At 44.7% G+C, this 72,089-nt stretch overlaps 1 protein-coding gene and 1 pseudogene across 2 annotated transcripts; both read left to right on the top strand.

The window, feature by feature from the left end:
* The window catches only part of LOC120979038, a 26,217-nt pseudogene extending 15,479 nt beyond the window's left edge, over positions 1-10,738 (top strand).
* Positions 10,739-30,880: 20,142 nt separating this feature from the next.
* Positions 30,881-62,202, top strand: LOC120979035 (cytochrome P450 4B1-like). 2 transcript variants are annotated; one of them, XM_040407553.1, is made up of 13 exons: positions 31,023-31,111; positions 38,719-38,812; positions 41,853-41,997; positions 42,355-42,399; positions 46,143-46,270; positions 46,439-46,563; positions 54,445-54,596; positions 55,057-55,163; positions 57,539-57,729; positions 58,397-58,530; positions 58,657-58,721; positions 60,104-60,186; positions 61,941-62,202. In XM_040407553.1, exons 3-13 carry the CDS (start codon positions 41,874-41,876, stop codon positions 62,113-62,115), a joined length of 1,329 nt encoding a protein of 442 aa, XP_040263487.1. In that variant the 5' UTR covers positions 31,023-31,111; positions 38,719-38,812; positions 41,853-41,873; the 3' UTR covers positions 62,116-62,202. The 2 variants fall into 2 exon arrangements, with proteins under 2 accessions (XP_040263486.1, XP_040263487.1); XM_040407552.1 differs by lacking the exon at positions 38,719-38,812 and having other exon boundaries at positions 30,881-31,111.
* The last annotated feature ends 9,887 nt before the right edge of the window (positions 62,203-72,089 follow it).

The raw sequence follows: 72,089 nt of genomic DNA, 5'->3' as shown, positions 1-72,089 counted from the left end.
TGCGGATCCGATCCATCTATCAGTGGATCTGTAAAAATCATGCGGACATCTGAATGGAGCTTTACAGGGGGTTGATCAATGACAGGGGGGTAATCAATGACAGGGGGGTAATCAATGACAGGGGGGTGATCAGGGAGTCTATATGGGGTGATCACCACAGTCATTGATCACGCCCCTGTAAGGCTCCATTCAGACGTCCGTATGCGTTTTGCGGATCCGATCCATCTATCAGTGGATCCGTAAAAATCATGCGGACATCTGAATGGAGCTTTACAGGGGGTTATCAATGACAGGGGGGTGATCAGGGAGTCTATATGGGGGGATCACCTCCGTCATTGATCACTCCCCTGTAAGGCTGCATTCAGACGTCCGTATGTGTTTTGCGGATCCAATCCATCTATCAGTGGATCCGTAAAATTCATACGGACCTCTGAATGGAGCCTTACAGGGGGTTATCAATGACAGGGGGGTGATCAGGGAGTCTATATGGGGTGATCACCTCCGTCATTGATCACTCCCCTGTAAGGCTGCATTCAGACGTCCGTATGTGTTTTGCGGATCCAATCCATCTATCAGTGGATCCGTAAAATTCATACGGACCTCTGAATGCAGCCTTACAGGGGGTTATCAATGACAGGGGGGTAATCAATGACAGGGGGGTGATCAGGGAGTCTATATGGGGTGATCAGGGGTGATCAGGGGTGATCAAGGGTGAATAAGGGGTTAATAAGTGACAGGGGGGGGGGTGTAGTGTAGTGGTGCTTGGTGCAACATATTACTGAGCTACCTGTGTCCTCTGGTGGTCGATCCAAACAAAGGGGACCACCAGAGGACCAGGTAGCAGGTATATTAGACGCTGTTATCAAAACAGCGTCTAATATACCTGTTAGGGGTTAAAAAAAACACATCTCCAGCCTGCCAGCGAACGATCGCCGCTGGCAGGCTGGAGATCAACTCTCTTACCTTCCGTTCCTGTGAGCGCGCGCGCCTGTGTGCGCGCGTTCACAGGAAATCTCGCGTCTCGCGAGATGACGCGTATATGCGTGATTGTGCGCAGCGCTGCCACCTCCGGAACGCGAATCTGCGTTAGGCGGTCCGGAGGTGGTTAAAGCAGGGGAGCAAAAAACTCTTCTCATATGAACAGGCAAAGTGCAAGGGTTAAAAAAAAGACTCACCTGTCGCTGGCACTTCGATTCCAGTGCTATGCTCCTTTCTCCTCCTTCTCAGGTTTCTTCTGAACTAGAAGTGTGACATGCTGTCTACATTTCTGTCACCACTGCCGACCAATCAATTGCACCACCGGTAATTTGTGCAGGCAAAGCATGTGACCGATGAGGACATTGATTTGCTGGCAACGTTGATGTCCATGTAGATGGCCTATCACATATCCGGTCCAGCGGGGACCAGAAGTGGAGGAATAGGGAATTCAGAGCAGAAACCCCTGCCGGTGACAGGGGAGACTTTTTTTTTTCAAAACCCCGCTCCCTGCCTGCACAAATAAGAAGGGTTTTCCAGTCTTGGAGAACCTATTAAGGTCAATGGCTGGTAAGCTGAAGGACCATTGATGGTGACCAATGAATTGGCCGAAAAAATCCATTGTAGTTAATGTCCTCATATAACATGGTGTGAGGAATATGGATTAATATTTACTGTCAGCCATGTCCTCACACCCCCATTTGCTGACAGATAGCGGAGGTAGTGAACTCCACAGGAGGGCCCTGCTTCAAAGCCCCAGCCCTGATTGTCATCTGATGCACCTCTTGGCATGTTCAGTGTACATGCAAAATTAGTTTCCCCCCCCCCCCAGCTATCTGAGTGTCGCAAACCGGATACATATTTGTGTCCCGGTGGCCACGAGGTACGTTCCCATGGTCTTTGTTTAATGGGACGAGGTCAGGGTAGGGAGATAGCCATATCTCTCCATAGAAACCACATAACGGTACCAGGTTTGGGCTCTACTTGTAGCCGGAACCCAGGCAGGTCCATTGGTCCCAGAACCATCTCCCTGTGACCCTCTGGTCTGGAGCTATTAACCCTAAAGGGTTTTGTGGGTCATTTGCTGCCAGCCCAGAAGAGGGGGAGTGGACCCCTCCCTGAGGCCGGGAGGGGAGGGGCTGGCTACAGGTTAAAAGTCTGGTGCCAGCAAGTAGGCGGTCTTTCTCTGAAGAGGGGTCACATCCTACAAATGTGTTTAGAGGGACCCAGGAAATAGCTGAGATCACGGCCCTTCATGTGGACTCCAGCAAAGAACATCTCAAAGAAACTTTCATCTTACCCGGTAACTGACTTTTACACTGCTTAACCCTGTTGTAACCATATAACCTGTATCTGTAACCTCAGACCACTGTATATATTGTCTGTGTATATTGTGTTAGATCTAGTGTGCCCATACGGCGATTAAATCTATAATTTAATCTTGTGCTATCTTGTATCTCGATCACGAATCCCCACGTCCGTGTTTTGGCCTAGTCATAAGCTACCGCGGGTTGGTTTCTGACCCTATATAATCCCTTTAGCGGACCGGGCTTATATCAAACGAGAACTGGTGGCAGATACGGGCTGAGGAGGCGCTGTTTCACTGCGGCAGTGAAAAGGCTCTCTCAGCTTGTTGCCTCTCTGTGCCCACGTGGACAGGAGGTGTGTGTAAGCTATACCAACCTGAAGTTACCAACCTGAGGTTAGTATAGCTTACTTTTAACCTGTAGCCAGCCCCTCCCCTTCCGGCCTCAGGGAGGGGTCCACTCCCCCTCTTCTGGGCTGGCAGCAAATGACCCACAAAACCCTTTAGGGTTCATAGCTCCAGACCAGAGGGTCACAGGGAGATGGTTCTGGGACCAATGGACCTGCCTGGGTTCCGGCTACAAGTAGAGCCCAAACCTGGTACCGTTATGTGGTTTCTATGGGGAGATATGGATATCTCCCTACCCTGACCTCGTCCCATTAAACAAAGACCATGGGAACGCACCTCGTGGCCACCGGGACACAAATATGTATCCGGTTTGCGCCTGCGATGGCCAGGCGGTTTATAATTCCTTATGAAAGGTAGGTGCCAACATGTCTGGGAGGTCTCATTGATCCTGGGCAAGGGCGGATACCCCATGCTGGGGGTTTTCCTGCAGGATTCAGCTTGGCTCCAAACTGGTGGATGTGAGGTGTGACCTTCTCCTTGAAGCCTGGACCCCCTGGGGGTTTTCTTCCTTGCCAACTGACACTCAGATAGCTGGGGGGGTGGAAACTAATTTTGCATGTACACTGAACATGCCAAGAGGTGCATCAGATGACAATCAGGGCTGGGGCTTTGAAGCAGGGCCCTCCTGTGGAGTTCACTACCTCCGCTATCTGTCAGCAAATGGGGGTGTGAGGACATGTCTGACAGTAAATATTAATCCATATTCCTCACACATGGTGACAGTAAAAAAAAAAAAAAAAAACTCTTTAGGGCAACCTCTCAGAGAACGCTTGATTATATTAGGGTGCACTCAAACTCACTGTCTGTTTTTTCCTCTCAGTGAGAGCGCTTACATCAAAGCTGTTTATGATCTCTCCTACCTGGTGGACTTCAGATTTGTCTGTTTACCCTATCATAATGACCTCATCTTTTACCTGAGCCCTCATGGATTCCGTTTTCGAAGAGCACTGAGAGTAGCGCATGAACACACAGGTGAGTCTGATGCCCTCTAATATGATAGATAATGGATGGTGATTAGAAGTCACCAGGGTCTCCTGGGTAATTACTTCTCGTGGTCCTTAAATTATTCCTTTCTTCTACGACTCTCAGGTAAAGTAATTAAAGAGAGGAAACAGTCCCTCAAGGAAGATACAGAGCTGGAGAAGATCCAGAAGAAACGACACTTGGATTTCCTCGATATTCTCCTCTGTGCTAAGGTGGGGAAAATATATCATTATTAGCTTTATCATAATTATAGTGGTTAGTAAGGAGCCCATGATGACCTCTAATGCTTGGGAGCCCAGGTCACCTTCAGTGACTACTTGTTGTAACATCTTCCTAAACTAGAAAGATGGTTGATCAGCACTGAACCTTGTAAGTACCTTATCGATGCTATGTCCTTATTGCATTATTGAATTTGAGTGGAAATCTGTTTATTGTCTGAAGAAAGGGTGAATGTACATCCTGAAACGCGTTATAACATTGTAATAAAGAAGCAGATATTATCCTGCGTCTCTTTGGATGTTTGGGTACCAGTGCAGACACTTCTTTTCCACTCAAATTCATTGCTGGAAGGTCTTCCAGAGGTTGCCCTGGACTGCAGCGGACCCGTATCACCTCTCATTTTCAGGCTCTAAGAGAATAGCGCCTATCAGCACAACTAACGTGAGCACCTAATTTAATACTTTTCATGGCATTATGTTCAAGCAGGAACGTTACTGCTCGATGAGGCGCTCCTTCTCCTTTTATTGTTTAATCCAGTTTATAGCATCATTATTTTACAGGATGAAAATGGTCAGGGTCTATCTGATGAAGATCTGCAGGCTGAGGTGGACACGTTCATGTTTGAAGGGCACGATACAACAGCCAGTGGCGTCTCCTGGATATTATACTGCTTGGCTAAATACCCTGAGCATCAGGAGAAATGCCGGGAGGAGATCGGAAAAGTTCTGGAGAAGAGGAGAACAGTAGAATGGTGAGAACATGGTGTGCTACAGGACCATTCAATTTTTAACCCTCATTTAACCCTTAAAGGGCTTGCCTGGGTTGTAGGTATTGGAGACCAAGGTTATCAGTAGAGATGAGCGAGGTTTGGAAAACTTTGATTTGGCTGCTTCACAAATTTGACAAAGCATTTCTTTGAGCATTTGTGAGCCAATGACCTGGAATGACGATTGCGCTGCCCCCCCCCCCCCTTCCCGTCATTGATAAGAAATTGGGGCTTTTCAGGGGTTAATCAGTGAAAAAAAGACCTTAATTTGAGCGCAAAGAGGCCGCCGCGGCCAACGAGATTGAGGATCCCGCGCGTGATGACCTCATCATGCTGGCTGGCGTGGTGAAGTCATACGTCACCACGCCAGGGATCTTCAATCAAGATTGGCCACAGCGGCCTCTTCGTGCTGAAACGGATGAGGTGAGTGTGATTTTTTTTTTAACCGCCATTTCAAGGAAACTTGATTCATTACCATGAAGCACAAGCTAATCAAATTTTCTTTGAAATTCGGATCGAAGTCCACTTCGGATACTTTGTTCATCACTAGTCATCAGTATCAGATCGGTGGGGGTCCAACACTCAGCACAGCTTAGCAAGGCGCATCATGTAGATATATATATATATATATATATACCGTATATGCAGTTTTTGGTGGAATAGATCATCAATGTTTTTGCTTTTATGATGCCAGGGAGGACCTGAGTAAGCTGCCCTACACCACCATGTGTATTAAGGAGAGCATGCGCCTCTACCCGCCCGTACCAGGGGTGGCTCGTGAACTTAAAGAACCAATCACCTTCTGTGATGGCCGCAGGCTGCCCAAAGGTCAGTGACATTGACATTTCTCTGATCCAACATCTCCCAAATGCAATAGTAAAATGATTTCCATGCACAAACCTTAGAGATACATGATGCCCGTGTGAACTGTCTTTGTACTTTCTTTGCAGGTGCTGACGTTCTCATCAGTATTTATGCCATAAACCGCTGCTCCAGTGTCTGGGAGAATCCAGAGGTAAGTGTACGGTTCATTCATTGCTTTCCCTATAGTATTACATGGTGGACATTCAGATGAATGCCCGTCTATGTAATATAAGGAAGGATTGCGTCCACCAGAACGGGACTGCCTGCAGCTACCACTCCTCATATAGAGGACCTCCAAAATTTGGCCAATATGCCAATAATAGGCTCAGCATGAACACTGCCCCCCAGAGGCCAAGGTGTGAAAATACATGACCTTGCAACAAATTATGGTATGAATCAAATTTCTAATATTTTATTCAACAGAAATGGCACAAAATGTGTTATTTTCCAAATAAATTGCAAAGTATTATAATGTCCCATCAAGTGCGGAAAAACGTGGACATTCAGGAGCTCGAATATTCATTGTATTGTATTACAGTTACCCTTATAAAGGAGGAAGTGTACTGTAACTAAGTTTACTCATTTTTATTTCTGTTTAGGTTTTCGACCCCCTTAGGTTTTCTCCAGAAAATACCTCCAATAGGCACCCCCATGCCTTCCTGCCCTTCTCTGCCGGAGGAAGGTAAAGCACTTTCTACCATCAGAGCGACATCTTTTATAGTATTATTATTCTTTATACATTATAGGGAAGGGAAAGCAGATTTGCAATTCCTATGTCTCTCCACCCTGACCATGCTGTCTGCATTAGAGATGAGCAAAACTGTATTCAAAATTTGATTCGGCTGCTTCGCCTAATTTTAAAAAAATTCGCTTTGTGACTAAATACTTTCTTTGTAAGTAGTGGGCGCAATGACAGATGCCGCCCCCGTCATTGTACCCCTCAGATGCCGCGTTCATAGGTGAAAAATAAATAAATATTAAATCATACCTCATCCATTTTTTCTCACGATGGACCGGCCGCCACCATCTTGATTGAGATCTAGCACAAAATCTCGCGCGTCCTTTGATGACATCATCACGTCGGCCGGCGTGGTGACGTCGTATGTCACTGCGCACGGGATTTCGCCCGAGGTCTTCAAGCAAGATGGCAGCTGGCCCGTTGCGAGCAAATGGATGAGCTAAGAGTTATTTTTTTTTAATTTGTTTTGAAAATCGATTCAGTACCATGAAGCACAAGGAAATTCAGCTTCACGGAAAATCAAATTTTCCCTGAAATTCGGATCGAAGTCCACTTTGTGGACTTTGATTCACTCAACATTAGTCTGCATCCGTATGTCTGTTCCGCAGCTCCGCAAAAACGATAGAACATGTCCTATTGTTGTCAGCAAAATGGACAAGAATAGGCATGACAATGGGTCTACAAAAAAAAAAAAAAGTCCATATAGTACTTACAGGGAACATGTCACATTGGACATGCAGGCTGTTCTGCCAGCATGACATTGATATGTAGTGATTGACAGATGCACGCTTATACAGGAAAGAGTGTCGATCACTGATTAGGAACACCTAGTGGTTTCCTAAGCACAGTTCTGACCAGGCTGAACTACTGACAGCAGTAGGTCGGGACCAGCAGCACAAAAATAACTTTTTCTCATTAGGAGTGCTGTGAATATCCAGTTTTATTCTGCCAGATTCTAGTCTTTAAAGGAATTGTGCCACCTCAGACATTGGTGGCATATGTTATGTCACCAGTGTCAGACAGGTGCACATCCCAGAGATGGGACTTGTATAGGAGTTCTGAAAATAGCCGAGCGAGGGCGCTTAGCTATTTTCGGAAGTCCCTTAGAAAGGAATGGAGAGCGCAGCGCCCAACCGCAACCGCCACTCCATTCACCTTTATGAGACTGCCAGAAACAGCTGAGCTCAGCTATTTTCAGAACTCCACTAAGAATGGCGGGCGGCTGTGCATGAGTAACCATTTACTGTTCACTTTAGGGGTCCCATTCTATAGGTAGGTACAGGTCCGTAGTGACATAGCTATAAGCCACCAATGTCTGAGATTAAATATTCCTTTTAAAGGGGTTGTGTCACTTCAGCAAATTGCATTTATCATGTAGAGAAGGTTAATACAAGGCACTTACTAATGTATTGTGATTGTCCATATTGCACCCTTAGCTGCTTAATTCATTTTTCCATCACATCATACACTGCTCATGTCCAGGGGTTACAGCCACTGCTGCAGCGCAGATACGAGGTAGCTGGAATGGGAGCTGCTGCGCATGCGTACCTAAATGCGATCCCACGGTCCCTGCCACCAGAAAAGCTGGTGCTTTTTCTTACAGTGTTTAAGCACGACCACCGCTGCTGAATTTCAGGGTGGTCATAACCATGGAAATGACCAGTGTATAATGTGATGGAAAAATTAATCAAGCCAGCAAAGGAGGCAATATGGACAATCACAATACATTAGTAAGTGCCTTGTATTCACTTTCTCTACATTATAAATGGCATTTGCTGAAGTGACACAACCAATTTGCGTCCAGTGGAGGTGGAGCTTCACTTTGAAGTTCTCAATGCAATGAGCCATTTCACAGCCCCTCCCCTGTTCTCTAAGTGACAGCTTTAGCATCCAATCAGGAGACCAGCACAGCTGTGACTCAGAGCAGAGAGCACTTTACACTGAAGCTCCACCTCCACTGGACTTTTAAAGTAGACTTTGGCAGAACAAAACTTCATATTCACAATACTCCTTTTAATAAAAGCTCCACAAAAGCTATGTTTATACTGTTCTCCGCAGCCCCTACTTAGTGCTGTCAGCAGTTTAGCATGGTCAAAACTGCTGACAGATTTAATTGAAATTAATAGATCACAAGTTATACAGAGTCTTTTCCCACAAAACTATACATCAATCTGATTAGCATCATACTAGCAGGGTTGCCAGAATTTTTCTTTTTTCTGGACAACCTATCCCAAAATTACGGGCAGCCGACATTTTTTACAGACAGATTGGAAAACCATAATGAATGATAAAGATTATGCCCCCTTGCAGACGAGCGTTCCTCCCGCAGCGAGTCCACATCGCAGCATCCGGCCTGACCTCCCAGCACTGATGGGATTCACATAGTATTATATTGATTTATGATGCTATGCAACCCTTAGGTCCCTTTCACACGGGCGAGAATTCCGCGCGGGTGCAATGCATGAGGTGAACGCATTGCACTCGCACTGAATCCGGACCCATTCATTTCTATGGGGCTGTGCACATGAGCGGTGATGTTCACGCATCACTTGAGCGTTGCGTGAAAATCACAGCATGTTCTATATTCTGCGTTTTTCACACAACACAGGCCCCATAGAAATGAATGGGGATGCGTGAAAATCGCAAGCATCCGCAAGCAAGTGCGGATGCAATGCGATTTTCACGCATGGTTGCTAGGAGATGATGTTAGTAAATTGATAAAAGTCAATTTACTGTATTATTTTCCCTTATAACATGGTTATAAGGGAAAATAAAAGCATTCTTAATACAGAATGCTTACTAAAATGTTGCTTGAGGGGTTAAAAATAAATAAATTAACTCACCTCATCCTCTTGTTTGCGCAGCCGGCATCGTCTTCTTTCTTCATCTTTCAGGACCTGCAAAAGGACCTTCGATGACGTAATTGCGTTGACCACATGGTGAGCTGAGCGCGGTGACGTCAGCGCAGGTCCTGCTGAGTGAAGATAGAAGATCCTTCTATCTTCATTCAGCAGGACCTGCGCTGACGTCACCGCGCTCACCACATGGATTAAGTCATCAAAGGCCCTTTTGTAGGTCCTGAAAGATGAAGAAAGAAGACGATGCCGGCTGCGCAAACAAGAGGATGAGGTGAGTTAATTTATTTATTTTTAACCCCTCAAGCAACATTTTAGTAAGCATTCTGTATTAAGAATGCTATTATTTTCCCTTATAACAGAACACCGAACCCAAACCTGAACTTCAGTGAAGAAGTCCGGGTTCGGGTCTGGGTACCACATTCAGTTTTTTATCAAGCGCGTGCAAAATGCATTGCACTCGCGCGGAAAAAACTGAACCACGCAACGCAATCTCAGTCAAAACTGACTGAAATTGCGTGCGCACTCGCGCGGGTTTCCCGCAATGCACACGCGACGCATCCGGAGCAAATCCGGGACGCCTATGTGAAAGAGGCCTTACAGTTCTGGAATGTATTGGATAACACTGGCAGCATTATATATTACCAACAGCATCAAAAGAATCATGGACATATTTTATTTTTTCATGGACGCAGTAAAAAAGTTGCTTATTTTTACAGACTGTCCAGAATTTTCTGGATGGTTGGCAACACTGGATACTAGTCCAATACACATAGACTAGTTGTAGCTGTGCCTGTAGAGCAGCGTCTCACATGGAAGTCCCCATATAGCAGTGTCAAACATCTGGAAATACTTCCGAACACATATAGCAGTGTCCTGCACCATTATGTCATGGGCATAGTAGCTGCTATGGTGGGAGAAGGATGTCACTCAAGTGCAGGATCATAAATATCAATTGACTTTACAAATCCCGATTTACTATGCCACTTTTGGTCAATGCATTACACATACGCCTCTGCTGCCTATGGCATTTAGGCTAAAAAGTGGGAAAAAAATGGTTGTTACCCATATACTGTAAGTGATCGGACCGGTTGGCATGGATGGCACTCCATTTTTCTTTGCACCAGTTTTTCTTTAACGAGCCGCACTGTGTGTTCTCTCTCTCGCAGGAACTGCATTGGGCAGAATTTTGCGATGAATGAAATGAAAGTCGCCATTGCCCTGACTTTACAGAGGTTTGAACTGCACACAGTCCCCGGGAAAGAACCATTAACACAACCCCAGTTAGTTTTACGCTCCGTGAACGGAATATACCTCAATCTGAAGAAGATAGACAAGATGTGACAAGATGAAAAAGATCTGACGATGCGATAACGCAAGCCTATTGGCCAATGCAAAAAAAAAGTTACGGAAATCTTCATAATTGTTAATAATTGTATCCCGCGTATATTTCTACACGGACGCAATCCTCTTCTTTACATAATCTCCCAATGGCAAGTAATTAATTAACCAGTCCAAAAATATGGTGCCACCCATTTTCATAGCTCATCCTCATCCCCTTCAATGGAGCTGAGCTGCAGTACCAGATAAAACCCAAGTATGGGTGCGGTGCTGATTTTGCAAGAAAGGCTGGCTGGCAAATTCTGGCTATTCTCAGCTATTCTATGGCTGAGATCAGATTACGGCGGCCACAACTGGTCAGGGTTTGCAGAACTTGCCTAGTGGAGTTTGCTACATAGTAGTGAATGAAAGCTAAGGAAATGATATAGTGCTGCAGTTTTCCCACCGATTTGCGGTAAAATTGTCAGTTGACATGGTTTTTGGCCACTATATGGCTGCACTTTGGTGCCTTGTGGTTGTACCCTTAGGCCCCTTTCACACGAGCGAGTTCCACGCATTGGACTTGCAGCATGTGTCTGCGGCAGCTTCCATACTGACCTCCCAGCACTGACGGGTCGCATAGCATTATATTGATTTATGATGCTATGTAACACTTACAGTCCTGGAATGTATTGTATAACACTGGCATAATGCTGTCAGTGTTATACAATACATTCCAGAGCTGTAAGGGTTACATAGCATCATAAGTCAATATAATACTATGTGACCCCATCAGTGCTGGGAGGTCAGTATGGGAGCTGCCGCAGACACCAGACACACGCTGTGAGTTCAATGCGTTAAAATCACTCCTATGAAAGCGGCCTTAGGGTTTAGACTACCTTCACACTAGCGTTTTGGCTTTCCGTTTGTGAGATCCGTCATGGATGGGCTCTGACAAATAGTCCAAAACGGATCAGTTTTGCCCTAATGCATTCTAAATGGAAAAGGATCCGCTCAGAACGCATCAGTTTGCCTCCGATCAGCCACCATTCCGCTCTGGAGGTGGACACCAAAACACCGCCTGACGAAGCGGAGCCAAACGGATCCGTCCTGACACACAACGTAAGTCAATAGGGACGGATCAGTTTTCTCTGACACAATAGAAAACGGATCCGTCCCCCATTGACTTTCAATGGTGTTCATGACGGATCCGTCATAGTTATAGAAGACATAACCGGATCCGTTCATGACGGATGCGTGCGGTTGTATTATTGTAACGGAGGCGTTTTTGCCGATCCATGACGGATCCGCATAAAACACGAATGTGAAAGTAGCCTTAGTAATGCAATAAAAACAGGGAGCAGTATTTGTAAGGCCAGGTTCTTTTGATCCATCAGAAGAGCAGAAAAATAAAAAAACACAGATCCTTTATTTTTTCTCCCTTCTAAAATAATGTATCTCTGACAGGACTGACCAGGGGCGCACCACCAATGAGGCCAGGTGAGACGATCGCCTCAGGCAGCACCAGGTAGGGGCAAGAGGGGGGCAGCCGAAGGGCCATTGGCTGAAGGGAAGGGGTTAGGTTAAGAAATTGGCACTGGGAAGGGGGGCGCCGTTTCAGTTTTCGCCTCAGGCAGCAGAAAGTTTAGGGGCACCCCTGGGACTGACAAAAAAAGATGCGCAACGAATGCTCAAAATAAAGGATCTGAAGAACAGAAAACAAAACGGTGATGTGAACGTGCCCTTAATTAGTTTCATGAGACACCTAGCAGAAATGCGGAAAAGGCCACTTTTGGACAAGAGGACACTGCACTCACCACTAGAGGGCTCTCTCGCCTACTTTTTAATTATTTTTATTTGGGCCTCACCTCAGGGTCGGACTGGTCCACCAGAGGATCCTCCGGTGGATCCAAGCTCTGACAATGATGTACCCTAATTAAAAAAAAGTTATACAGAGGGTGGACCTCAGGATCATTTCCTCTGGTGGACCCAAGGGACTTCAGTCCGACGCTGCCTCACTCTTTATGGATCCACTCACACTCTGCAGCATCTATAGAAGTCTGTGGACCCATAGGCACACAGAGGTTTTTGCCTTCTCCACTGGATGCCATATTATAGCTTTATTGCTTGTACGTGGATTTTGTTAATAGGTGGTTTGGAGCTATGCAGATAATCTTAGGGGTCTAGACCTCCAATAGTGTCCTCAAAAATGAGTAAGGTCAATAGGCTATAGACTGTAATGAGATCCATGGTGCCAAATATTGAGGGGAAACATGCCCATCCATCGCTTGTCCAGCTGACAGCTATTTCTCCCGCAGCCACCATACACATGCTCCATCCTACCGACTACCTCATACACATGCATCCTCGGTTCTGCTGAGTATGCAGCCACCATACACATGCTCCATCCTACCTACTACCTCATACACATGCATCCTCGGTTCTGCTGAGTATGGATGTGTTTCCAATAGCAAGAGAGAAGACAGTCACTGCCAGACACCTCAGCTTATTTCCTGCCAGGACAAAAGGATCTGGCATTGAAATTCAACTTGCCTGATCTCCCCTTAACATTGGGACTAGTCAGAAGGACCTCTACACATTAATCCCTGTCGTAATCCTAATGTGCACGGGTTACTTAACATGGACCAGAGAGGTTGGATTTTTCCTGTCTGACCCCCAATGTTTCCCGCTTAGATAAGTATGTCGACAGGACTTTGTTTTCTGTCTTGCATAACGGGAACCAGACGCAACCGTTATGATTCCCATAGACTTCTATTATGACGGATCAAAACGGAATGCCTCTTAAAGGCTTCTGTTTTGACTTCCGCCTTATTGATTCCGTTATTTTCCGTTATAACCATGTTATAACGGAAAACAATGACGGAATTCATAACGGTGATGTGAACAAGCCCTAAGCAGTCACCTTAATTAATAACACGAACCTCAGCTGTGAGACAGCGAAACCTTGAGATAATATCTTCTAATTTTTTTGTCTGAAATATGATATTTATGGACAGGACAAATTAGTTTTACAATAAACTGTTGGAATTTATTGTGGTCATAACATTTCAATATTTTTTTAAATAAATAATTAAATGTATTAAAAATAAAATTAATCTGTCTTTGCTTTTTTCTATCACTTCTGAATCTGCAGGGACTGTCTTTAATTTTCAGAACCAGTCCCTGCAAATTCGGGTTGTCCTGAACGAAAGTGGACAGGGTTTATGTAAGATTCGCCTATAAATGTGCGGACCCACATGGTTTGGGGGCGTTCCCAGAGGGTGGGATGGGCTTGTCCCTAATTTACCAACTACAGTGTTGGCAAATATGTTCTATGGAACAACTTAGAGAATAGTTTTGGGACTGTCCTTAATTTTCACAGCCAGTTCCTGCAAATTTGGTCTGTTCTGAGTCACAATGGGCAGGGCTTATGTAAGATGCGCCTATAAATGTGCGGTCCCACATGGTTTGGGGGCGTTCTCTGAGGTTGGGTGTACTTATCCCTAAGGCTGGGTTCATACCTGAGCGTATTCGATATGCGCGTTTAACGCGCGTTTTTGTCGCGCGTTTTTATGCGCGTTTTTTGCAATAGTAAACGCGCGTTTGACGCGCGTTTGTGTGATTGACTGCAGTGTCCTATGGCCACAAACGCGCGTCAAAACGCCCCAAAGAAGCTCAAGAACTTGTTTGAGCGTAGGGCGTTTTTCAGCGCGTTCAAACGCGCTGTAAAACGCTCAAGTGAGAACCAGGGCCATAGGGAAGCATTGGTTTTCATGTGTTGAGCGTTTTACAGCGCGTTTGAACGCGCTGTAAAACGCTCAAGTGTGAACCCAGCCTCAGGCCTCTTTCACACGAGTGATACTGATTGGCTCCGGATGCGTTCAGGATGCGTTCAGTGAAACTCCCTAAGATTTCGCAAGCAAATTCAGGCCTCATGCACACGACCGTATGTATTTTGCGGTCCACAAAAAAACGGATCCGCAGAAAATACGGATGACATCCATTTGCATTCCGTATTTTGCGGAGCGGAACGGAACAGCTGGCCCCTAATAGAACAGTCCTATCCTTGTCCGTAATGCGGACACTAATAGGACATGTTCTATTTTTTTGCGGAACGGATACATACAGACATACGGAAGTGGAATGCACATGGAGTACCTTCTGTTTTTTTTGCAAGAAAAAACGGAGCGGACACGGAATGAAAATACGTTGGTGTGCATGAGGCATTCAGTGTTTCAGTTTTTTCCACATGGGTGCAATCAGTTTTGATGCATTTTTCACACGTGTGAAAAAAAACTGAAGGTTCAAACACAACATCTTCTAGCAACCATCAGTGAAAAAGGCATTACACCCGGTCTGTATCGGGATTACATCCGGATGCAATGCGTTTTTCACTAAAGAGACCCATTCACTTCTATGGGACCAGGGCTGCGTGAAAAACGTAGAATATAGAATATGCTGCGATTCTCACGCAATGCAGAACTGATGCGTTTTAATGGGTTCACAGACCCATTGAAATGAATGGGTCAGAATTCAGTGCGAGTGCTATGCATTCACTTCACGCATCGCACCCGCGCGGAAAACTCGCTCGTGTGAAAGGGGCCTAATGCTTTAGTAATTATCGTCATATTTTTGAAGACCCCTGACAGAAATGAAAATTTTAATCTGTGTTGGTAAAAGGGAACCTGCCCTCCTAGCTCCACCATATAAGGTCTTATGCACACGGCCGTGTTCCACGGCCGAGAGCGGTCCGTGGTAACCCGGCCGGGATTCCTGCTGACAGCAGGAGCGCACGGCGTCATTGGTTGCTATGACGCCGTGCGCTTCATGCCACCGCTGCTGTACAGTGATACACTGGTATGATCTATACGAGTGTATCACTGTACAGCAGCGGCGGCATGAAGCGCACGGCGTCATAGCAACCAATGACGCCGTGCGCTCCTGCTGTCAGCAGGAATCCCGGCAGGGTTACCACGGACCGCTCTCGGCCGCGGAACACGGTCGTCTGCATTCGGCCTAAGACTGATTTCTTTACATCTTCCGCTATTTTTCCAGTTACTACCATCTCACATTCAGTATCATTTCCAGTATTTTTCCCCGATCGCTAGTTCTGCAGTTTAGCGATACGCCGATATTCATAAATGCATCAGAATATGGGAGGACGTTTATCAAAACTGGTGCTAAGGAAGAGGGACCTACTTGCCCATAGCAACCAATCAGATTCCACCTTACATTTGTCAGAGCTCCTCTGGAAAATGAAAGGATGAAGCTGATTGGTTGCTATGGGCAACTAAACCAGTGTATTCCCCCAGCAGACAGAGGTGGGGGGAAGGGATGTGACAACCGCTTTTGAGCTTATCTCTCACACAGAAAGGAGGTTGTTACTCTTCTGGTTCATTCAGCTATCTAATATTTTCTTTTTCATAGAGCAGCGCTTATGACTGTGATTCTGCCCCTTACAGACAAAAATATAATGGCCCTAAATAAGCATACTTACCAACGTTAAGGTTGGTAAAATAAGGGCATCCAAAACCCCACCATGCGAACGCCTTGACCCCACCCAGAAATGCCTACTTATAGGTGGGGTTATCATTAGCCACACCCATTTCCAGCTTGGAACAGCTCAAATTTGCTGGGACTGTCTCGGAGAATCGGGGACAGTCCTGGCAAATTTGGGACTATGAAATAAGAACAGTTTCCCTTATGGATGTGGCATGTCAGCATTGTGTCAGAGTGGTCAGGGACACGCCCAATTGACAAAGGCGGTTGCAACACAGGTCCAGATTTTTAAAAAAGTGGCTGTCTAAAAAGTGGCGCTAATTGATGCACCTAGGGTTTAATTTTTTTTTTTTTTAAAACGACTTGCTTAAAAAAAAGGGGTAGGCTTAGTGGGAAGGGGTGGAGCATTGCAGTATAGGGGTGTGGCCTAAGATGCACCGTTTTGCGACAAAATTATGCCACCATTTTAGAATAAACCAACCAATAGTCAGTATAAAGTAACGACCATATTTTTTATCCATCTGTTATCGGCATTTTTTGCGGATAGTACACTGACCGATTAATTTCTATGGGGCCGTGCACACCAGTATAGATACGTGTGGCCATTCCGCAAATGATAGAACATGTCCTACTTTTGTCTGCGTTGCAGATAAGAATAGTTTTTCTATTGATAGGAGCGCAAATTACGGATCCAAAAATTAGGGGTTCCTTCCATGTTGCATCCGCATTTTTTGAAGACCCATTGACTATTTTATGGATCTGCGATTTATGGACTGCAAAACGGATACCGTCATGTGCATGAGGCCAAAGGTGTCAATCCCCCGCACCAGATTTACATCATCCAGCCTGTGATTAATCTAAGGCCTCCTTCACATGACCATATAGCTTTTTCAGTGTTTTGCAGGGCATTTTTAACGGATCAGTTTTTCAGTTTTATTGTTTCAGTTGTGTTTCCGGTTCCATTTTTCCGTTTGGTTTCCATTTTTGCGGATCGCAAACGGAAATGGAAGCATGACATATACAGTATACAGTAATTAATTACATAGAAAAATTGGGCTGGGCATAACATTTTCAATAGATGGTTCAGCAAAAACGGAACGGGTATGGAAAACACACGGATGCATTTTTTTTGCGTGACTTGAATCAAGCCACGGAACGTGATTTGCGGGCAATAATAGGACTATCTTTTAACGGAGCAGAAAAATGGAAATAAAGAAACGGGATGCATACGGAGTACATTCCGGGTTTTTTTGCGGAAGGATTGAAATGACCGTATATTGAATTAAAAAAACAGCCCGTAAACGGGAAAGAAAACGTTCGTGTGAAAGAGGCCTAATGTGGTTCTAGACCCCGTTTAAGTTTTCGCCATCTATAGGATTGGTAAAACTAGGCTATAGTTTTCAATTTCTTTGTACATTTACAGGAGGAATAGCAGAGGAACGGTACAATACAAGGTTATAAGAAAAGACGCTGCAGAATTGGAATTGCAGGAAGGAAATAAGCATTTACTGCAGCAGATTATTGAAGGTGGATTACGAAGATACGCCATTCACGTTACATACTAGGCATACTAGAACATGCTGACTCACTATGAGAGCAGAGTTCATGCTGTAAAGCTCTACCTGACAGTATAGTAATGGGTGTGACACCCACATGTGCTGATTGACAATGCCGAAGTCTGAAAAAAACCTAAATCCCTTGCATGCAATGAAAGGAGAGAAAGCAGGTGACATCTGATTATAGCTCGGTGCAAGACGGGAGCAAGAGAAATGTGAACAAACAGGAAAAAAGGAGCAGTCATGTGTGACCAAGGTTAATTATAAATGCATCTTAAAGGGGCTGTCCCATGATAAACATTCTACATTTGTCAAACCAGCACCTGGATCTGAACACTTTTATAACTGCATGTAATTAAAAATGTTGTATAGCCAGTGAGTTATTTAATGTTATGTATCTGTATAGCGCCACCTGCTGTTATATATTTTTTTCTTATTTCTTTGTCCGACTAACTTAGATGGCCGCACATGCTCAGTTTCATCCTTTAACAGCTCCCTGAGCTGTCATAGGGAGAGAGCTGCAATGGAAAGGACACTTCTTGAGCTGCAGCAGAAAGGACACAACCTCTGAGCTGAAGAAGAAAGGACACTACCCTTGACCTGCCAGCTTGATATAAATCTAGCAATGAATGAGGAGATCTCTGGATCCACCTGAGGTTCAGGGCTGGGTCTAGCTTTTTTTTAGAAAGAGATTGTCATTCTCTATATCATGTCTGTGTAATCCCTGCAGAGAAAGTAGTGGGTCTAGGGCAGTGGTGGTGAACCTATGGCAGGCACTCAGAGCTCTCTATGTGGGCTTGTGGCTCTGTGTGGGCCGTGCGCAGGGTTACTAATAAGCAGTGATGGCCAGTTCGCCGTGTGGGGGGCCTTCATCGGGCTGTTCTCGGAACTGCCTGCTCCCGGTGACCGCATTTGTTTCAGACCGGCTCGCGCACAGGCACAGGTTACCTGTGCATCGCCGGACTTGTGAGTTAAGATGGCAGCCCGCATGTGTTCGCGGGTGAACAGGGCGAACTGGCCATCACTGCTAATGAGCACTTCCATTGTAGTATAGTAGTATAGTACAAGCCTCCCCCCCCCCCCCACCTCTTCTGCTTATATTAAATAAATAAATCAATAAAATTCACCTCATCAATTTGATCGTGCCACGTGGAACACTCGCTTCTCACTGGATGTGTAACATCCCAGAGTTATGTTATGAAACTCTTTTACCCCGCTACAACCTGTTAAGTGTATCTGCATTGTCATCCTGTGTAATTTAACATCACTTCTTTACAAATGTGCATTTCTAAGCCTGTTACATGTATTTGCTGTAATTTCCATGTACACCAGCAGGTGGCAGCAATGTGTTTAGCAGGGCTTTAGTTCAGTTTAGCATATCTAGACTGGAATAGTACATTCCAGTTTAGCTCCCCCCTCTTTGAGCAGAGTGGGCTCGCCCATGTCCTGCCTCATGGGGAGGGAAGGAAGTTTCAGTTAGTGTGCCAGCCACCCCTGCTGGGGGAAGGCTGTGCTGGTAGGAGCTCCCAGTTCTAGGGATCCCAAACCAGGATCTTGTCTCGGTTGAGACCAAAGATCTTTATTCCCAGTCTGAGCCCTTCAGCCTCAGCTGGTTGACAAGCAAGCAGCCACCTCCAGAACTCAGGGAAGATCCATTCCCTGTGAGCTAACTGTGAGTAACTATCCAGAGACCAGGAGAAGCCAAATTCCTCCTCAGCTAGTCAGTCCCATACACAGCAGAAGATAGACAGAGCAGAAGATATAGATTCCTGCCATATTCTCTAGGCACATGATAGATGCAGAAGAGATATTGATCCCTGCCATACATTGCCAATACCTGCTGGGACCCAAGACTATTGCTGTATCTCGTATGGATTAATGCTGCCTCCAGTAAAGACAAGTTGAATTATATTTCAAGTCTGGATCTCATTCATTGCTACCAAGTTCCTCAATTACTCCTACTAGCAACACTCATTACCACTACCATACAGAGACATTACACCACTCTGGCATTCCTAACCTGGTACGTGAGTTGCAACACCTTAAAGGGCCCTGAGACTGTACCCTGCGCACGCTGCAATTGGCGTCACGAACCAAAAACATAGACTATTATACCCATATCCGGACCCACTGCATATTTTGGCGTCCGCCTAACCGTACCACGGTCCTGGTCATTGCAGATGTGCAGGACAGGACCTGAACTCCAGCGTGATGATGTTTCGCAGCATTGACTGGAAGCAGCAGGACCTGCGAAACATCATCATCCAGTGAGAAGCGACTGTTCCACATGGCACGATCAAATGAATGGAGTGAGTTTTATTTATTTATTTTTTTAACACAAGCAGCAGAGGGGGCAAAGTTTAATAAAAATATATATATATTTTTTTTGAACAAGAAGAGTGGGGAAGGGTGGATTATTAATACTGTGGCCTCTAATGGGTGCATTATTAATACTGTGGCCTCTAATGGGTGCATTATTAATACTGGGAGCCACTAATTGAAGAAAAATAATACTAGGGGGCACTAATGGGGGCATTCATTTTACTGGGGGCTATTCATGAGGACCTTAATAATACTGGGGGCCACTAATGGGGCATTATTAATACTGGGGGCCACTAATGGAGGCTTTATTAATACTGGGGGCAACTACTGGGGCATTATTAATACTAAGGGCCACTAATGGGGGTCTTATTAATACTGGGGGCCACTAATGGGTGCTTTATTAATACTGGGGGCCACTAATGAGGGCCTTATTAATACTGTGGGCCATTAATGGGGCATTATTAATACTGGGGACCACTAATAGTGGCCTTATTAATACTGGGGGCCACTACTGGGGCATTATTAATACTAGGGGCCACCATTTATTTTACTGGGACCTGGGTTAAGTCACGCCCCCACAGCTTAACTTGGCTGGTATCTGTAAGTATTAAGGGTATTTTGCCATGTTGGCACTTTGTGATGAATAAGTGGGTTTTGGGTTGCAGTTTGGGCACTCGGTCTCTTAAAGGTTCGCCATCACTGGTCTAGTGGATGCTACTGCTGCCAGCCACAAGCAGGGAGTCTGGTGTTTCCAGTGTAAGAGGAGAAAGCTCAGCTGCTGCATTAACCCTACAGCCAAGCCTGTTTGCCAGGAGGATCTTACCCCCGACTCCACTACCATCCAAGCTTCTGAATGCTGCAGCCGCCAGCTGGTACCCGGGCAGGACTATGGTAAGTGCACCAACATTAATGCGCCAACATTTTCTGCAATCGGGCCTCAACGTTTGGACTGGGTTAATTGCTAGACAGTAGGGTATAGTAAGCTGAGTGCTAGAAGTAGATAGCTGGGAAGTGCATACTGTCTTCATCTTCTAAAGGAGAATGTATGTGACCACCATCACTGTTTACCGTTATAGATAGCCCACCCCCTCCACCAGGGTTTTTTCTTAGACAGAATTGCAATCTGTGCTTTGTTCCTTTTATTGCATTATCTTTATGTTCTTCACCATTGTTCACTCTTTCCCAAATAAATCTGTTGATCAGTTAACTTCTTCCTGGGGTGACTGTGTTCTGACCTGGGCAGCGGTTTCCCAAGTCGGCCCCTGGCATAAGAGGAAGCTCCAAGCAAGATTTTGGTGGAGGCTCTGCGCCATAGTGAGGTGAGAACCACCATACACCCTGCCTACCAAGGGCGCCCAAAGGGGTGTTACATCTGATCTTCATTTTTTACATTACTCATGGGATAACCCCTTTACCTCTTCATACACTGGCTGTTCCAGTAATTATCTTTCAGGAGTCAAGGAGGTGGAGCCTCTTGGAAGGAGAATCATGATGGCAATGCCTAAAACCTGCCCAATCTGGCTTGATTGTCCTTGAGGACAGGGTACGTCATATCAAGTCCATACAAAATCCCATGCGTGCAGTGGAACTCTGTAGCCTGCCAGAAGACTGTTCCCATCCACTGCGCATGTGCCGGAACTAAAAAAGAACGATGACACGTGTGTAGGATTTTAAACAGGCTGTCACCGCCAGCTCTGTGAGAAGGTCTGTTAGACGTTCTTTGCTACCTCTTGCATGACGTTCTTTGTTTTGGTTTCACTTTGTCATCTCCTTTCTTTCTCCCAGCTGTCACCTATTTACACTAATTGTCTCCCTTTATATTCCCTCCCATACTGCCTCACTTTGCGGTTTATACTTCTTCCTGGATGAGTTGTTCACTGCTGGAAGCTGCTTCTCCTGATTCCTTAGATAAGTCTGTTTCCTTTATTTGTGTTTCCTTGCTGGCTTGATTGTAGGTGACCCTGACTCCGTCCGTATTAAGTGCAGGGAGCCGGTGGTCGTGTCCCCTCACTATTATAGGGTTTTCAGGTGTCACATAGTATAAGGTACGTGGGCATGCAATCATCTACCATAAAGACCTTTGCATGGGCATAGCAGTCAGGGAGAGCTCTAGGGGTTTTATAGGGCTCACCCATATGCTCCTTAGTTTGGGATCAAGCCAGTCGGATGTTTATTTATAAGTTCCAGCTTTCTGCAACACCATCCGTGACATTATAAACCGCCAAGTGAGGCAGTATGGGAGGGAATATAAAGGGAGACAATTAGTGTAAATAGGTGACAGCTGGGAGAAGGAAAGGAGATGACAAAGTGAAACCAAAACAAAGAACGTCATGCAAGAGGTAGCGAAAGAACGTCTAACAGACCTTCTCACAGAGCTGGCGGTGACAGTTACAAAAACGGGGAAAACACCAACTAAAGGAAAGTGTACGTGCAAACAGCAAACTACTTATTGCCCCCGGCAACCAGTCTGCACGCAACAGCGTCACGGTCAAACAGTCATTTGACCGTGACACAGGCTTGAGATCATGTACCGTGTTCTCAGGGATGTCAATTTTTGTACATGGCCACCATGACTCTCCTCCTGAGTGGCTCCACCTCCTTGACTCCTGAAAGGTAATTTGCATAAAACACAGGGAGGCAGAGATTAAAATGCATTTTTTTGCACATATGGAGATGGGACAAATGCAAATTTCCTGCCAAGAGCGGATTTACAGAGGCTGATTAGTTAATCAATTGGTATGTGGTAACTAATTCCCTTTAACTACACAGACTGCAGAAATGATTATTAACCTAAAGTGTCTTGCCCTGTGTTGGTACATGGGAGGTATTTGTCAGAAGATAATTTTCCTCGCAGTGAATATGTTGCCTAATATTTCACAGATTTCATCCCGTCATGCAATTACTCACGTGGCTTAGCGCCAATGTTATTCTAATGCTGAGAATTATAGTGATAGAATCACTGGTAGTTTACTACAAAATACAACATATCTGATGATTATGTCCAGGCCATAATAGAACAGTAATGCGGACAAAAATAGGATTCGTTCTATATTTTTGCAGATGCCACAGAACGTGTGCTGTCCGGATCTTTTGCGACCCCATTGAAGTTAATGGTTCTGCATGCGACCCGCAAAAAATGCGGATTGGATGCAGACAAAAAATATGTTTGTGTGCACATGAGCCCTAACTTGGATAATCTTCTTAAAGGGCTTCTGTCACCCCCAAAACCCTTCTTTTTTTTTTTGGGCTTGTTAAAATCGTTATTTAACGACTATTCCCTATATAGGGATCTTACCTTTGTCTGTGTCTTCTTTTCATTAAAAAACGATCTTTTAAAATATGCTAATCGCTTCACTACCAGCAAGTAGGGCGTCTACTTGCTGGTAGCCGCCGCAAAAAACCTTCCCCTCCTCTTGTTGATTGACAGGGCCAGCAGCGATCTCCTCCTCCGGCTGGCCCTGTCTGCATTTCAAAAATCGCGAGCCTGTCTTGATTCGACGCAGGCGCTCTGAGAGAAGGAGGCTCGCCTCCTCAGCACTCCCTCAGTGCGCCTGCGCCGATAACGTCTTCTCTTTCGGTGACGTCATCGGCGCAGGCGCACTGAGGGAGTGCTGAGGAGACGAGCCTCCTTATCTCAGAGCGCCTGCGCCGAATCAAGACAGGCGCGCGATTTTTGAAATGCTGACAGGGCCAGCCGGAGGAGGAGATCGCTGCTGGCCCTGTCAATCAACAAGAGGAGGGGGCGTTTTTTTGCGGCGGCTACCAGCAAGTAGACGCCCTACTTGCTGGTAGTGAAGCGATTAGCATATTTTAAAAGATCGTTTTTTAATGAAAAGAAGACACAGACAAAGGTAAGATCCCTATATAGGGAATAGTCGTTAAATAACGATTTTAACAAGCCCAAAAAAAAAAAAGGGTTTTGGGGGTGACAGAAGCCCTTTAACCGCCTCCGGACCGCCTAATGCAGATTCGCGTTCCGGAGGCGGCAGCCCTGCGCTCAGCGACGCATATACGTGTCATCTCGCGTGAGCCGGTATTTCCTGTGAACGCGCGCACACAGGCGCGCGCATTCACAGGATCGGAAGGTAAGAGAGTGGATCTCCAGCCTGCCAGCGGCGGATTTTTTTAACCCCTAACAGGTATATTAGACGCTGTTTTGATAACAGCGTCTAATATACCTGCTACCTGGTCCTCTGGTGGTCCCCTTTGTTTGGATCGACCACCAGAGGACACAGGTAGCTCAGTAATATGTTGCACCAAGCACCACTACACTACACCCCCCCGTCACTTATTAACCCCTTATTAGCCCCTGATCACCCCATATAGACTCCCTGATCACTCCCCTGTCATTGATAACCCCCTGTAAAGCTCCATTCAGACGTCCGCATGATTTTAACGGATCCACTGATAGATGGATCGGATCCGCAAAACGCATACGGACGTCTGAATGGAGCCTTACAGGGGCGTGATCAATGACTGTGGTGATCACCCCATATAGACTCCCTGATCACCCCCCTGTCATTGATTAACCCCCTGTCATTGATCACCCCCCTGTAAAGCTCCATTCAGATGTCCGCATGATTTTTACGGATCCACTGATAGATGGATCGGATCCGCAAAACGCATACGGACGTCTGAATGGAGCCTTACAGGGGCGTGATCAATGACTGTGGTGATCACCCCATATAGACTCCCTGATCACCCCCCTGTCATTGATTACCCCCCTGTCATTGATCACCCCCCTGTAAAGCTCCATTCAGATGTCCGCATGATTTTTACGGATCCACTGATAGATGGATCGGATCCGCAAAACGCATACGGACGTCTGAATGGAGCCTTACAGGGGCGTGATTAATGACTGTGGTGGCAAAAAATGAAGAAGGTCACGGCACTCCAGAAGCAGATTCAATGTGTTTTAATCCACCAAGTATTCAGCAGCAACGTTTCGACAACAGTCTTTATCAAGCTACATACAAGTTTATAAGTGACTCACATTACATATATATAAGGGTACTAATTCATACCAATAAATCAGTGGGTGTGCTTCCACCAATAGACCCGCCTCCTCTCAGGTACAAATAATCATATAATTAATCTAATCTCTGCACCACAGTGTAAATTATTATAAGGCTTACCCAGCGTTCATACTTGGGCTGTTGATCAGTAGTGTGTCCATGGTGAGCGGCGTCTTCCGCATGCAACTGCGGCTGCGCGAATGTTAGAACGAGATTCTCATACATCACATGGTCGGCAATACAGTCATGTGATCAATGACGCTACTCCCGGTCACCTGACTGATGACGCGCCTAAGCGTCTAGTCACTGCCATGGTAACCCCAGGTCCTGCAGTAAGAGTGTATGAATCTCCTCCCACGATTCTCTTCATCCAGCATTATATCAAATCCGTGTAGAGAATCGTGGGAGGAGATTCATACACTCTTACTGCAGGACCTGGGGTTACCATGGCAGTGACTAGACGCTTAGGCGCGTCATCAGTCAGGTGACCGGGAGTAGCGTCATTGATCACATGACTGTATTGCCGACCATGTGATGTATGAGAATCTCGTTCTAACATTCGCGCAGCCGCAGTTGCATGCGGAAGACGCCGCTTACCATGGACACACTACTGATCAACAGCCCAAGTATGAACGCTGGGTAAGCCTTATATTAATTTACACTGTGGTGCAGAGATTAGATTAATTATATGATTATTTGTACCTGAGAGGAGGCGGGTCTATTGGTGGAAGCACACCCACTGATTTATTGGTATGAATTAGTACCCTTATATATATGTAATGTGAGTCACTTATAAACTTGTATGTAGCTTGATAAAGACTGTTGTCGAAACGTTGCTGCTGAATACTTGGTGGATTAAAACACATTGAATCTGCTTCTGGAGTGCCGTGACCTTCTTCATTTTTTGCTGGTACATTGGGGGTCTCTGAGGCCGAGACCTGACGCCACGAGCACCGCCGCAAAGTCGCTTGAGTGTATTCAAGTAAGTGGTGCTGTCCTACCTTACATTTTTGTGCAATGACTGTGGTGATCACCCCATATAGACTCCCTGATCACCCCCCTGTCATTGATTACCCCCCTGTCATTGATCACCCCCCTGTAAAGCTCCATTCAGATGTCCGCATGATTTTTACGGATCCACTGATAGATGGATCGGATCCGCAAAACGCATACGGACGTCTGAATGGAGCCTTACAGGGGCGTGATTAATGACTGTGGTGGCAAAAAATGAAGAAGGTCACGGCACTCCAGAAGCAGATTCAATGTGTTTTAATCCACCAAGTATTCAGCAGCAACGTTTCGACAACAGTCTTTATCAAGCTACATACAAGTTTATAAGTGACTCACATTACATATATATAAGGGTACTAATTCATACCAATAAATCAGTGGGTGTGCTTCCACCAATAGACCCGCCTCCTCTCAGGTACAAATAATCATATAATTAATCTAATCTCTGCACCACAGTGTAAATTATTATAAGGCTTACCCAGCGTTCATACTTGGGCTGTTGATCAGTAGTGTGTCCATGGTGAGCGGCGTCTTCCGCATGCAACTGCGGCTGCGCGAATGTTAGAACGAGATTCTCATACATCACATGGTCGGCAATACAGTCATGTGATCAATGACGCTACTCCCGGTCACCTGACTGATGACGCGCCTAAGCGTCTAGTCACTGCCATGGTAACCCCAGGTCCTGCAGTAAGAGTGTATGAATCTCCTCCCACGATTCTCTTCATCCAGCATTATATCAAATCCGTGTAGAGAATCGTGGGAGGAGATTCATACACTCTTACTGCAGGACCTGGGGTTACCATGGCAGTGACTAGACGCTTAGGCGCGTCATCAGTCAGGTGACCGGGAGTAGCGTCATTGATCACATGACTGTATTGCCGACCATGTGATGTATGAGAATCTCGTTCTAACATTCGCGCAGCCGCAGTTGCATGCGGAAGACGCCGCTTACCATGGACACACTACTGATCAACAGCCCAAGTATGAACGCTGGGTAAGCCTTATATTAATTTACACTGTGGTGCAGAGATTAGATTAATTATATGATTATTTGTACCTGAGAGGAGGCGGGTCTATTGGTGGAAGCACACCCACTGATTTATTGGTATGAATTAGTACCCTTATATATATGTAATGTGAGTCACTTATAAACTTGTATGTAGCTTGATAAAGACTGTTGTCGAAACGTTGCTGCTGAATACTTGGTGGATTAAAACACATTGAATCTGCTTCTGGAGTGCCGTGACCTTCTTCATTTTTTGCTGGTACATTGGGGGTCTCTGAGGCCGAGACCTGACGCCACGAGCACCGCCGCAAAGTCGCTTGAGTGTATTCAAGTAAGTGGTGCTGTCCTACCTTACATTTTTGTGCAATGACTGTGGTGATCACCCCATATAGACTCCCTGATCACCCCCCTGTCATTGATTACCCCCCTGTCATTGATCACCCCCCTGTAAAGCTCCATTCAGATGTCCGCATGATTTTTACGGATCCACTGATAGATGGATCGGATCCGCAAAACGCATACGGACGTCTGAATGGAGCCTTACAGGGGCGTGATCAATGACTGTGGTGATTACCCCATATAGACTCCCTGATCACCCCCCCTGTCATTGATCACCCCCCCTGTCAGGCTGCATTCAGATGTCCGTATGATTTTTACGGATCCACGGATACATGGATCGGATCCGCAAAACACATACGGACATCTGAATGGAGCCTTATAGGGGGGTGATCAATGACAGGGGGGTGATCACCCCATATAGACTCCCTGATCACCCCCCTGTCATTGATCACCCCCCTGTCATTGATCACCCCCATGTCATTGATCACCCCCCTGTAAGGCTCCATTCAGACATTTTTTTGGCCCAAGTTAGCGGAAATTATTATTTTTTTCTTACAAAGTCTCATATTCCACTAACTTGTGTCAAAAAATTAAATCTCACATGAACTCACCATACCCCTCACGGAATCCAAATGCGTAAAAATTTTTAGACATTTATATTCCAGACTTCTTCTCACGCTTTAGGGCCCCTAGAATGCCAGGGCAGTATAAATACCCCACATGTGACCCCATTTCGGAAAGAAGACACCCCCAGGTATTCCGTGAGGGGCATATTGAGTCCATGAAAGATTGAAATTTTTGTCCCAAGTTAGCGGAAAGGGAGACTTTGTGAGAAAAAAATAAATAAAATCAATTTCCGCTAACTTGTGCCAAAAAAAAAAATTTCTATGAACTCGCCATGCCCCTCATTGAATACCTTGGGGTGTCTTCTTTCCAAAATGGGGTCACATGTGGGGTATTTATACTGCCCTGGCATTTTAGGGGCCCAAAGCGTGAGAAGAAGTCTGGGATCCAAATGTCTAAAAATGCCCTCATAAAAGGAATGTGGGCCCCTTTGCGCATCTAGGCTGCAAAAAAGTGTCACACATCTGGTATCTCCGTACTCAGGAGAAGTTGGGGAATGTGTTTTGTGGTGTCATTTTACATATACCCATGCTGTGTGAGAGAAATATCTTGGCAAAAGACAACTTTTCCCATTTTTTTATACAAAGTTGGCATTTGACCAAGATATTTATCTCACCCAGCTTGGGTATATGTAAAATGACACCCCAAAACACATTCCCCAACTTCTCCTGAATACGGAGATACCACATGTGTGACACTTTTTTGCAGCCTAGGTGGGCAAAGGGGCCCACATTCCAAAGAGCACCTTTCGGATTTCACTGGCCATTTTTTACAGAATTTGATTTCAAACTCCTTACCACACATTTGGGCCCCTAGAATGCCAGGGCAGTATAACTACCCCACAAGTGACCCCATTTTGGAAAGAAGACACCCCAAGGTATTCCGTGAGGGGCATGGCGAGTTCCTAGAATTTTTAATTTTTTGTCACAAGTTAGTGGAAAATGATGATTTTTTTTTTTTTTTTTTCCTTACAAAGTCTCATATTCCACTAACTTGTGACAAAAAATAAAAACTTCCATGAACTCACTATGCCCATCAGCAAATACCTTGGGTGTCTTCTTTCCAAAATGGGGTCACTTGTGGGGTAGTTATACTGCCCTGGCATTCTAGGGGCCCAAATGTGTGGTAAGGAGTTTGAAATCAAATTCTGTAAAAAATGACCGGTGAAATCCAAAAGGTGCTCTTTGGAATGTGGGCCCCTTTGCCCACCTAGGCTGCAAAAAAGTGTCACACATCTGGTATCTCCGTATTCAGGAGAAGTTGGGGAATGTGTTTTGGGGTGTCATTTTACATATACCCATGCTGGGTGAGAGAAATATCTTGGCAAAATTTGGCATTTGACCAAGATATTTATCTCACCCAGCATGGGTATATGTAAAATGACACCCCAAAACACATTCCCCAACTTCTCCTGAATACGGAGATACCACATGTGTGACACTTTTTTGCAGCCTAGGTGGGCAAAGGGGCCCACATTCCAAAGAGCACCTTTCGGATTTCACCGGCCACTTTTTACAGAATTTGATTTCAAACTTCTTACCACACATTTGGGCCCCTAGAATGCCAGAGCAGTATAACTACCCCACAAGTGACCCCATTTTGGAAAGAAGACACCCAAAGGTATTCACTGATGGGCATAGTGAGTTCATAGAACTTTTTATTTTTTGTCACAAGTTAGTGCAATATGAGACTTTGTAAGAAAAAAAAAAAAAATCATCATTTTCCGCTAACTTGTGACAAAAAATAAAAAGTTCTATGAACTCACTATGCCCATCAGCGAATACCTTAGGGTGTCTACTTTCCGAAATGGGGTCATTTGTGGGGTGTTTGTACTGTCTGGGCATTGTAGAACCTCAGGAAACATGACAGGTACATTTTTGTACCATAGTTTGTAAACGCTATAACCTTTACCCAAACCATTTTTTTTTTACCCAAACATTTTTTTTTTATCAAAGACATGTAGAACAATAAATTTAGAGCAAAATTTATATATGGATCTCGTTTTTTTTGCAAAATTTTACAACTGAAAGTGAAAAATGTCATTTTTTTGCAAAAAAATCGTTAAATTTCGATTAATAACAAAAAAAGTAAAAATGTCAGCAGCAATGAAATACCACCAAATGAAAGCTCTATTAGTGAGAAGAAAAGGAGGTAAAATTCATTTGGGTGGTAAGTTGCATGACCGAGCAATAAACGGTGAAAGTAGTGTAGGTCAGAAGTGTAAAAAGTGGCCTGGTCTTTCAGGGTGTTTAAGCCATAGGGGCTGAGGTGGTTAAGGTCACGCCCCCATACGACCCATAATGTCCAGCAGAATATTACACTTCAAACATCTATAGGCTCCAATGATAAAATGATGGCTTCCTACAGACTCCAGTAGAGGGCGCTCACTGCGTACACCATTCCAATTGCAAGCAATATAATTAATATGCCGCAGTGATGGCTACCTTTTGGAGAAGACTTGTCTACTGTGCTGAGCTGTGAGAGATCTTTCTTTTTTGGGTAGACAGCAGGACAGTCCTAGTTTTTTAGACTTGCCCATTGGGAAGTAGTAACATCTTCTTCTATTGCAGATACCATTCCGAGAAGATGACTTTGGTCTGTAGCTAAATGGGAAAATGTAAAAAATGGTTGTCATAAGTAAAGCTTCTCTGCATTTGGCTGCCTATGGTGGCTCTGCAAGCTAGAAGATCCCATGACCTGAGGTCACCTTTACCTTTCGTTCTGTGAAAAGCTCTGATGAAAGGGTTAATGGAACTTAATTCTGAGCGACAAGGAATCGGTCAGTTGCATAATCTGAAATTATATCTCCAGAACCTCTCACCTGCTCCATGAATATACTGCAAAATACACAGTGGAGTCCCATTATTAACTTTCTCTTGATGTGGTGTGTTATTGATTTCCATGGATTATAATCTCGCTGCTTCCTTCCTCCTCTTACAGTAATGCAGCTTCCTAGGTGCACTGATCGCTCCGTGTTTGGGTTGTGGACACACCTCACGCTTGTCTCCTCCTCTGTACATTGCCCTGACCTTTGCATTTGTGACATCGTATAGCTCCTGCTGTCACTAATATATACTCTGGACGTATAGCACAGAGCACAGTCCAGACATGGCATCCTCCATCCTGCCGGGTCTCCTCTCCCTGAGCCTCTCCGATCTGCTGTACGGGGGAGCCTGCCTGTGTGCCCTCTACCTGCTCTACAAAATCTCTGCCCTCTACCTGAGACAGAAATGGTTGGAGCGAATATTCAGTGCTTTCCCAGGTCCTAAACGCCACTGGCTGTATGGCAATGCCCACGAGGTAAGTGGCATCTGAATTTTTTTAATTATTCCCCCCCCCCCCCCCGCATTGAAATTTTTTTCTTTTTTAATGATAGCATAAGAAAGAAAGCACCGCGGCGCGGCGGCGCTCACCACTGGTCACAAAGTTGCTGTTTGCAGTTTATTCCTTGGTACACATAGTGGACGCGGACAGATCACAGGTGAATGGATCGCCTACAGCTGTTTCGCGCTGTGTTGTGCTTTGTCAAGCCTCCTGTGACGTGGAGGAGGAGGGGGTTATAAATACCCTCATCTCATACACGTCACTGGTTACAATGAAAGTGGTATAAAAAAACATGTGTGTTAAAACCAATCAGATGAAACCAGCTAAGTCACTCTTGTCATTTAACCCTAGAGGGCCCATGGTTGTGTTCTGATTATCCATGCTGCTTCTCGCTGCAGGAGAATGCGTTTTCTGTCCCCCCCCCCCTCTCAAGGGGGTGTGGACAACTTCAATACCCGCACATTTCAAAATTTCACTGTTCCCCGCATGTTCATTATGTATATGCTCAATTAATCTGGTTGCTCCATTTCTGGTAGTGATTGATTTTTTTGTGTTCCCTAAAGCGTCCATATAGACACCTGTGTGTCTTACCAATGTAATACCTCCCGCATGGGCACAGAATCGCATACGCAACGTATTGGGTCTTACAGTGTATAAATTGTTTAACTACATGTCCTACATGTCCTACATGTCCTACATGTCCTACATGTCCTACATGTCCCAGCTGTAGGTATTTCTGCTTGTGTACATGTGCGCACATAGAGCAGTGTCCACATGCGAAGTTTCCTCTGGGAGCATTCATGCCCAGCCAGTTATCAACTGGACGGGGGAGGTTGCTCCTAACAATGACAGATGCCGGCTGGGCAGGAGAAACCTCCCCCGTCCAGTTGATAACTGGCTGGGCAGGAATGCTCCCAGAGGAAACTTCGCATGTGGACACTGCTCTATGTGCGCACATGTACACAAGCAGAAATACCTGCAGCTGGGACATGTAGGACATGTAGTTAAAGGGATTTTGTCACCAGGTTCCACCCCTGTCAGCTAAACATATGCTGATGTTCAGGGCCTCATCAGGATTCCTAATGTGGGCTTCTAAATGTGATCCGTAGCCTTATTTTGCTAAAAAACAGGTTTTACTAACCTGTCACTCAAAGAAATAAGGTGCCCAAGGGGATGTCAGGGGATGTCAAGGGATGCAAGGTGCCGGCCGCACCCACTGCCGTTCGTGCCCAGCGCCGCCTTTCCAGACTTCTGCACCGCCTCCTAATCCTCTGTGCCGCCTCTCGCTCTCCCTCCATCCCCCCTCCTCCCTCCTCCTGCTGTAAGATCTCGCTCGTGCGCACAGGGCTCTGCCTGATGCGCCCGTGCGGACTTCTCGATTTGGCTTCTTAAAGCGAAGTGCGCATGCGCCGGCACTTCGCTCAACCCAGGTATGACCTGCACTCTGGCGCCAGCCTCTCAGAGCCCTGTGCGCACGCGCGATATCTTACAGCAGGAGGAGGGGGGAGGGAGGGAGAGCGAGAGGATTAGGAGGCGGTGCAGAAGTCTGGAAAGGCGGCGCTGGGCACGAACGGCGGTGGGTGCGGCCGGCACCATGCATCCCTTGACATCCCCTTGGGCACCTTATTTCTTTGAGTGACAGGTTAGTAAAACCTGTTTGTTAGCAAAATAAGGCTACGGATCACATTTAGAAGCCCACATTAGGAATCCTGATGAGGCCCTGAACATCAGCATATGTTTAGCTGACAGGGGTGAAACCTGGTGCCAGAATCCCTTTAAACAATTTATACACTGTAAGACCCAATATGTTGTGTATGCGATTCTGTGCCCATGCGGGAGGATTTACATTGGTAAGACACACAGGTGTCTATATGGACGCTTTAGGGAACACAAAAAAATCAATCACTACCAGAAATGGAGCAACCAGATTAATTGAGCATATACAAAATGAACATGCGGGGAACAGTGACATTTTGAAATGTGCGGGTATTGAAGTTGTCCACACCCCCATGAGAGGCGGGGGGGGGGGACAGAAAACGCATTTTCCTGCAGCGAGAAGCAGCATGGATAATCAGAACACAAGCCATGGGCCCTCTAGGGTTAAATGACAAGAGTGACTTAGCTGGTTTCATCTGATTGGTTTTAACACACATGTTTTTTTATACCACTTTCATTGTAACCAGTGACGTGTATGAGATGAGGGTATTTATAACCCCCTCCTCCTCCACGTCACAGGAGGCTTGACAAAGCGCAACACAGCGCGAAACAGCTGTAGGCGATCCATTCACCTGTGTCCTGTCCGCGTCCACTATGTGTACCAAGGAATAAACTGCAAACGGCAACTTTGTGACCAGTGGTGAGCGCCGCCGCGCCGCGGTGCTTTCTTTCTTATGCTATCATTATTATTACTATATCACCGATAGAGCACCACCGTAAAGGTTCGGGATCCCAGTGTTTTAAGTGCTCCAGTGACTACGTAGACACATGCAGCAGTGCCAGCTGCGCTCTTTTTTTCTCACTCTCTGTGATAAATTGTCTTTTTTTTTTACCAGCAAGTTTCCAAATGTACAGATGATGTAGCTGAGTTAAATGTGTCAAATCTTTATTATTTGTGCACTGTTTTCTAACTCTGAGGGTTGTAGATTTAACCTCTTCCGGACACATGACTTACCAGTATGTCATGTGTATTTCCGATAAGCCTTGTAACATCCCCAAAAAATAAAATCGCATTCCCAAAATGATCCAAACATGAAGTAGACATATGGGGGATGTAAAGTAATAACTATTTTTGTATGTATTACTATGTATTATAGAAGTAGAGAAATTGAAACTTGGAATTTTTTTAATTTTTTTTATAAATAAAAACGAATTTTTTGGACTCCATTTTACCAGTGTCATGAAGTACAATATGTGACGAAAAAACAATCTCAGAACGGCCTGGATAAGTCAAAGCGTTTTAAAGTTATCACCACATAAAGTGACACTGGTCAGATTTGCAAAAAATGGCCTGATCCTTAAAGGGGTTGTCTCACTTCAGCAAGTGGCATTTATCATGTAGAGAAAGTTAATACAAAGCACTTACTAATGTATTGGGATTGTCCATATTGATTCCTTTGCTGGCTGGATTCATTTTTCCACCACATTATTCACTGTTCGTTTCCATGGTTACAGACCACCCTCAATTCAATCAGTGGTGCTTGTGCTTGCACACTATAGAAAAAAGCGTCAGCCTCTCTGGTGCCCGGGACCATGGGAGCGCACGTAGGCTAGTTCTTTTTCCTATATTGTGCAAGCACGGCCACCACTGCTGGATTACAGAGTGGTCGTAACCATGGAAACAAGCAGTGTATAATGTGATGGAAAAATGAATCCAGCCAGCAAAGGAAGCAATATGGATAATAACAATACATTAGTAAGTGGCTTGTAGTAACTTTCTCTACATGTAAAATGACACTTACTGAAGTGAGACAACCCCTTTAAGGTGAAAATGAGCCCAGTCCTTAAGGAGTTAAAGGATAGCTGGGACCCCCACTGAGCAGGCACACTGCCTCTCCATTAATTCTCTGCTGTAAAAGGGGCAAATACAGCACTCGGCTATTTCGGGCAGTCTCATAGAGATGAATGGAGCAGGAGACTGACGATGCATTCATTTGGGACCCCTGGTATTGTGATTGGACCCCCACCGATCAATTCAATTTAGATATTGGGACAGCCCCTTTAAGAGGATGCAGTATCTTTATCTCTAGGGCTGAGTAACCATCACGATGATTGACTGCAGCCGTCATGTTTGTAGATGGGCACGTCCTAGCAGCCAGGTAAACCGCGCATTGTTTTGTTATTTTGTGCCATTTACTCCTATTAGTCAAATTTCCTCAAATCTTGGAAAAACCCTTTTAAGATTGGATTCACATGAATGAACGGGGATGCTTTGGCATCACGTATAAGTTCTTCAAGTCCAAATCTGTAAATGCTCTGTGTGAATTCACCCTGAGTTATGAAATGGTTTGATGTACTTTGCATTATTTTTCAGTTAGCAAGATCTCTGCTTGTTATCAGTGAAAGGAAACATTCGGAAGAATGGCTGTTTACACTGGTCTTTGTTTCCCCTTTGCACTGGTGGAGGATGTGCATGATTTATTACGAGAAGTGCAGTGCATCATAACTTAGACGCATCCTTCTGCTGTGTGCGCATATCATGAAAAACTATGTCACTCCCTGAAGGGTGCAGTTTCTTCAACTGCTTTTACACTTAAAACTAACACTGCACAGCGTGCATGCTTGGTGAGGGAAAACAGAGGGTGGTTATTAATGGTACACACTCAGATTGGGCCACTGTCACTAGTGGAGTACCTCAGGGGTCAGTATTGAAGGGGTTACAGTCACTAGTGGGGTACCACAGAGGTCAGTATTGAAGGGGTTACAGTCACTAGTGGGGTACCATAGGGTCAGTATTGGAGGGGTTATAGTCACTAGTGGGGTACCATTGGGTCAGTATTGGAGGGGTCACCATTACTAGTGGGGTCAGTATTGGAGGGGTCATCATCACTAGTGGGGTCAGTATTGGAGGGGTCATCATCACTAGTGGAGTACCATAGGGTCAGTATTGGAGGGGTCACCATTACTAGTGCGGTATGATAGGGGTCAGTATTGAAGGGGTTGCAGTCACTAGTGGGGTACCATAGGGTCAGTATTGGAGGGGTCATCATTACTAGTGCGGTATGACAGGGGTCATTATTGGGTCCTATTCTCTTCAATATATTTATTAATGATGTTGTAGAAGGCTTGCACAGTAAAATATAATTTTGTGCAGATGACAAAAAACTGTGTAAAGTAATTAACGCGGAAGAGGAGAGTATAATATATAATATATATATATATTTTTTTTTTTCATGAAAGTAGAACTCTACAATGGCGATTTCCTCATCAGCCTACACCAGTGATGGGTATACCCCCACAAAAAATATCACTGTCTTAATAACTTGTCATGTGGCCTTGAGCATCAATTACAGCTTGGGAACGACTGTTCACAAGTCGACTTATTGTCTGCTGAGGCACGGCATCCCACTCTTCTTGAAGGGTCATTGAGTTCAGGGGTACAGAGTTACAAGCCTCTACATGGCTACTCAGCTGATCCCATAGGTTTTCAATGGGATTCAGGTCTGGAGAAAGTGCAGGCCACTCCATTTGAGGTCCCCCAGTCTCCAGCAGCCGTTCATTAATGATGAGACCTCGATGAGCTGGAGCATTGTCCTCCATGAAGATGACATTAGGCCTGTGTTGTTCATGCACAGGCACAATGACTGGATTAATGATGTTATTCAAGTAGTATGGGCTTGTCACTGTTAATACAGTTGAAAAAAGACATAAGTTCATCAAGTTCAACTAAGGGATAAGTGGGGACACGAATGCCAATAGGAAATGAGACTCAGATTTCTACACATTTTTATAAGCATTAACGTCTCCTTGACGTCGCCGACATCGTTGTTGCCATTATTTCTGCTTACCGTGAATTGACTTTCATCAGTGAACAGCACTGAAACCCACTGGTCCCTCATCCAGCGTAGATGCTCCCTGGCCCATGCCTGACAATGACACCTGTGGTCAGGTACCTTTGTAGTTCGTCTAGCACGCAGACCACGCTGATGTAAATGGTTTTGAATGGTCTGACGTGACACTTGGGTGCCTCTCACCTCCCTGGAGTTGTGTGCCATTCATCATCCGGTTCCGCGGGGCATTGTTGACAATGAAGCGGTCATCAGTGTGGGATGTGGCCAAAGACGTCCACATCTATGCCTTTCTGTGACTCTTCCAGTCTCTGTATCTCTGATACAACCTGCTGATGACACTCTGTGACACTATAAGCTCAGTGGCCATTTACATCTAAGAACATCCTGCTTAAAGCCTCGCAATGGAGAGGTACTGTTGATAAATTGTTAAGTGTCATATTGGTCTCATGATGTCAAAATGTGAACAGCATGATGAGGAGGACTGTTTAATATCCAATTCTTATTGAACCAGGAAATTTATTGGATCAAACACCGGTTGTGAATTTTGCCGTTAAGCTCCTTGCTAGAGAACAGCAAGTTAATGGGTTGCATCAAAAGGGGCATAGCTGCCCGTAATGAGAACATAGTCCTGCCACTTAACAAGTCAGTAGTCAGACCACACATGGAGGACTGTGTACAGTTCTGGGCTCCTGTGAACAAGGAAGACATAGCAGAGCTGGAGAGGGTCCAGAGGAGGGCAACTAAAGTAATAACTGGAATGGGTGGACTACAGGACCCAGAAAGATTATCAAAATTAAGTTTATTCCGTTTAGAAAAAAGACGACTGAGGGGAGATCTAATTACTATGTATAAATATATCAGGGGTCAGTACAGAGATCTATCCCATCATCTATTTATCCCCAGGACTGTCTGTGACTGTGATGAGGGGACATCCTCTTCGTCTGGAGGAAAGAAGGTTTGTACACAAACATAGAAGAGGATTCTTTACGGTAAGAGCAGTGAGACTATGGAACTCTCTGCCTGAGGAGGTGGTGATGGGGAGTTCACTAAAAGAGTTCAGGAGGGGCCTGGATGTATTTCTGGAGTGTAATAATATTACAGGTTATAGATACTAGAGAGGGGTCGTTGATCCAGGGAGTTACCGTATTCTGATTGTCTGATTGGAGTCAGAAAGGAATCTTTTTCCTCTAAAATGAGGAAAATTGGCTTCTACCCCATGAGGGTTTTTTGCCTTCCTCTGGATCAGCGCAGGATAACAGACTGATCTGGATGGACAGATGTCTTTTTAGAGCCTTACTTTGTTATTATGTTACACTTCCACCACTTGGGAGTAGAAAAAACACCCGTTGCGTGGACATTAGCAAGGTCACGAAATAAGGTCTTGAGACTTAGGCCTCATGCACACAACCGCTTTTCGGGTCCTCATCCAAGCCACAGTTTTTGTGGCTCGGGTGCGGACCCATTCCCTTCAAAGGGGCCGCAAAAGAAACATCCGTTGCCCCATTCCGTGGCCCCGCAAAATAATATAACCTGTCCTATTCTTGTCCGTTTTGCGGACAAGAATAGGCATTTCTACAATGGGCCGCCTGTTCCGTTCCGCAAATTGCGGAAGGCACACGGGCGGCTTCCGTTTTTTGCGGATCCGCGGTTTGCGGACCGCAAAAAACGGCACGGTCGTGTGCATGTAGCCCTAGGCTGAGTTCACACTTAAGTTATTTGATCAGTTATTTCCATCAGTTACTGTGAGCCAAAACCAGTAGTGAAGCCAACTCAGAGATCAGGTGTAATGGAAAGATCTGCACCTGTTCTGTGATTTTGGCCACAACCTAGTTTTGGCTAACAATAACTGTTGGAAATAACTGACCAAGTAACTTGTTTTACACATTTCAAAATGTTATTTTTTTGTTCAACACTCCTCCCAAAACATTTTAATTTAAAGGTCATCAGAAAAATCCTACGTAACCCAAAAGGGCACCAGAGAAAACATCAACTCATACTGCAAAAAATCAAGTCCACACTAAGCTCCGTCGACAGCAAAATTACATTTATAGGGTTTTTTGTTGCTACTTATTGCAGGCTCCAGGAGTGCCCCTCGAATTTTGCCTTTGGAGCCCAGACTACATGGTAGAATTAGAGGGTTCAGAAATCTCATGGTGGTTTTGTATGGCGGGTGCAATTTTTATCTGTATCCATATCTTGCAGAACTGTACAATGCTCTGCTTGCTGGAAGTGACTGGGTTCTTCACCTTTACCTTGCATGCCGTAAACAAGCTGCTTGCTATGTATAGAAGGACAGGGGAGAGATTAGTAAAAAGTGACCAAATTCCGGAGAGATTGACGACCTTTGTACCAGTTTTCCTGACTGACTTTAAAGTCTGCGCAGTTTTATCTGATGTCGTGGTTCCAGAGGTCTGATCCTGCTGATTATATGGTGGCTATACAAAGTGACATGTTATCGCTCTGTGATTCCTAAAGTCAACTCCAAGTTACATTATTGTCTTTAATAGGTGAAAGGATAAAAATCTCATTACTAAGTCACAAGAAAGATCTGTTGAAGACATTGGGCAATACATTATTTGGGGAATAATTTCTAAAGCTAGCCATACACATTAGATGTACAGTATGTTGGCCAAACCACTGATTTAAAGGGAATCTGTCAGCAGATTTGTCCCTATGACACTGGCTGACCTGTTACATGTGCGCTTGGCAGCTGAAGGCATCTATTTTGGACTTATGTTCATATGTGCCCGCATTGCTGAGAAAAATTATGTTTTGCATATGCAAATGAGCATCTAGGAGCAACGGGGGCGTTACCATTACACCTAGAGGCTCAGCTCTCTCATTTTTCTCAGCATTGCGGGCACATATGAACATGGGACCAACACTGATGCCTTCAGCTGCCACGCACACATACAACAGGTCAGCCAGTTTCATAGGTAAAGCATCTATAGTAATTTGCATAGGGGTCTCCAGACTCTACTTCAATGGCAGATTTTAGGGGAGAGAATGGTTTGGCATGTTGGATCTCTGAATGCTCTTTTGAGCAAGAGCTATCTCAAGCATATGATCAGCTAAACTTTCTGGAAAGGGAAGATCTAAGAATAGTCCAAAATAATCATACTTGAGGTAAAAACATAAAAACAATCCCCCTAAGAGGTAATTTGGGCAAGAGGGATTAAACAAGGATTGTATTGAACCCCTGGTGCCTTAAAACTAAGCTGGAGGTTCCTCAGAAGACAGCAAGAACTTGCACCATTACAGTAGAGATAAGGTAGTTTTAGGGTACCCCCAGTACATTTTTTTCAGGAGTTGGGAAACACCACTCTTGAGAAATGACAGCGATTTCTCACCACTCTTGAGAAATGACAGCCAAGACATCTCTACATTCTCAACAATCTCTTTATCAAGTGACCTAACCATGGTTGCACTTATACCTAGTTATCACCCCATATCACTTCTTCCATATACCTCAAAGCTACAGTACTTACACTACATGTCCATTCTGAAGTGTGTCCTCTCACGTCTCTTCCTGCTCCCTCTTTGGCCGGCTACAATCCTGCTTCCGACCCCATCACTTGACTAAAACTCCCTATTACCAATGACCTGCTAACAGCCAAAACCAAAAACATTACTCTGTCCTTCTCCTCCTTGAGCTGTCCTCTGCCTTAGATACCGTTGACCGCTCCCTTCGGTTACAAACTCTCTCATCTCTTGGTATCACAGAACTGTCCCTCTCCTGGATCACATCATACCTCAAAGACAGGACATTTAGTGTCTCCCACTCTCACACCACCTCCTAGTCTCATTCCCTCTCTGTTGGTCTCCCACAAGGCTCTGTCCTAAGACCCCTGCTCTTCTCTATCTACACCTTGTCCTGGGACAGCTCATAGAGTCTCTTGGCTTTCAGTATCACTTTTATGCTGACGACACAAAAATCTACCTCTCTGGTCCAGACATCACCACCTTACTATTCAGAATCCCACAATGCCTATCTTCCATATCCTCCTTCTTCTCCTCTCACTTTCTAAAACAGACCTATCTATCACGATCAATGGCTGCACACTCTCCCGGTCAACCAAGTCCACTGCTTTGGAGTGACCTTGGATTCTGCCGTCTCCTTCAGACCGAAAATCTAAGCCATTTCTACCACCTGCCGCCTCCAACTCAAAAATATCTCCCACATCCGTGCATTCCTCAATCAGGATTCTGCAAAAATGCTTGTACATGCCCTCATTATCTCCTGCCTAGACTACTGCAACATCCTCCTCTGTGGCCTTCCATCTAGCACTCTCGCACCCCTCCAATCTATCCTCAACTCTGCTGCCTGACTCATCCACCTCTGCCCCATTACTCCTCTGCCAATCCCTTCACTGGCTCCCCATTGCCCAGCAAATTCAATTCAAAATACTAACAAATACGTATAAGGCTGTCCACAACCTGTCCCCTCCGTACATCTCTGAGCTACTTTCCTGATACATCCCCACATGTAATCTCCGATTTTCACATGACCTCCTTCTCTCCTCTCCTCTTATCACCTCTTCCCACAATCGCCTCCAAGATTTCTCTCGTGCATCCCCCACACTCTGGAACTCTCTACCCCAACATATCAGAATCTCACCTACAGTGGAATCCTTCAAAAGAAACCTGAAAACCCACCTCTTCAGACAAGCCTACAACCAGCGACCCTGCTGAGGCTATACTGCCATGACCAGCTTTACCCTCTCCTACTCTGTCCTTCCTCCATATCTTGTAGATTGTAAGCCCTCATGGGCAGGGCCCTCTCCCCTTCTGTAACAGTTTGTAACTCATCTTGTTCATGCTTAGTGCAATTGTGTGTATTATGTATGTGCACCCCTTTTCATATGTACAGCGCCATGGAATGAATGGTGCTTTAACAATAAATATAATAATAATAAAAGAGAGTCTTCAAGTGCAGCCACACTCTGACACCATAATGGACTCGAACTACCCCTCTCTTACCAAGAGGGGAGGAACAGGGTGGTTAGGCCTGTTCCTGTCAACCGTTGGCAACCATTCCTCCTCTGCTGGAATGAATGCCATTAAAAATAACTTCATATAAAACATTTGCAGATACCCCCAGGTCTGGGGTACTGCATCTGCTTTGAAACATCTAGGCTAGGCAGCCTTCTGCTCTGAATAATGGTGGGACAAACTGAGGTTTTAGCTGAAACCTTTCTTCTTCTTAACAGTTTAAACGAGATGGAAATGATATGGACAGGGTGAATGGTTATGCAAAACAATTTGATTACGCCTTCCCCATTTGGTTTGGAAATTTCTTCGCCTCCCTCATTATCTATCATCCAGACTACGTTAAAGCCATTTTGTCCAGGCAAGGTGAGAAACAGTGCTGATTATTTATTATATTTGCACTTTATTTATTCAGGAAAATCATCTCAAAGGGATATTTTTTCAGAAACTGCACCACTCTTATCTGAGGGCAGAATCTGATATTACAGCTGAGCCCTGAAAGGGTCTGGACTGCAAAAACAGACGTGGTCCATGGGCAACAGAGTAAAAATCAGAGAGATCCTTTGTAGCTTACATTTTTTGTGACTTTTTGTTACAAGTTTGCTCTGTATCGTTGGTAGCGAACAACAATGCTCCCTGGGTTTTATGTTAATCAAAACTGTCTGCCTTGTCATGTTTAACGAATATATCCTTATCAAATCTTAATCTACCATGTCTTTATAGATCCAAAGGACAGCTTTGCTTATTACTTCTTAACTTCCTGGATTGGTATGTAACATGACTTTGTAATCTGTATCATATTAAAGCATGGTGTAACATACATTTTCTGACCACTAGGCTTTCAAATAGAACACTTTATGAAGAGTGAAATGAGGCATGATGGGTAATGTAGAAGGGATGTAGTCACCAACAATGTGGCGTGCCAGACGGGAGGCTATTTTCTATGTGAGCAGAATTCTGCCTATTTGGACTGACATATTTATATATATTCCCAGTAATACTGATCTACATCTGGAAGAGGACCTGTCACCACTCCTGAAATGCCTGTTTTAATAGCTCCATGCATTCCCCAAGTAATATCAATTCTGGAGCATATATTCTTATGGCTCTATGTTGTGCCATTACTGTATTATTACTTCTAAAAGTTATGAATGCTAGCAGTCTGCAGTAAGGGTACAGAGGGGTGGTAACCAGTTGGGGGCGTGTACCTGCACAGACTCACTCTATCCAATCAGTGCTGCCTTTTTTAGACTGTGCAGGTACACACCTCCAACTGGTTACCACCCCTCCGTACCCTTACTGCAGACTGCTAGCAATTCATTCATAACTTCTAGTAGAAATAATAAAGGAATGACACAACATAGAATCGTAAGAATAGACGATCCATAATTGTTATTACATAGGGAATGCATGTAGCTATTAAAATAGGCATGTCAGGAGCGGTGACAGGTCCTCTTTAAAGGGAAATGATAATGGGACTGTATTTAGGGATCAGTGTCTCTTAGCTGGGTTATTGGTACCATCTCTTGTATGGGGTCTATTGCTGTATTAGGGTGATTTAAGGCTGAGGAAAGGGTGAAAAGTGTTTCCCAACAGAATTATTAGCAGGGAGAGGGATTGTCCAGGATTTTTATTTTTTTCAAATTCCCTCCATCATCAGCAATACCTGTAAAGAAATCTATACTTACCTGCTCCCCGCTGCTCCGTACTGGCTTTGTGACTCCCAGGCTGTCTACACTGGACATCGAGCCCGTTTCTGTCAACTTCCACATGAATGGGATCATATGTGTGTAGTGTGACCTGGAACAAGGGTATTTTGGACTATGAACGATTGAGGAGTCCGTACATTTGCCTCTATTGATACTATACAAAGCTCAAACTCATATATAAAATACAAGCTCCCTATTTTGAAAAAAAGATGGTAGGCACTCCTCCTCTTAATGGTTTTGCATGCAGCACTATTAATTTATTAAACAATATTAAACAAATAATATAGATTAATTAAAAAGGAAAAATAAAAAAAGAAATAATAAAAATACATATGCTAGATATCCAGATATAGACATGATCCCGTTATAAATTAGTATTCCAATAGGATAAAGAAATATCATACATAATTATTAGTCAGTGATATTGTTATACTCTCAGTAATGATTCAGTGCATCAATTCATAGAATCAATGATGAAGCAATGTATCAATTTATAGGGTCAATATTGTTAATTCATTATGTCAATCCATTGTATCAATTCATAAGGTTTTTCAATGTTGTCAGCATATAATCAATATTGATTCATGTATCATTACAGTTCGTATGTCATTTCAAACAACAATGATGGCTGGAAAGACAAAACTGATTAATAGTATTTGCTATTCAGTAATGATCGGACTGACTATTGAAATGTTCCATACACATAGTCCTTTTGTTAATTCATATCCATGATCAGCATATCCTATCAAAATGGTACTTCAGACTATGCTAATTCCAAGCAGGAGTATGTAGGTATGAAAGTATAACTTATCAGTGTAGATATATTCCAAATTAGAAGAAGTTTTGGTTAATCCATAGTATCTGAGAATCAGTAGCCAAGTAACGAGTGTTGAAATAACTATTGCACAATATTCTGCAAATAGCTGATTATTTAGCTGATTAATTATGCTTGGCAGATAGAATTAGCTGTGTAACATCAGCGTTATGTCACTTGGGGTAGACTCGTAATACTGGGGTGTATTGTTGCTTGAAATGGCATATGAACTGTAATGATACATGAATCAATATTGATTTGCTGACAACATTGAAAATCTTTATGAATTGATACAATGGATTGACATAATGAATTAACAATAGTGACCCTATAAATTAATACATTGCATCATCTTTGATTCTATGAATTGATGCACTGAATCAATACTGACGGGATAACAATATCATTGACTATTAATTATGTATGACATTTCTTTATCTTATTGGACTACTAATTCATAATGGGGTCATGTCTATATCTGGATTTTAATTGATTAATAACATTTTATAGCATATGTATTTTTATTATTTCTACTTTTTTTCATTTTGCCTTTTTAATTAATCTATATTAGTTGTTTAATGTTGTTTAATAAATGAATAGTGCTGCATGCAAAACTAGTAATAGGAGTGCCTACCATCTTTTTTTCATTTTTATAACTCTTTACGTACTGGGACTGGGTGACCCAGTAGGTAGTGAACCCCCTATATCCATCACGTCATCATAGTGTGAGCCCCTCAATACAATTTGATATTATAAACTCCCTATTTTATTGCACTTTAAAGGGTTAACTATGATTTATGCGGTTTTGTGCACTTATGCTGTTTTAGATTGTTGAAATGTGTTTTTATGTTAATTGTAATGTTCATTTGCACTATTATTGCACAAAATCTGCACTGCACTGTGGATAGGGTTAATACACAGCCAGATAATACAGAGAGACTTTATGACTTTCTACTGACTAACATTGTTTCTGTTTAGGCTGTGCTTCTCCACTCCACCCCTCCCACTATAAGATTCTAGTTCAGTTAGCAACTGTATATAAGGAGAGCAGTCAGAGTTTGTAGTTGTAGGGATCAGTGCTTAGCAGGAGAGACTCTGCCAGACTGTATGTGTGACCAGAAGAAGACACTGAGGTGGGAATACTCTGCCACAGTCTCTGAATCAACAGTCTTTGACTTAGGAACTAGCCGGATGACTAAGCCTTAGACCCCGAGCCACCAGCCCTTTGGCCAGGGTACCAGCCTTCTGAGAGAAAGAGGGACAGCTAGTTCAGGCCTTTCCTCAGCACAGAACCTTCTTCCACCAGGGAGGAGACAGGAGAATCCAACTCAGTGCATTGACTATATTTTTTTGCCCATGAGTTCCTCCAGTAAAGAAGCACTCTGGTTTACTGAAGACCCTAGCTCCCTATAACTGTCTGAACTTATTTCCCATTGGGGTGCACCACACCTTACCATCACCTGTGGAGAACAGCAACATGTGATGACACATTGACAGTGTTGTAGCCACCCCAATCCTAGCAACTGCATGTGCTGTTGCAGCCAATGACTGGCTTCAGCGGTGACCTTGTCCCCAAGCAGCACATGACCATTCAGGGACACATCATTACTGAGGACAGTCATAGGCTTCAGCAGTGCCTGTGACCCTGTTTGTTAAAGAAGTTGACCAACATAGACCAGAAGTGTAGTGAAGACAGATGGGAACCAGAGTGCCGGAATAGATCAGCAGGGAGCCAACCCCTATAAGAATGGTCTGCCACACAATCACATCTTTCTCTCACACATCCTAAATTTGGAAAATCTCCAACAATATTCACACATACAGGTGGGACTAATGATATTAGCAATTTTTTGCATCTTTTAAGCCTCATACTTTAAGTTATCTTTTAAGCAATTTTAGTGCATGCTCCTGGCTCTAGAAGTAAAACTTTCAATGGTTGATATATATCTCCACCATTTTGACTTGTCTACTGCCTTTCTGTCTTTCAGGGAAAGGTTTGCTGGTGTTGTCAGGACAGAAATGGCACCAGCACAGAAAACTGTTGACCCCGGGATTTCATTACGATGTTCTGAAGCCATATGTCGGAGTGATGTCCGACTGTGTTAATGTCATGCTGGTAAGGAGAACTCACCAGGTTCAGAAACCTCCCCACCAGCCAACTAAAAATCCATCTAGTGTAAAACAGTACATAGAAGACAGGACGGGAGGAGGGGATCAACCTATGTGTGGTTATTATTTGTTTGCAATGAATTATGTACTTAGGTTGATGATGAATCTTGTTTAGGAAAATTGGGAACGACTGGTCCCAGATAAGAAACCAGTGGAGCTTTTCCATCACGTCAGCCTCATGACCCTGGACACCATCATGAAATGTGCCTTCAGCTACCAGAGCAACTGCCAGCTGGACAGGTTGGTTCTTGCCTACAATTATTTCTATCCGTTGCAGTTTCCCTCCAGCATGGTTCACAAACCCTGACTGATCCGTAGTTTTTTTTTTTTTTAACAATTCTTTATTGTTATCATGTCAATGCGATACATCAGTAAAGTAAAATGCATATAAGGTGTACAAAAGAACAATCGGTTCACATTTCTTTTCTTCCAAACATATGATGAAAACATGACAAACCTATGTTTTCTAATTTCTCCCCCCCTCATCCCCCCCCTCCCCTCCTGTACCCCCCCTCCCCTCCCTTCCCTTCTCTGGATGTCCCGGCTACTTCTGAGGAACATTCAAACTTTCAAATTTCCTAATCGATCTCTCAAGTCTTCTTGTAGATACCACTCTGTATATTTAAAAGGCCCCATTACTGAGGGGTATTCAGCATGTGGAATGTATTGCAGGATAAACCTTTTCCAAGTTTTATATAACTTCTTTCCCAGGGTTTCTTTTTTAGCAATAGCGTTTTGCCATTCCATCTGAAAAATACGTCTGATCTGGGTTATCAATAGATCCAAACTAGGGACCTCTGCAGTCAACCACTTCATCAGCAAGCACCTTTTCGCTTCCAACACTACTGTATGAGCTAACATCGTCAGTTTCTTTTCCTCACTGTTCCCATTGACTTCATCAGTCTCCATTTCTTCTGCTTGGAGCACCACCAGTGATGGCGTTAGACCTGTGTGGCTACACCCAGTGCGCTCCAATAGCTGAGCTACTTGGGTCCAAAAAATATCTAGCTTGGGGCATTCCCATAGTCCATGAAACAGATCAGATTTTGGGACTCCACACTTGGGACAGGCTGTGAGTCTGTCGGGTTTAGCTGTTGACACCGGAAAGTCGAAACCATATATGGCATGGTGCAAGATTTTGAACTGGGTTTCTCTCATTTTTTCATTTGAGACTGCCCTGTACACAGCTTGAAGCCCCGAGAGAGCCACCAGACCAACATCCCTTATGTTCAGCTGAATGCCCCATTTTTTGAATAAAGACCCTCGTAGGGATTCCTCCCAAGAATCTCTAAGAGCATTATAAAGCATGGAAATTGAAGTCTTGTTTTTATTGCTTATTAGGGAGTCAAATTTGTTTTTTTGCCATTCCTTAGAGAGGTCTTTTAACAACCCTCTCACATAACTTCTAACCTGCATATAAGGGAACGAATTCGGCCCTTGGAGAGCCCATCTTTCCTCCACTTCCTTTAACGTCGCCTATCTGGCTTCCTTCTCATGGAAGAGGTCTCCCATCTTATTTACCCCCTTGTTAGCCCATGTTTGAAAAGACTTGTCCGTGTTTCCCGAAACAAAAGCAGGGTTGCCCCTAATGGGTAGGTGTTTAGAGAACTGAAATGATAGGCCAAACAACTTCCTAATGTTCTTCCATGCGATAATAGTGTCCCTCAATATCAATGATTTTCTCGCCACCACTGGAAGCTGAGATACTCTCGTATGTACCAAAGCCATCAAATTCCAAGGGGCCGCAAGCTGGCGTTCTACATGCAAGTTAGAGTAGTATGCTGATTCGTTGGCCCAATCAATAATATGCCTGCTGAGACATGTCAAATTATAACCCCGTAGGTCTGGGAAGTTAAGACCCCCATGACATCTCCTGAGCTTTAGTTTTTTTAAAGAAATCCTCACCCGTCTCCCTCCCCAAAGAAATTTGACGAACCTACTTTCCATTTCAGTTACATCCGCGTGACGCAGAAGAGTTGGAATAGTCTGGAGAGGGTACATCAGCTTCGCCACTCCCATCATTTTGATCAGGTGACTTCTCCCTACTAACGAGAGAGGCAGGTTTTGCCATCTATCCAGATCAGACTTGATTTTGGAAAATAATGGGGGAAAGTTCAATTGATATATTGAATGCGGGGACTTCCCAATCTTGATCCCTAGATATGTAATTTGTTTTGTCGCTTTCATGATGCCTATGCCTGAGGATCTCCTATAGGCCCCATCATCCCCCTGCGCTAAGGGTAGCAGTTCGCATTTGGACATGTTGATTGCGTACCCTGAGTACCTACCAAAATCCTTTAGCAGTTTCATTACTTTTTCTAATTAATTTTTCGGATTTGCCATAAAAAGTATAACATCGTCCGCAAATAGTGCCGCTTTCACCCGAGCCTCACCTACTTTATTTCCTTCAAACACTCTAGAGCTACACAATTCCCTTGCGAGGGGCTCTAACGCTATATTGAACAAGAGGGGTGATAATGGGCAACCCTGTCGAGTGCCTTTTTGCAACATAAATGGCGCTGACAAAAACCCCTGGGTATAAATCCTGGCTCTAGGATGGTGATACATTTGGGAAAGATATTTTCTGAAAGCTCCAGAGAACCCCATTTTATCCAGAACTGCACCCAGCCATGCCCACCGCACATTATCAAACGCTTTCTCAGCATCCAAGGTGAGCATGGCTGGGTGTTCCCCCTGCACTGGCATATTGTGAACCCTGTCAAGAACCGTCAGGACCGTCCTTATATTTTTCACCGCCGATCCTTTCCCGGTTTGGACAATAGTTTGATGTATGACATGTTATCCCTATCTAAAGGCATACTCCCCTGGAGGACTCCAGTAAAGACATCTAATAAGACTGGAGAAATCTGAGATATTAGTGCTTTAAAGTATTCCCCAGTGAACCCATCTGGGCCTGGTGCTTTCGAGTTCCCCAGTCTTTTGATGGCTCCCTGTATCTCTTGTTCCGAAATTTCAGCATTTAACATTTGGAGTTGTTCAGCCGTCAGCTTAGGTAAGTCAACCTTGTCCAAAAGAGTATCCGTCAGGTCACATTGTCCCCCATCCCTATACAGGGCCTCATAATATTTTCTCACAATATTATTAATTTCCGCGGGGTCGTGTACAACCCCATCCTCCGAGTTTTTCAGGCATGCAATATATTGAGGGGGTCTCATTCCCTTAGCCAAATTCGCCAGGAGTTTTCCTGATTTATTCCCATGCCTGAAAAACTTAGCTTCCATCTCTGAGCGTCTCAAAGACTCCAGGTCACCTGCACATTTCTCAAACGTTTGCCTTTCCGTAACCCATCTCTTTTTGTTGTCTTCAGAAGGATCAGTCGTGAAGGTAAGGTAAGCATCTCTGACTTTTTGACTCGCTAAATTAAATAAATGACGGGCCTTTTTTTTTATTCCATTAACATACCCCATGATTTTCCCTCGCATGACCACCTTTGACGCATTCCAAAATAGGCCTGGGTCAGTCATATGCACCTCGTTGTCCGACTTGTATTCTTCCCACCAAATTCCCAGTTTCTCTACAAACTCTTCTTTCGCACACAAGTTGGAGGGGAAACGCCAAATGTAATCTGGCCCTCTTGGGTAAGAATCTAGTAGTGATAGGGATACTGTTGCGTGATCGGAGATAACAATGTCCCCAATCTCAGCGCCCTCCACCCTGTGCACCAAAGAATGAGAAAAAAATATAGTCGATACGGGACCAGGAAGACTGCGAATTAGAATAAAAGGTATAACTTCTATCATCAGGATATAACTTGCGCCAAGGGTCATCCAGTCCCACTCCACTCAATAAAGGCTGTAGTACACGATCCTGAGGTCCGTCCATCCCTACTCTATCACCCGCCCTTCTCCTGTCCTCTAGCCCTCTAACTACCGAGTTGAAGTCCCCACCCACGATTTTATTCAGACATGAGTCCCCCAGGAGGGTCGCTTCCATATCTCGGAAAAAGGCTCCATTATTCGAGTTTGGGCCATATATATTATATATACTATACTGAGAATCCTGGACCTGTAAGAGCACTTGTGCCCATCTGCCCATGGGATCCGCTGATTGTTGTACAACTGAACTGTTCAAGTTTTTACTGATCAGAATTAGCACACCTGCCTTTCTATCCTGCGACGGAGATCCTATCACTGTCCCTACCCACAGTTTCCTCATTCTATCAAAATTTCCTTCCTTCAGGTGGGTCTCCTGCAAAAGAACAACATCTGGTTTCAGCTTTTTAAGGTGCCTGAGGACCATCCACCTTTTTTGTGGCGCTCTCAAACCCTAAATGTTCCAAGAAATAATTTTCATATTGGTTTGTCTTCAGAATACTATCCGTAACCTAATCCCCTCAGGACATCCAGAGAATATAAAATACAAAATAAAGAGAAGGTAGTAGTAGTATCACCTACTATCCCTTTAAATGGACCCCAACTGTTCCCCCCCAAAAAAAGTTGCCCCTTCAGTTAGAGCAGCAACCAACTGAATCAACGTAGGATAATAGAACTTCCTTTTTTCTGGGTTACGACCACGGCCCGCCTCACTGATCGCCCTTGTTAGGCCCCATTTCTTTGCAGTGGCGTACCGCCAATATAGGCAGACCACGCCGTTGCTATGGGGCCCGCGGCACAGGGGGGCCCGGAGCGCATGGAAGGCCCCGCCCCCTACTCTGCATAAGATAGTGACTGACAGTTTATTCATAGGAGGCGTCCCGACTGCCGTGGACCACCCACTTGTTTTTTTTCTCCCTCCGGCTCCTACCCCGGGCCCCCCCTTGACACGCCACCCCTCCCTGTCTGACCTCCGGGCTGCGGGCTCCCTCCCTCCTCCAGGCTGAGCCTGCGCTCATCTGCATTTCACACTGGCCAATCAGCTTTAAGCAGCGCAAAGATCCTGCTGCTGATTGGCCAGTGTAAAGCTGGCACAGCAGGAACAGCGCAGGCTCAAGCACGGAGTGCCCGCCATCTGACTGCCGCCCTCAAGAAAAATCATCTGTGTGCCAGTGAGTGCAGCCCCCCACCCCGGCCCATAATGAAGGAAGGACCGCTCCGGTCAGTGGACATAGAACCCGGGGGATGGAATAAACAGACTTGTGTGCCACATACAGTAAGAGGTCTGACAATAAAAAGTTCATATATGTGTATCAGGATGGGTATTCTTGATGGGGGAAGAAACACCAAAGAAAAAAGGCCAGCACAGAAATGAATATATGATTAATCTTTATTATGGTCTCAAACCAGGACCAGAAGTAAAAATACAGATAAAATACAATACATTGTAATGTATTGTATTTTATCTGTATTTTTACTTCTGGTCCTGGTTTGAGACCATAATAAAGATTAATCATATATTCATTTCTGTGCTGGCCTTTTTTCTTTGGTGTTTCATCCTACGTGCAGGCTTGGCACGAGTACTCACTTCAGTGAGTCATATATTGGTGTACATTGATGGGGGAAGGCAGCAGCAAGCATTGGGATTTTTTTTGGGGATGGGCCTGTGGGCTCATAGAGGACTCAGGAGGACAATGTGCTTTCCTCCTACTCACTGTACTCCTGAGTCCTCTATGAGCCTACAGGGCCCCCCAGCACATCAGTCACCTTGCGGGCGGGATATGATTGGTGGCTATGTATGTGCACACTCAGCATCAGCAGCAGTGAAAGGGGCTATATATAATGCCCCCCAAAATGCCCGGGGCCAGGCACCTTACTTACCTCATTCCCCGGCACCCGCATTGCTCCTGATGCCCGCAGTGTCGCCACTGCCTCCCGTCACGCAGATGAAAACATCCAGCGACATGGTGGGGCAGTCAATAGCAGGCCACGATGGGAACGAGCCTACCTAGCATCGTGGGTGACTCTAGGGAGGCTCATTTCCGACGCAGCCTGCTATTGTCTGCACCCCCCCCCCCCATTGGGCATAAGTATTATCTGTATGTGGTGCCTGGGCATTTTGGGGGGCATAATAGGGGTTAGATAGTCCCATTTAACCCTTAGGATACCGGAATTGGCAAATAGGGGTGTGGCAGGGGAGGAGCCAGGGCAGGAGGTGGGATGGGCCAGGGGTGGGTAGTGGACGGGGTTAGGGGCCCAATTCAGATTCTTGCTATGGGGCCCAATGATTTTTATGTACGCCCCTGCCTCCAAACCCCACTTACTTGCGATGTTACGTAACAGAAACATACAAAAAATATTATCTCCCAGCAAGAAACCTGTAACATAAAACTTCCCCTTGAACAGGAGACGTGAATCATTGGCTACCACATTTCCCGTAGTATATCAGGGTAGCCACGACTGCCACGAATATAGACTCGTTGCTTTAACTCTGTAACACACCCCTTAACATAAAAAAGGATATCAATGTCCTCTCAAGCCTCCTCTAGGTTATCATGCGGTCAACGCCTCGAGTTCATCGGGTCACCGCTGACGTCCGCGACCTTGACTTCTAACTTCACCCTCTTGGCTGGTCTCCATTCTGCGCCGCTCCCCCTCTGACCGTCTTCGATGTGGCGATTCTCCTCTACTTCTCCGTTCCGCATCCCTCTCAATGTGACGTCTTTGCAGAGAGTCCATCATTTCTTCCGCCGCTGACGGTTCATGGAATATAATAGTGGATCCATCCGCGTGCGTAACACGAAGTTTTGCCGGGTACATGAGTTGGAATTTTATTTGCCTTTTGTATAGCATAGAACATACTTGGCTGAATTCTCTCCTCTTTTTAGCCACAGCTGTCGAATAATCGGCAAATATAAGAACTGCGTGACCCATGATTTTAAGTGGGCTCTTCCTGGTCCTGAATGCTCTCAGGATGGCCTCCTTATCACAATAGTCCAGGAATTTCACCATCACCTGACGAGGCCTCAATGATGCGTTATTTGAGCTTTGAGAACCGTTCGGGCGTTGTTCTGGCTGGGGCTCAATCCGATGCGCCCTTTCCACTTTATGGCAGCCCTCCAGTCCCAGTGCCCTAGGAAGGTCAAATTCACAGAGGCCCTTCAGAGACTGTGATTTAATGGATTCAGGTAGCCCCAAAAGACGCAAATTGTTCCGTCTGGACCGGTTCTCTAAATCTTCCACCCGGTCCAACAGCACCATATTCTGTTTGGTGAGATCATTTATAGTACGAACAGACTTTACATTATCTGCTTCTAGGGACAAGGTTCTCTGCTCCAACTCCTCCAGCTTAGTATCATGCTGTGCAATAGCTTCATGCAGCTGCTGAAGGGACACTGATAAGGTCTTGGCCAGCGTGTCTCTGATGTCTGGGGCAAGGTGAGTAGCCACCTCTATGGCTAATGTCTTGTAATCAATAGTTTTATAATCCACGGAGAGGGGTGCTGCTGTATTGGAAGTCAGCAGAGATGACTCACCCCCTTCTTGCATCTCCGGCATCTCCACTGGGGAAGAAGGGCACGCGTCCGCCATATTGTGCTGTGCTCCTCCCGCTCTGCCCGCTGTTAGCGCTTTCTGCCCACAACTTCTCAGGAGGTACCGCTCTATGTACCGGTCCTTGTGATCGAACAGGGGTTCTGGGCGCCGATCAACTAGCCTCCCCCGTCAGTATGGAGGGAAGGAGGCGATGTTTTAGACGAGCGGTGGCCGGAGCTCCCTCACTCCGCTGCTCGCATCCCATCGCCGGAACCGGAAGTCTGATCCGTAGTTTTCTATGGGACTGATCCTGGTATCTGGTACATGGGTTTTGATGCTGGTTGCCTTCTAGCACCGGACACTGTTTTCAAGGTATGGACACCAGACTGGTGCACTGGAGTGCCCAAAGGCTGGGTTCCCACACACACATCGGTTATGTCTGGTTGTCTAAGCGGCCCTCTACTTCCAGCAAACAATGTTTCTGTATGAGGACAAGTGATGGCATTAGCGATCACCCCTTCCTACACTGTGGAGGAGATTGCAGCATGTGATAGCAGCTCCTCCACTTACGAGCAGACAATTGGCAGGAAAGGACGCTTACTTCTCCACAATCATCTGCTCCATCGGCCCATGTAAAGGAGCCTTTAGTGGTGAGAACCTGTGCAGAACTGTACTTTGCAGAGAAATTGAACTAACCTACTGGCCATGTCAGGTACTGCGTTCCATAAAAATTGTCACTTCCTTCTTTTTGCAGTGAAAATGAATACATCAAAGCAGTGTATGAGCTCTCCTACCTGGTGGATTACAGATTCCACTACGCTCCCTACCATAATGACTTTATTTTCAACCTGAGCCCTCATGGATTCCGGTACCGGAGGGCACTGAAAACAGCACATCAGCACACAGGTCAGAATACTCCATAAGTTATTCAGTCTTTTTTAAAAATTTTATTTTTATTTTATCATAATGAACTTTTTTAACCCATTGCTTCCTCTGGTTCACAGCACACAGTTATAGCTCTTGCCTGCATCCGCCACTAGGGGGAGCACCTTGTATACAGATTTATAAAGCTTCTATTGACTAAAATGAACTGTTTAAAACGTTATGCAAATATCTCCCCCTAGAGGCAGAAATCATTTTATAATTGAATTTAATGGCTGTGTTAAGAGAAGCATTGGATTTGGCAGAGGTTCATTTTAAGTATTAAAATATATGATTTCTTTGAATACAATGACCTGGGTATCTTAAGCTCCTGTTGAATTTTGGTAGAAGAGATAAAAATACAGAATTCCGTGAAATGCGGTTCAAAGTAGACGTCAGTATTATAAACTCCCAGTAATAATCACATTATGTCTGTTCCATATAGAGAAAGTCATCAAACTGAGGAAAGAATCACTAAAACAGGAGACAGAACTGGAGAAGATCAAGCAGAAGAGACGTTTGGATTTTCTGGACATTCTTTTATGTGCCAGGGTAATCAATTGATTCACATGTAATCTAACTTGTATCCATGATAATAGCTATAGATGACAGCATCTGCACCAGGGCCTTGGTGCATGGATCCCTCTACTGCATTAAATTCAAGGGGTTTTCAAGGAGTAAGGTTTTGATGACCTATCCTCAGATTTTGGAGAGCCTGCAGCAATCCAGCGAGCGCTGCGGCCTTTTCCTAAACCAATGACGTCGCCATACATTGGTCACATGACCTACCTGCAGCTCAGTCCTAATCAAATGAATGGATCTGAGCTGTAATATCAAGTGCAGCCGCTATACAATATACGGTGCTGGGCTTGGTATAGTGTGAGCAGACCCCGGCCAGGGCCGGTGCAAGGATTTTTGCCGCCCTAGGCAAGATAAAAATTGCCGCCCCCCCCCCCCCCCCCTTATCAGATGATCTGCCCATATCATGTTCCACCCCTTTCTCAGCTTTTAAATTAAAAGAACTGCTATGTTTCCCTTAGGGTTAATCCAGCTTCTTGTAGCCGTCTCTTTTTGCGGAACAGAATTGAAGACCCATACATTTCTATGGGGCCGCACAACGTGCGGCCCCGATCCGGAACTGTGGACCCGGATCCACAATTCCGATCCTGAAAAAAATAGAACATGTCCTATTCTTGTCCGCAATAGTGCCGGCAATGTGCGGTCCGCAAAGTGCGGAACGCACATTGCCACTGTCCGTGTTTTGTGGATCCGCAAAACACACACGGATGTGTGAATGGACCCTAAATGTGAGGTAAATCAGTTTCCAATGTAGTATTAATAACTAAACAATTACATAATAAACATATTGCATTATCTACTTACCACCAGGACAATAAGATGATCTGGTCTCTGGCTGCAGTCTGGCTCTTGGTCTGGCTCTGGGGACTCCCTTGTCACTCTCTACCCCCCCCCCCCCTCCCTTGTCACTCTCTTCCCCCCTCCCTTGTCACTCTCATTATTTCCCCCCCTCTCCCTTGTCACTCTCCTTATTTCCGCCCCCCCTCCCTTGTCACTCTCATTATCCCCCCCCTCTCCCTTGTCACTCTCATTATCCCCCCCCCTCTCCCTTGTCACTCTCATTATTCCCCCCCCTCTCCCTTGTCACTCTCATTATTCCCCCCCTCTCCCTTGTCACTCTCATTATTCCCCCCCTCTCCCTTGTCACTCTCATTATTCCCCCCCTCCCCCTTGTCACTCTCATTATTCCCCCCCTCCCCCTTGTCACTCATTATTTCCACCCCCTCCTCCCCCCTTGTCACTCATTATTTCCACCCCCCCTCCCCCCTTGTCACTCATTATTTCCACCCCCTCCTCCCCCCTTGTCACTCATTATTTCCACCCCCCCTCCCCCCTTGTCACTCATTATTTCCACCCCCCTCCCCCTTGTCACTCATTATTCCCCCCCTCGTCACTCATTATTCCCCCCCTCCCCCCTTGTCACTCATTATTCCCCCCCTCCCCCCTTGTCACTCATTATTCCCCCTCCCCCTCCCCCCTCCCCCCTTGTCACTCTCTTTTCCCCCCACCTCTAGTGTAGCGTGGCCGAGCTCTGTTCGATCCGCGGTACAGAAGCATTTGTTTCCTGTACCCGGCCGGACTGACAGGAAGTGCACACTAAGTGAGCACTTCCTGTCAGTCCGGCCGGGTACAGGAAACAAAAGCTCCTGTACCGCGGACCGAACAGAGCTCGGCCACGCTACATTAACAGCAGCACACAGCAGGCGCAGGCAGGATTCTTTAGAGCGGCAAGCGCTCAGCCTCAGCCGCTCAGGCTGGGGCGCCGCCGGCTGCCCGAACTTGTATAAGCAATATATATTTTTTTTTTTTACCGCAACGGGCGCCGGGCGCCCCCTGCTGCTTGGCGCCCTAGGCGACTGCCTAAGTCGCCTTACTGGTGGCGCCGGCCCTGACTGCGGCCTATTCAAATAGCTGATTGTGGTAGTGCCGGGTGTCAGACCCCCACCATCCTGATTATAGGTCATCAATATCTTACTCCTGGAAAACCCATAATGGCACTTAGTAGATGGGGAGTTCCCCTTAAATTTACATTCTAAAACTGGAGGCAGAGCCATAGCTATATTTGATGCAGAAGTTGCAGTTGCACTAAGACCCAAAGGCTGAGAATATACCAGTATTATCAATGGCACATGGTGGGTGTGTATGTGTGTGTGGGGGGGGAGCTTTGTTAAAAAGTTTACATTGAGGCTCAGGAACATTGAAGACGTTGTGCAACATTGGAGGGGGGTGATCATTCCAGATACAATCCATAAACAAGAGTGGCGCTGTTTCTGAAATAACATCAAGCCCCTATAGCTGTCATCCAAACATTTCCAGTAACAGAGTTGCGTCCCTTTGTTTTTTCTCAGGATGAAAATGATCAGGGATTGTCTGATGAAGATCTGCGGGCAGAGGTGGACACCTTCATGTTCGAGGGGCACGATACAACAGCCAGTGGCATCTCCTGGACGTTTTACTGCTTGGCTAAGTATCCAGAGCACCAGGACAAATGTCGGGAGGAAATCAGAGAGGTCCTGGGAGATCGGAGGACGGTGGAGTGGTGAGAGCTTATATTATCTTCAATATAGAACATGACAAAGGAGTAGTAGTCGTGAAACACTATATCTCCATAAGGGGACCAACGATACATCTAGAAATCGGGGTGCAGCTGGATCAAGCAATTGGGGCATATTGCCAGGGTAAGAATTCTGGGTAACTTGTTGCCATTGGCCAAAAAACTGCTTTTCAGGGCCAGGGTATTTAGATATAGGGTGAGGGTGGTGAACGGAAACTATGCCCCAGGTGAAGGAAAGCCTTGTGATCATGGAGGCCATCATTGCCTGGATTCATGTCACTCAGCTGAGGAGGTACACAAGAGAATATAGGGGAGCACAACACTAGAGGTGCGGGATATATGCAGAGCTCAAACTGAAATATTTTTAGGGGTTGGGAAACCCTTTCAACTTATGTTCAGATTTGGCAGCAGTGATGCCTTTCCCATTAATAAATGTTGTTTTTGGTGTGTTTTTTTTGCTGCAATTTTTTGCAACTTTTTCATTGAAGTGGCAATTCTAGGATGTGTTCATGATCACAGATTTTTCCTGGCATTTTCCCGGGATAGGATTTCCACTGCTAAAGTCAGTGAGAAGATCCTCAGGGGCGTTGCTGTTTTAAACCATTGACAAAATAAACATTGTAATATTATTATTATTGTTTTATGTTGCCAGGGAGGACCTGAGTAAGCTGCCGTACACCACCATGTGTATTAAGGAGAGCATGCGTCTCTTCCCGCCTGTACCAGGAGTGGCTCGTGAACTTAAAGAACCAATCACCTTCTTTGATGGACGGAGCCTACCTAAGGGTCAGTGCCATTTAGACAACTTTTACGCCCATATGGTAAAAATGAAAAAAAACCTAAACATAATATTTTTTTTTTTTACATCTTCTTCCAAACTATTCTAAACTCCTGTATATTTGGATGTGACAGGTGCCACTGTCCTTCTGAGTATGTATTGCATAAACAGATCTCCGAACTCGTGGGATAACCCTGAGGTACGTGGAGTCAGCGGAGGTATTTATATGGCATGAGTAATGTGAGTGTCAGCCCAAGATATAACTCCTGTGGTCCCTGGTCATCAAGTCTGGAGCAGCATTTTAATGACTATAACGCGACTAGCACAACTTCTCTGGTGCTAAGGGTTGTCTAGGAAGATTAATCAGGTGGCATTACTCACCTCACTGATCACCTGCAGCTATCGTTGTGATCCTTACCAGATCGCCGATGGTCTCCACTTCCTGGTCTTGGTTTGACATGCAGGAAATGGCAAGGGATGCTTGATCAGCCAAACACTGGATGAAAGTGACACACCTCAGTCACTGATTTGCTCAGCAGGAAGGGGAGACTAGCGGGATCTGCTGAGGATCGGTGAGGTGAGAAATGTTTGAGTTTCTTCAGCCCCATATATAAAGAAATAGTCTGCCAGATGACCCTTTTAATGATTTATCGTACAAATACTTTTCAGGGTGGCGCTCCTACCGTGGATTGCATTGAGGGTGTAGAACAGGGATTGGAAATAGTTTCTTGAACACAGAAAGACTAGCATTGCTCACAGAGGTACACTTCAACAGCCTTGTGTTGATCTCTACCGTCTACCCTACTGAACTGTATTGAGGTTTGAAGTGGAATTAAACATTTCTGCATTTGGGCTTTTAGGCTTTTTAAGACACATCTAATAAGGTTATGTTTTAATGTGTTCTGAGTACCTTTCCTTAGTAAAAAGTCAAACACGTAGAACCCTCTAGTACCGGGTGGTTGTACAAGCAGCAGTACAAGAAATTTCCTTTTTTAGATTACTCTGTCCCTTCCAGCGGGTTCACATTTGCGTTATAAATTCCGTTATAGTTATTTTTTTTATAACAGAGTTATAAAGGAATATAACGGAATTTTAAGATGGAATGCAAAATGGAACCCTTTCAGAGGCATTCCGTTTTGCTCCATCCTAATACATGTCTAAAGGCACAAATAACGGTTCCGTTTTGTTCCGTTATACATGAAGGAAAATAATGTCTTGTCGACAGGACTTTTTTTCCCCGTCATGTATAATGGAACAAAATGAAACCGTTATTTGTGGCCATAGACATGTAGACTTTTTTTTCCGTCAGGTGTAACGGAACAAAACTAAACCGTTATTTGTAGCCACAGAAATGTATTAGGACGGAGCAAAATGGAATGCCTCTTAAAGGGTTCAGTTTTGCATTCTGTTCTATTATAACTCTGTTATAACGGAACCCTATAATGGAATTTATAATGGGAATGCAAATCCGCCCTTACATACTCTGTATAGATTGTGGATGAGCCTCATTACCTTGTATCATCAAGCTATAGGACCTATTTCTACAATCAGGTTTATGTCTCATCTATTTATGGATTTTAGGTTTTTGATCCACTGAGGTTTTCACCGGAGAATGCATCAAACAGACATTCACATATGTATGTTCCCTTTTCTGCTGGAGCAAGGTAAGACACCAAAAACTACGAAATATATGTAAAGAAATAACAAAAATGGGATACAGATGCGGTATGTTCAAGTGTCACAGCCACAGTATATAATTGTAGTTGGCACCAGGAATGGACTGGGGTTCCTTGCGCCCACCAGAGGAAATGATTCTTGGGGCCCAACCCTCATATCATCCATAAAGTCTACTAGATTTTGATTCAAAGAAATAGACCCTAGCGCAGTGGTGGCGAACCTATTGCACGGGTGCCAGAGGCGGCACTCAGAGCCCTCTCTGTGGGCACCTGCACCCTGGAAAAAGTCTATGGTGTACCAATATGCCTTAGACTTTTCCTGTCATTTATCAGCACAGGGCACACTATGAGTGGTACAGGGAGCACATTGAATGTAGGCAGGCTATTATAACTATATGATAAAGTACCTGGAAGAAATACTATATTGGACTGTAGTATGCAGGTTAAATTGCCGTGTTGGCACTTTGCGATAAATAAGTGGGTTGTAGGGTTGCAGTTTGGCCCTCGGTCTCTAGAAGGTTCACCATCACTGCCCTAGTGGCAAGTGATCGGCTCCAAAGGCAGCTCCAAATGTTTTTGTTTTTTGTTTGTTTTTTAATAACTTCTGGACCTTTGGGGCCCACTATGATATCAGAGCCTGGGCCCAGAAGAGGATCCTCTGGTTCTCTGGTGGGCCAGTCGGATACTGGTTGGCACTAACTCAGTAACAAGTCCCTTTAACAAAGAAGACCTTGAAAAGGGCTTTGAAGTTTCTTGTAAATAAATGTTTACATAACAAATCCTGCTCTTAGCTGAGAAGTGGATACAATTGTTTCCGGTCCAGACAATCCCTGTGAGCCAAAAGGCCTGATACAGTGTAGCAGTGAGCAGCTGTGTATTGTTGGAATTATGTTCTGAGACAGTTGGAATGTTTGTTTTCTACCTGTGGCCTGATTATGGACTCCAACACCATTTGCTGGCCACAGAATCAACATCTCCTGCCTTGCTTTCACACCAAAAACCACAACACCTGGGGACCCTCAAATACCATTAGGTAGGACCCCCAACATCAGGGTGTGCCCCAAGGGAACAACGGTGTGATGGAAGCCACTCTGATAGGCTTTTGCAGCCAGAGCCAATACCATTCTCATCCTCCGCTCCGGCTCCTCAGGGGCTTACGGCAATTACTTGCCACAAGTACCCAGAATCAGGCCCACATTCATTAGTTTGCACCAGTTTTGCTGGAAACTGCAGCAAAGATTTTCATGGATTAATTGTGTGTGCTAAAATTGCTCAAAATTTCAATATTTACGTCACAATTGCCACAAGTTGGAAAAATGGGTGTCCTCACTATGGAATGGGCGTGCCTCCATGTTTAAGCTTTCTTATATCTCATATATTTCATTTCTTGACTTTAAAGGGGTTTCCCGGGATTTTGATTTCAATGGGCTATCCTCAGGGGTCCAATACCCGGCACCCCCACCGATCAGCTGTTTTGCAGTAGCTCCAGTGCTGGAAGTTGGCCATTAATGTTAAAATCCTTGAAAACTTCCTAAAGGCACTCAAATCTGGGAAACTGATTAAGAGGCGCACATCTTTTAATAAATTTGGCACTAATGACTCCAACAATCCGGTGTATAGAACAACAGTCTTAATAAATGTGGCCCAATGTTCTTATTTGCAGTCATTTTTGTGACATAATCTGCCCCATATTTAACAAATTTGCCAATTCACACCAAAACCCTCATGTCTTCTCCCCCCAGGAACTGCATTGGACAGAACTTTGCTATGAACGAGATGAAAGTCGCCATGGCTCTGACGCTTTTGAGGTTTGAATTGAGTGTAGATCCCAAAAACGAGCCGCTGAAGGTTCCTCAGCTTGTCTTACGTTCTGTGAATGGCATTCACTTGAATCTGAAGAAGATACAGAAAACATAAACTCATAAACAGCCTTCACTTTTGTATGTTCATTTTGTGCTGCTGTCATTTACCCCCAAAATGTATTATAAAATAAAAAACAATAATGTATTGTTCAATGGAGAATGTTTTGCTTTGCCCCCTTGAGGAATAAAAGTGGAATTAACATGAATGCATTCTTATGTGCGGTGCCCGTGATGGTGGTTGGAGCTACAGGATATCTTATTCCAGCTCCATGGGTCATTTTAAAGCTGGGGGCAGAGGTTAAAGGGGTGCACGGGTGGTAGTCATACCTAGACCATGATGCCTCAAGGAATCTAAGGCCTTCACACACACACACACACATATATATATATATATATATATATATATATATATACAGTACAGACCAAAAGTTTGGACACACCTTCTCATTCAAAGAGTTTTCTTTATTTTCATGACTATGAAAATTGTAGATTCACACTGAAGGCATCAAAACTATGAATTAACACATGTGGAATTATATACATAACAAACAAGTGTGAAACAACTGAAAATATGTCATATTCTAGGTTCTTCAAAGTAGCCACCATTTGCTTTGATTACTGCTTTGCACACTCTTGGCATTCTCTTGATGAGCTTCAAGAGGTAGTCCCCTGAAATGGTTTTCACTTCACAGGTGTGCCCTGTCAGGTTTAATAAGTGGGATTTCTTGCCTTATAAATGAGGTTGGGACCATCAGTTGCGTTGAGACGAAGTCAGGTGGATACACAGCTGATAGTCCTACTGAATAGACTGTTAGAATTTGTATTATGGCAAGAAAAAAGCAGCTAAGTAAAGAAAAACGAGTGGCCATCATTACTTTAAGAAATGAAGGTCAGTCAGTCAGCCGAAAAATTGGGAAAACTTTGAAAGTAAGGGCTATTTGACCATGAAGGAGAGTGATGGGGTGCTGCGCCAGATGACCTGGCCTCCACAGTCACCGGACCTGAACCCAATCGAGATGGTTTGGGGTGAGCTGGACCGCAGAGTGAAGGCAAAAGGGCCAACAAGTGCTAAGCATCTCTGGGAACTCCTTCAAGACTGTTGGAAGACCATTTCAGGGGACTACCTCATGAAGCTCATCAAGAGAATGCCAAGAGTGTGCAAAGCAGTAATCAAAGCAAAAGGTGGCTACTTTGAAGAACCTAGAATATGACATATTTTCAGTTGTTTCACACTTGTTTGTTATGTATATAATTCCACATGTGTTAATTCATAGTTTTGATGCCTTCATAGTCATGGAAAGAAAACTCTTTGAATGAGAAGGTGTGTCTAAACTTTTGGTCTGTACTGTAAATGCAGAAAACTCCCTCTAGTGGTGGCTACCTTTTGGAGGAAACATACCTTCTGAAGTCTTGAGAGATCTTTCCTGTTTGGGTAGACAGCAGGACAGTCCTGGTTTTATAGACTTGCCCAGTGCAAAGTAGTAACATCTTTTCCTATTGCAGAAACCGTACCGAGAAGATGACTTTGCTTTTTAGCTAAACAGGAAAATGTAAAAAATGATTGTAAGAAAAAATATGTAATCTGTGTAGGCTTATGAGTAAAGGCTTCTCGGCATTTGGCTTCCTATGGTGGCTCTGTACAGATGATCCAAAAACCTTAGGTCACCTTTACCTTTCTTTTTGTAAAAAGCTCTGAGGAAAGGGTTAATGGTCTGGAACTTAATGCTGAGCTGTAATTCATGTATCAACAGAGAAACAGTCGGTTGCACAATCTGACATTATATATCCACAATCTCACACCTGCTCCATGAATATACTGCAGTGTGCAAGTCCCTCTGTCCTGCCTTGACAATGCAACAATATAAATTACATTATATATATATATATATATATATATATATCACAATTCATTTCTAGTGTCTGTTCTTTATTTAGGGCCAAACGACTAGATCAATCTGCAAAAAATTTGCCACATAGGTAAATCAGGTGCTTCTGAAGGTTTCAACTTTCTAGGACCTACCGTTTCTGAGATATTCATAAAAAAAAACCTCATAATACAAAAGCAAATATGGCACCATCACATGACCCCTATTGGCCATAGAAGCTGAGAGATCCTGTATTCTTCATCTCTCTGACATACATACAGTTTTAGACCAGGTTTCTATAACAACCCAGCCATTTTTCTTCACTTTTTATAGGGGCACTTGGATGTCACTGTTATGGAGGAACCTACACAAACAACTAATTAAATACACACATGTGAAGCAGGTTCATTCTGCTAGTATATATCTATCTAATAATAGTAAAAGTCCAGCTCACCTGCATCAGCAATTTGAGGAGTGCACGGATGGGGAGAGACCCAAACATATGAACTTAAGAGGAAAAGAAATCCAGCACCTCGTTGTTCTTGATTGACAGTGTTTTATTCCACAAACCAAATATACAGCGGTAAAAGAATCCTCAAAATACAAGCCCCAATACGGTCATGACCGTATTGGGGCTTGTATTTTAAGGATTCTTTTACCGCTGTATATTTGGTTTGTGGAATAAAACACCGTCAAGCAAGAACAACTAGGTGCTGGATTTCCTTTCCTCGTAAGTATATATCTATCTACTGTATTTTTCAGCCCATAAGACGCAACTTTGTTTAAAGAAAAAAACTAAGAAAGGTTTTCATCCGGGATAACTTTGTACGTGGCTTGATTTATGTGTCCTTCACAAAGACAAATCTTGGATGGATGGTCACAACTTCAAGCCATCAAATACCCCCACATCATGACAGATCCTGCACCAAATTTCACAGTGGCTTCTAGGCCTCTCATGGTCTCCGTCTAACCATTACACGACCTGGTGTTGGGCAAAGCTAAAAATTGGACTCATCGGAGAAGATGACCTACGGTCCAATCCTTATGTTCTTTTGCAGACTTCCGCCTGGCTCCTCTTTGCTTTTCATTGATGAAGGGCTTCTTTTGAGCTTCGAATCACTTCAGCCCTGCCTCTAGAAGCCTGTTTTGAACCGGACTCCCAATGCATTTCACCCCACTTGTTATTTTTTTTGTAGGTCACTTGATGTCATCCTACAGTTGTTAAGTGTGATTCAAATGAGGTGGCGGTCATCATGGTCAGTAGAGAGTCATCTCCGCCCTCTGCCAGTCTGTAGCTTTGTTGTTCCCAATGTTTGCTGCTTGACCTTGTTCTTATGAACTGCCATCTTTGAAATTTTAAAGGGGTTGTGCAAGAATGGGGGAGGTTTAGCAACCCCCCCTTCCTCCATTCTGCAGGATGTCAAAAGGAAGCTTACTTATCTGCCTCCCGGGGCCAGCTCCCCGCACCTTCTCTTTCAGACCTCCGATGCTCTGCTGGGCTCCAGTGATATCAACATCTGGTTTGACATTGCCTCAGCCAATCACAGGCCGCGGCAGTGTCAGGCTCCCCTTGCGGCCATGTGACCCTTTGTCATGACACAAGGGGACCCTGACACTGCTGTGGCCTGTGATTGGCTGCAGGTGATGTCAAACCAGATGTTGACATCGCTGGAGCCCAGAGAAGCATCGCAGGACTGCAAGAAAAGTAGCGAGGAGCCGGCCCCGGGAAGCAGGTAAGTAAGCTTCCCTTTGCAGTTCCCGCACCCCCCATCCTTGCACAACCCCTTTAAGGGTAGAAGCAATCTGACGCTCACTGTATCCCTAAAGATGAACTCTTCTTTTCCTCACTCACAACTTTTCTTTTCAACTCTTTTGGCATGGTCTGTAGTTTTTCATTACACCTACTTTTTGGGTACTACTAGCATTGCTTTTGCCATCCAACTGGTTCTATAAGGGAGAGTTCACATCTCTGTTTCATTTTCTGTTTTTCTGATCCATCAGAAGTACAGAAAAAAACTGGATCCTATAAAAAAAATCAGATCCTGTTGCACATTTGGCATCCGTTTGGATCATTTACGTCAGAAAAAAAAAATTACTGCATGCATTCGTCCAAAAAAAAACGAATGCCAGATGTGCAGGATCCCTTTTTTTACAGGACCTTTTTTTTCTGTTCTTCTGATGGATCAGAAGAACGGAAAATGAAATGGAGACTCTCCCTAACAAGGTTTTTAAACTGTTTCTCGTTAAATAAGATCTGGTTAAAGCCTCATTCACACGTGTCCGTGATGTTATCCGTGATAATATGGTCAGTGATTCACCTGTGAAGAGGTCCATGAAGGGTTCATGTTTGGTCCGTATGTCCGTTTTACGCTCTCTGTGTGTCATCCGTGTTTCACTGTACATTTTAAAATACATTTTCAATTACACCTCCTCCAAATGGTCCGTGAAACACGGGTGACATCCGTGTTGCGTCTGTGTTTTTCAAGGATCCATAGACTATAATGGGCGTGACGGACAAAATATAGCATGCTTCCATGCTAAAACCACGAACCCTTATGTGGCAATACTTGCGGCCAAAATATGCCTTTTAAATCATTGGCTTAGTCCAGATACCCCACCATTGAAAGAGATCATTCAGCACAAGACTAAATGCTTAACATTAGAGCGTATTGACACAGAACACTGTAAATCAACATCGACAACTTCTTTTTTTAGAAAGTGGAAAATGTACACTCACCTAAAGAATTATTAGGAACACCATACTAATACGGTGTTGGACCCCTTTTGCCTTCAGAACTGCCTTAATTCTACGTGGCATTGATTCCACAAGGTGCTAATAGCATTCTTTAGAAATGTTGGCCCATATTGATAGGATCGCATCTTGCAGTTGATGGAGATTTGGGGGATGCACATCCAGGGCACGAAGCTCCCGTTCCACCACATCCCAAAGATGCTCTATTGGGTTGAGATCTGGTGACTGTGGGGGCCATTTTAGTACAGTGAACTCATTGTCATGTTCAAGAAACCAATTTGAAATGATTCGAGCTTTGTGACATGGTGCATTATCCTGCTGGAAGTAGCTATCAGAGGATGGATACATGTTCTCATTCTGTTTACGCCAAATTCGGACTCTACCATTTCAATGTCTCAACAGAAATCGAGACTCATCAGACCAGGCAACATTTTTCCAGTTTTTAACAGTCCAATTTTGGTGAGCTCGTGCAAATTGTAGCCTCTTTTTCCTATTTGTAGTGGAAATGAGTGGCACCCGGTGGGGTCTTCTGCTGTTGTAGCCCATCCGCCTCAAGGTTGTGCGTGTTGTGGCTTCACAAATGCTTTGCTGCATACCTCGGTTGTAACGAGTGGTTATTTCAGTCAACGTTGCTCTTCTATCAGCTTGAATCAGTCGGCCCATTCTCCTCTGACCTCTAGCATCCACAAGGCATTTTCGCCCACAGGACTGCCGCATACTGGATGTTTTTCCCTTTTCACACCATTCTTTGTAAACCCTAGAAATGGTTGTGCGTGAAAATCCCAGTAACTGAGCAGATTGTGAAATACTCAGACCGGCCCGTCTGGCACCAACAACCATGCCACGCTCAAAATTGCTTAAATCACCTTTCTTTCCCATTCTGACATTCAGTTTGGAGTTCAGGAGATTGTCTTGACCAGGACCACACCCCTAAATGCATTGAAGCAACTGCCATGTGATTGGTTGACTAGATAATTGCATTAATGAGAAATAGAACAGGTGTTCCTAATAATTCTTTAGGTGAGTGTATATTCGTAATTTCGAATATTCAAAATTTGTTTTTTTTATCAGTAACCTCCCTTCTTTCTTGTGGGCCAATGAGAAGACTGCAATGTCTTTGTCTGAGCTTAGCAACATCCCTAGCAACCAATAGGAAAGTTGCCTACCCCTTACTATATCAGAACCTAACCAGCAGCCATTTTTTTCACTCATTACATTAGATAGATAGTTAGATACAGTAGCTTATATATATAATACAGATAGTTAGTGGGAGATAGTCAGTGTAGGTTATATCCTGATATAGTGGAGCTGATAGGTTCCAGTGCAGGGTGTTAGGTAGTGTGATAGGTTCTGCTGTCCATACATACATGCAGTGAAGGAAACCACGGCACTCGTTTATAGTAGTTTTGAAAATTTGTATTTTTCATTTCATAATATTTCATATCATTTTCATTTCATCATTTATCATTCTATTTTTGTCAGCATCCAGGAATATAATTTGCACAGACTGGCCAACGTTTCGGTCCTAGTATGGGACCTTGATCACGGCCTGGAGTAAAATATAATGCAATATATCAGGGTATATTTTACATGATGAAAACATACATTTAGTTCATAGTATGTACAGCAAAAAATGTCCAATGTCTCATATATGGGGACACAGAGGATGGGTAAAAGGCATACTTTCAACTCATATTAGCATCATCAATAGTACAGTTACTTTGAGAGAGATATATAAAGACATATATAGTCAAACGCATCGGTGATTAGCAGTGAAGAAAACTGTAGAGAAATCAGCAGCAGCCGGGATCTAAATACGCTTGGCGAGGTTAGCACGGGCAGAGTAGTGCAGGTCAGCAGAGCGTCTCAGGGGTGGCGTGGCCTATAAAGTGTGGCATAAGTTATACCATGTTATCAGTAATCAAATGGCAAGTCATAGTAAGGCTAGGTATATAAACACAAGGCAGATCTGTAGTATATGAGTAAGTAAGTAGAGGCCATGGTCCGGTCACCTGTGGGCATCTATTGGAGCTGCCGATGGTAGAGAGAACAACAAGGGTGCAGGCAGAGCGGCGAGATACAAGTAGTTAGAAGGTCCAGTATTTACCTTAGTCTTTGTTGCATGTTGCCTGTGTGGGATGCGCTGGCTTGCACTGCGCTTGTGTCCCTTTTGAATGGTGCCGCTGGTGCAGGCGGGCGTCCTGCGCACGTGTGCCCGGCTCCGTCGCACGCATGACGTCATCACGCTCGGGCGAGTGACGTCACTACGGCAACGGCGTCCGTGCGCATGCGCAGTGGGCCGGCCGGGACCCGAGCTGGCAAAGTAGTATTGGCAGCGTAGTGAAAAGGGGATTGGATTACCCAGACATAGATAAGTTTAGTGATCATGATCTCAGAAGGCATATAGGGTGATGCAGTATGCCCCCTGGGAGAAAGACCAGTTACAGCAGGCTTTGGAATAAAAAATATAAAAATATAAAAATATATATATGGGGACCCAACCAGGGTAGACGTTTGCTAGCAGGCATGACATGTTAATTTATACTAATTAATACCATAAGTCAATAGTGCTACATTTTATCTATATAGTCAAGACATATTATAAGTATTGGAGCAGCACAATCTATTTTTGTATACTGTATTGACGCCAGTACAGCTATGTTAAACTTATACTATATGGAATACTATACGGCTATGGTATATCTCATACTACCTGGTTGGGATGGACTTTATGAGTCATTTTGTCTGTGGAAGGTAACGGAGAAAATATGGTGTAAGGGCTCTTTCACACTTGCATTGTTGTCTTCCGGCATAGAGTTCCGTCGTCGGGGCTCTATGCCGGAAGAATCCTGATCAGGATTATCCTAATGCATTCTGAATGGAGAGAAATCCGTTCAGGATGCATCAGGATGTCTTCAGTTCCAGAACGGAACGTTTTTTGGCCGGAGAAAATACCGCAGCATGCTGCGCTTTTTGCTCCGGCCAAAAATCCGGAACACTTGCCGCAAGGCCGGATCCGGAATTAATGCCCATTGAAAGGCATTGATCCGGATCCGGCCTTAAGCTAAACGTCGTTTCGGCGCATTGCCGCATCCGACATTTAGCTTTTTCAGAGTGGTTACCATGGCTGCCGGGACGCTAAAGTCCTGGCAGCCATGGTAAAGTGTAGTGGGGAGCGGGGAGCAGTGTACTTACCGTCCGTGCGGCTCCCCGGGCGCTCCAGAGTGACGTCAGGGCGCCCCAAGCGCATGGATCATGTGATCACATGGATCACGTCATCCATGCGCATGGGGCGCTCTGACGTCATTCTGGAGCGCCCCGGGAGCCGCACGGACTGTAAGTATACCGCTCCCCCGCTCCCCACTACTACTATGGCAACCAGGACTTTTAATAGCGTCCTGGGTGCCATAGTAACACTGAAAGCATTTGGAAGACGGTTCCGTCTTCAAATGCTTTCAGTACACTTGCGTTTTTCCGGATCCGGAGTGTAATTCCGGCAAGTGGAGTACACGCCGGATCCGGACAACGCAAGTGTGAAAGAGGCCTTAGTAAGCATATCATAACAGGTTGAAGATATAAACATTAACAAGTGATACAAAAAGCAAAAGAAATTACGAGGTTTTAATGTCCAATCCTATATGTCATACGATATAGTGATATAGATCACGATGTACAAAAGTCAAAGTCCCTATTCATACCATTTGGAGAAAGGGTATTGAGTTCAAATATCCAAAAGGATTCGCGTTCTTTGAGACGCGCAATCCGGTTCCCACCTCTTCTTCCCGCGGGTATTTGCTCCAATATTTGGAACCTGAGTTGACTGATCTGGTGTTTTGCAAGAGAGAAATGATGTGGGATGGGTTGTTCTGTTCTGTTGCAACGGATATCGGATTTATGTTTGGAAATTCGGTCACGTATATTTTGAGTAGTTTCTCCCACATAAGCCAGGCCGCAGGGACATTTAATGAGGTACACTACAAACGAGGAGTTACAGGTGAAGAAGTTTTTTGAATAGTATATTTTGCCCGAACGGGGATGTATGATACGGTTCCCTTTAATTACATTGGTGCATTGTGCACAATGTAGGCATGGGTATGTGCCTGTTTTTTTCGGGGCTAGAGTGGTTTGTTGTAGTGTAGGTTTAAGTGGGCCGATGTCAGCATGTACTAGTTTGTCTTTGAGGTTATTTGGTCTCTTATAGCACATACGGAATGGATGTTTGAATTCAATGACCTCCGGATAAGACTGTTGGAGGAGGGCCCAGTGTCTTTTGACAATAGATTGGATCTTGGGAACAAACGGATGGTAAGTCATCACTAGGGGGACCCGTGGTGGGGACACGGTCTTAGGCGGTATGGGTTCTGTAGATGTGGCTATTGAAAGTTATTTTGTGAGCAAAGAGGTAGGATAACCCCTGTCTTGGAATTTGTGGGCTATTTCTGTAAGACGTTGTTCTCTCAGAGTGGGATTCCCTACGACCCTAGTTACTCGTTTGAACTGTGAGCGGGGTAGAGATTTTTTGGTATTCTTTGGATGGCAGCTGGAGTAGTGTAAAAGGGTGTTACGGTCAGTAAAATATTATGAAATGAAAAATACAAATTTTCAAAACTACTATAAACGAGTGCCGTGGTTTCCTTCACTATATTACCTCAAATTACCATTGAGCACCGTACCAAAAGGACACCAGAGGAGTGCCGTCCAACTCAGGCTATTCCATACATACATGCAGGCCTGCTAAAATGGGAAGTTTCACATATTGCGCCAAAATATTCGCATCATTAGTGCCGATTACGCAATCGCAAATATATTGGAGCACTCTATCTGCATATAAAGCTATTGTAATGTTCTGCCGTGCCAACCATTTTCTCCAGTCTCAGGAAACTTTTAGCAGCTTGAAAAATGTAGCTAAAGTGACCCACACCTGTATTTTGCGCACATTACGTGAATATTACATTGCTGATTTTTTGCGATCAAGAAAATAATCTCAAATTCACAAATATATATGATGAATATTCTACCAAATATTCGCGAAATATCGCTGCCAGCGTCCGTGAATCCGGTTATCCTGAGTCTTCCCTGGCTGCATCTGCACATTCCAGTTCTGGACTGGCACTGCGCTCAGATTCTGCGTTGGGGATCTTTCTGCCAGTCTACCTGGTTATCAGAGGTCCGACCTGCTTCCTCGCCTACTGTACCTGAAGACCTGCCTGGACATCCACAGCAGCAGTATGCCAGTTTTGCAGATGTCTTCAGTAAGAAAGAGGCCGAGACCCTGCCTCCTCATCGTCCATTTGATTGTCCGATTGACCTTCTGCCTGGTGCCACTCCTCCTCGCGGTCGAGTCTACTCACTCTCACTTCCTGAAACCCTGATTATGTCAAGGAGAATCTCGAGAGGGGGTTTATCCGGAAA

This window comes from Bufo bufo, chromosome 9 (assembly GCF_905171765.1).
Source record: "Bufo bufo chromosome 9, aBufBuf1.1, whole genome shotgun sequence".
NCBI lineage: Eukaryota > Metazoa > Chordata > Amphibia > Anura > Bufonidae > Bufo > Bufo bufo.
This window is presented reverse-complemented; position numbering and strand designations above follow the sequence as displayed.

Coding starts and splice junctions, on each gene's coding strand:
- LOC120979035 (XM_040407552.1), top strand. CDS start 30,920: ATGGCATCCTCCATCCTGCCGGGTCTCCTCTCCCTGAGCCTCTCCGAT. Junction 46,271..46,438: donor ACTGTGTTAATGTCATGCTG/GTAAGGAGAACT, acceptor AATCTTGTTTAG/GAAAATTGGGAACGACTGGT. Junction 57,730..58,396: donor GATCGGAGGACGGTGGAGTG/GTGAGAGCTTAT, acceptor TTATGTTGCCAG/GGAGGACCTGAGTAAGCTGC.